Raw genomic sequence first — 65,534 nt, forward strand, 5'->3', positions numbered from 1 at the left:
GGTCAATGGAACCCGGTCGAAGGTCAACTTGAGGCTGCCCTCATTGAGTTGGCCAAGTCAACCACGGTCAAGTTGACTGAAGGTCGACCCAAGTTAGTACCAACTAAAGGTGGCCCAACATCGACCTATGTCCAAGGTTAGGGCAAATCGGTCTCAATCGAGTTGGTCTCGGCAGAAGGTTGGTCTAAGTCAATCTTGACCAAAGGTAGGCTTGCATCAACCCTAATCAAAGGTTAGCTTGAGATAGCCTAAGTCAACTCGACTAAGGCCAAAATTGGGCCAAATCAACCACGACCGAAGTTTAACCTGAGTCGATTAGATCCATCTCACTGAATATAATCTCATTGATAAAGTAGATTCAATCTAATTTTAATCCAATTTAAATTGAATTAAAAAAATTCAAATCTAATTAATATAGTTAAAATGAATTTGAATCTTAATCCAGATATATTTTAACTAGATCTGCTATATTCGGATTATAGATCCAATCCATTTTATTAAATTTAGATTAAATCATGTTGGATTTTAGAAAATTCAATATATAACCACCTTTATAAGTTGAAATTAAATATGACAAAAAAAACTTAGTATTTTTATTTGATTCAATTAAACAAATTCACCATATCCACTTTTGATATGTCAATATTACTAAGTGTTTTTTCATATCTTTTTGTTCAAACTTCTGTAATCTTATTTTATAAACAAAATATGATCAAAATATTTGTTTATATAATGGTTAAAATAATAAAATGGATCAAACATGTGTTTGGTCCCTTAACTTTCAGTTAAAATTAGAATTAGTCTCTCTTCGAAAATTTGGCCCAATTTAGTCTTCCTACTCTATAAATGCATGGATTTAGTTCTTTTAACCAAATTTTGTTAAGTTTATTTAACATTTCAAACGTGTTTCATGATAGCATTTGATAGATATATAATTAATATATTCTGAGATATGGTTAATATCTTCTAAGATATGGTAATACCTTATGAGATATAGTTACTATCTTGTGAGATATGATTAATATCTTTTGTTGTTTATTACATTTATGATTTTATGTTTTTATGTTGCTTATGTCTTCTGTTTTTCTATTCGTTGAATGTTTTTATATGTTTGATGCCCTTCTTTTGTAAAGATGCAAACTCTGATTCTCATACTTTCAATAAAGTATTTCTCTTCTAACTTTCTCTCACTTGTCTTTTATCAAACACTAACATGGTATCAGATGAAAACCACCTTCCATCATTACCTTCTCTTCACCGTTTCATTCATGGTGAGTTTTGCTTCTCTCACTCTTTATTTCTTGTATATTTCTTTCTTGTTGATAATAATTATCAGCAATGAAAAAAAAAATTCTCAAGTTCTCGGCCTTCTCAAGTTCTCGGCCTTCTCAAGTTTTTGACCTTCTCAAGTTCTCGGACTTCTCATGTTCTCGGACTTCTCATGTTCTCAGCCTTCTCAAGTTCTCAACCTTCACCTTTCCAAAGTTGCTATTTCCAAGCTTGGTCTTTTCAATCCATATTCCCAGCTTGAGGGGGATGATAGAGATATGGTTAATATCTTATGTCGCTTATTACGTTTATGATTTTCTGTTTTTATGTTGCTTTTGTCTCCTGTTTTTCTATGGGTTGAATATTTTTATATATTCGATTACTCTCTTTTGTAAAAATGCAAACTATCATTCTCATACTTTCAATAAAGTATTTTTCTTCTAATTTTCTCTCACTTGTGTTTTATCAAACACTAAGAGCATTTGAGTTGTTTATACCGTTTGGAGCATTTCTACTTCAATATTAGAAGAAATTATAATCCAAAAATTACTTTTTTCCTTCTAAAACACTTTTGGATAATATAATCTAGAATCTAAAAATAAATTTTAATTATATAATTCAAAAGTTAAATAATCTTTGAATATTTTATTTTCAGATTGTATAATTCATAATTTAATTTTTATATTGTATAATCCAAAACTAATTTTTTATTTTTTGATTATATAATTCAAAAAGATAAAAAATGGAATCTTTTTATAAGGGTGAAGCAGGGAATTTATTCAAGATGCTGCCCGAATTCTGAACTTATATACTATAAAGTATGTACCTATGTAATTAAAAGAAAAGGAACATTATATTATGGAAGGAAAACAATTTTTGAAAACTTGCTACAGTGGTGAAAATTGGAATTGTTCTGGTCTTCACCTACTCTTATGATAGAAACAGTAAGAAAGAATTTATATTTTCCAACCACGAAAGACTATAAGGGAAGCTTTTGAAATTGATATGAGAAAACACTAGAAATTTTCTGAAAAGAGCTTCGGATATGTTCTCATGAAAAGGTTTGTTGAACGTTTATTATAGTTCCCAGAAAAACGAAAATTTGACAGATAATATAATATAATTAAGAAAACAAAGATATGAGTTGAGTTTTTGTTCCATAGAATTTGAGATGCCAAATATCTTTACTTTAAACGACAAAAAAGACGAATAAAAAATGAGTCCAAGAGAATGTCCACGTTCTGAAATCGATTATCTTAGTTCAAACAACAGCCCCAAACATTAGAGGAATATGCATTCACTTCATTAAGAGAATTTGAAGTCAACTCACATGATTATGTGCTTTAGTTACCACTCAAAGCATAATTCAAAATTGTGTTAATGTGACTAAGGAGAAATATTTGCCCCCATCAACCCATTTACTCCCTGTTGTTAAATTGGGGTAATCAACGCCATTGATGCATAAATATTTTACTCAGTTCTAAAAAATTTATCCAAATTTATAAAAAGAAAACAATATATATATATATATATATATATATATATATATAAAATATGAGACATGAAATATATGGTATATAAATTTGTTTTCTATTATTTTTAAACGAATAATAAATATTTAATATCAGGAGAATTGTTAAGAAATCTAAATGAATCTAAGTTTCACATTAAGTAAAAATGAGAAAAGTGAGCATTATATAATAATGAAGATCTATAAATCTATATTATCTTAAGTTTTTGGATTGGAAGTAGTGTTGAGCTCATGTTTCATTAATGTTTCGCTTCTCCGGTGATCCTCTATCGAAAAACTCTCATCGGTGATCCTAGAGTTTGATTAGTTTTGGTGTGACTAGCATAAATGAGTCCTTGTATTGAAATTCTTAATCACGAAGGATCAAATAAGTATGTTTTTTTTGAAGAACAATAATGAGTATTCGTAGTTAGGTCGAAAGGAAAGTGCCACTGAAAAAAATTAGTTCCTATCTTCTTTTCAAGGGATTGTAAAAATATCTTATAAATATATCTTGAATTTTAGGGAGAAGGACACTTGAATGCTCCATGAAGGTCCCCAAAAATTCATCACCAGAATAAAACATTGGATTGTTCTCTAGTCTTGTTGGATATAATAGCAAAAAAAAGATTGCGCGTGTAAGAAGCACACGGAATTAAAGAGTGAAAACATAGGGAATAAGAATAGCGGCATGCCCATGATAAGGCCAACGAGGACATAATAAGTACCAAAGGCCATAAAATCGTAGCAAGTTGCTAAAGGTTAAAAGATTAACTCCATTTATTATATGAATCTGAATAATTTTACGGAATTTTATGTCCCTCCTATTGCAAAACAAGTTGCGCATAAACAACGGTTGGGAATGAGACCTAAGTTTTAGATTTTCTGAAGAAAATAGTACTTCGTCACAAAGTTATTAATATTTTAACGTCTGTATTTCCAGTTTATTAATTTTCTTTTTTAAGTTTATATACCAATATATAAGATTTGATCCATTTGAAGACTTATGGCAACTTGTTTAAAAATATACTTCAAGTGGGGGAAGTATGGATTTTAGATATTTGGGTGTAATCATCAACCTGAACTACCACTTTCAAGTTTAGAAGGGATGAAAATATAAACTTGAATATTCTTATATATGCTAGGCCAAGCACTAACCCTAGCTAACAAATTCTATATAAGAACAATATTAAATAAAAACATTTTAATAATTATTTTAATATGTTACTAGTTTAATGTATGTACTTGTAAGTATTGAAATGGGTAACTAGGGAGAGAGGGAGGTTGAATTGACTTTATAAAAACTTTAGTTAGTTTTAAAACTTAAAACCCCTTTCTATTGAATCAAATCAACCGTAAATTAAGAATGCAATTGCTACTGGACTGTACTCTTTTCAATCGACTAAAAACAGAGATAACAGACTTGTTTCATTAAACAATTAATAGTGTAGTGTAATTCAATAGATCAAAATATTAGAACAATCAATTGAAATACTAGAAAATTCTGCAAATATACGAATTCGAAGTTTAACTCAAAAACAATACACAAAACTCGTCAAGATTAATTATAGTAAGTGATTCAAATAGAGATACGACTTAATATTGTGCTAGATCACTCAAGAACCATGTAAAGATGATTAAAACCAAATTTCTTGAATCTTTATATCAAAAACCAAAGCAAAGAGAGAAAGGCTCAAACACAAGTACATAAATTTTTATATTGGTTCACTCATAACAGTACTACATTTAGTTCGTCAAGGCAACCCGAGCCTAACTTGCACTATATTAAAATATTTACACAGTTCACAAGATTAAACTTTTAAAATATGCCAAAACACAAACCAAGACTATTGAATCCCACAAAAATCTCAACAAGCACAGCAATATCACACTTGCAGACCTAGAAAACCACCAGGTAATTCCTATAAACCTGAGAAAGATTAAACATGAATGAAGGCTCTCCCTGGCCAACCAAACAACTTTCTCCAAATTCCGAAACCAAGCAAAATTTCTCCAAGAAGATCAAAGATCCTTCACCAATAGTTGCACTTTTGTATGATCCAAATATAGAGTTTTTCCCAAAATATTGAATGATTTCACGCTCAAAATAGGCACAAACAAGTTAGGTACCGTATATTGCCCTTCCCTCCTGGCAACTTCAACCATTTGATCTCAAAGCTTTGCAAAGAGATCCCCCTCAACCCCTTTTTTTCTTGGAATGTTGAGCCATGTCATCTGTAAAAACAAAGATTTTTCATATTAGAACATGTTGAAAAACAAGCCATGAAAAATGTACCACATACATCCCGGTCCGGCCTGTCAGTAAGGTAGCAAAACACTATCCTTTTTCCAAGAACCTTAGAAGGCAGCCGCTCCAAGACATCCATTATTTTCCTACTCTTGGACGAAAGCAAATCCTTAGACATCTCTGTCAACTTAAGGGGACTAGAAGTCCAATGAAAGGGAAATTTTTTATGGTTGGCCCCGTGAAAATACAAACACCGGACAGTTGAGGTCATGCCAACTCAAAAGAACCTTTCCTTGAACCTCTTAAAGGATTGGATGTAGCCATCCAACAAGCACGATTTTGGCCTCCCCACTAATGAAAGCCAAGAGATGGGATCCTTTGGCTGGGTAACATAGAAATACAAACCAATACTTGCACTAGAACCACCTAAATTAGAACCACTGAAAGAAGTCGACATACCTTCAAAGTGAACAAGATTGCACAAAATTCAGAGATGGGAAAGTACTTCAAGGAAGGAGATCAGAAATAATGACGCAAACAGTGAAATGAATCCTCTTATATAGAAATCTTTCAAAACTCTTCAACTTTAGAACCCCTACCAAAAGTCAAAAGAGTCGCAACTCACTAAACCCAAGGCTCAACCGCCAAAAAACACCTTGAAAAACACACTGACACCAAACAAAGCCACCATTCAATCACACTTCAAGTCTGCACGTGGCTTCGCTCCTCAAGACTGAAGGACTAGTATACCCACAAGGTTCACGGCCAAAGACCTACAAAATTTATTTTCAAAAACACCCATATGGTTGTTTACTGAATATAACACAATCAAAGGTCGAGTTCTAGCTATACCTTTCACATGAAACACTTTAAGATTGGGAGGGGGAGGTTGATGTACTATTCGTACTCAGTCCTACCCCACCAAGATTAGGAGGTTAGTATACCAACTTCCCATGTTCTCATAAGCTGCCTATCCCATACATATCGACCCTCAAACCAACACCTTCATCAAGAAACTGACAACCAAGAACCAAAGACCAGCAACAACTTTTGGGTAAATTCACCCACCTCAAATGGACTTATGTGTAAGTAAAAAGGTATAAATAGCACGGTATCCCTTGTATTCATTAAGCAATTAATTACTACTTGAGAATCTATGATATCACAAGTGTTGACTTTAGCATTAGAGTGTCTCTTGCAAGAATCATCCTTTCATGCTTTGGACGAGATCTATCGAAGCTGGAAGACAATTGTTTTAGAGATCGGATACTAGAAGGATTCGAAAGACTTGAAAGGATACAACTAGGTCCTATGAGAGGGAGAGTGGTCCTACAAGTCCACTACTCATATATTTTCAGTCTCAATTTCAAGTTGGTATCAGAGCGGGATTGACCCGCTCTAGTTTCTGTCTCATCTGGTCTGCCACCATCCGTCACCGTTGTCCGTGGTTGACCGTTGTTAGTCACCGCCGCTATCCGCGACTGTCCAAGTTCATTTCATCTCGTTTTAGAACCACCTAATGTTTTTTTTAGCTACCCAACACTGTCAAACAACATTTCAACACTGTCTGCCACCGTTTGCAGTCTTCTGCCGCCGTCAATCGTCATCCGTCGTCGTAGTTCCGTCTGGAAACCACCAGATTCGGACTGCCTCTCCGAGCGATAGCCAACCCTACTGATGTCGAAGGCATAATCGTCGCCACGCGCCTCCACGCGTGTCATCTCAGTTCACAGCAGTGTGGCGTGTGTCGTCCATGCGCCGTCGTCTAGTCGTTGATTTGTCATCGCACCACCTTCATAGCCATCACTAGAGCCTCCTTTACTCGTTTTGACCTTCAAAACTTTGTTCCGGTGAACTCCAATAGCACCCCTTATGGAAATCTCCCTAGGATATTCGAAAATCGTCACTGTATTCCGAGATCCTCTCTGCTTTTTTTTTTATTCTCTTGATCAGATATGGCCACTGAGGTACTAGGAGTGCTATTTCATTCTCTAGAAGCCCCTACATTACTTTCGAGAAACTAAATGGCCAAAATTACTTATCTTGGTCTGCTGCCGTCGAGATGTGGTTTCTCGGTCAAAGACATCACGACCACCTTGAGAAAGATGGTAGCCACGTACCTTTAAAAAAGCTGAACAATGGAAACAAACAGATTTTCAACTATGTGCTATATTGTGGCAGTCGGTGGAACCACGACTTTTGATGTCCCTCCGAGCCTTCAAAACATGCCACTCGTTTTGGAAGAGAACTCAGAATATCTATGCAAATGATATCCAGCACCTCTATGATTCGGCGAACAAGTTGGCATCTCTGAAAATGACTAACCATGATATGATTTCATTCATGAATGACGCTCAATCTGTTGTGGAAGAACTTCGAATGTTCTTGGAAGTTGACTCTCTAGATGAAATAAAGAAAAAACATGACAAGTACTATATGGTGATGATCCTCCGTGCTATACATCCAGACTTTAATCATATCCAAGATCAACTTTTGACCTCTCATGAGGTTCCTTCCATGGACACTTTGATCTCCCGCATGATACGTGTTCTAACTCTTCAAACTCCAGAAACTCTTGCAGTAATGGAACCATCTGTCATGGTCGCCACCCGAGGAAGAGGAGGACGTGGAACTAGAGGAGGTGGACGTAGAGGTCGCGAGCGTCCTTAGTGTACGTATTGTAAAAGGATTGGTCATACCGAGGAAAACTGCTACACTTTACATGGTTTTCCTGCCAAAACAGCCAATGTCTCCTAGGCAGATACTACTGAATCCAAGTTCACTGAGGACGAGTATCAAGAGTACCTACGACTCAAGTCCAACAGCTTGGCACAGTCATCTCAAGCTCCAAGTACATCAACTGTTTGCATCTCTCAATCCATGGAAGGTCACAATTCATGGGTAATTGACTTTGGTGTTTTTGATCACATTTCTGGTAATACCTCCTTGTTCTCAACCATTTCATTCCGAGAAAAATCTCATTTTATAACCCTTGCGAATGGTTCTAAAACATCCTCAAAGGGAGTCAGTCAAGCCATCCTATCTCCCTCCTTAAATCTAAAATTTGTCCTTTTTGTCCCTAATTATCCTTTCAATTTAATTTCTTTAAGTCAGTTAACTAAAACATTGAATTGCTCTGTAACCTTTGATAACAAATCTTTTGTTATACATGAGCATGGCTCGAGGAGATAGATTGGAGAAGGATATGAAGCGGGCGGATTATACCATTTTGGATCTCGTCCACGTGTGTCATGTGTTGCAGCTCCCAATCCTAAAATGTTACATGATCGGCTTGGTCACCCTCACCTGTCCAAGTTAAAGAAAATGTTTCCTGAACTTAGTAGTCTCCAGACCTTAGAATGTGAGTCATGTCAACTAGGAAAACATGTTAGATCTACCTTTCCTAAAAGGTCTCAATCAAAGTGTACTTCTAGTTTTTCTATCATCCATTCCGATATCTGGGGACCTAGTCATGTCTCATCTTTTGGCTTTAGGTATTTTGTTACTTTCATTGATGAATATTCGAGATGTACTTGGATTTATCTTATGAAAGATCGTTATGAATTGTTATCCATCTTCACATCCTTATTGAATGAAATCAAGAATCAATTTGGTCAAGTAATCAAAATCTTAAGAAGTGACATGCCAGAGAGTACTTTTCGTCTATTTTTTCTAATGTTTTGAGTTCCCATGGTATCCTACATCAGTCTACTTGTCCTCATACGCCACAACAAAATGGCATAGCAGAAAGAAAAAATAGACACTTAGTTGAAACTGCTCGTACCCTTTTGCTTAGTGTCAACGCTCTTGTCCATCACTAGGGAGATGCCTTCTTAACTGGAGGTTTTCTTATTAATCGGATGCCATCTTCCTCTCTCAATCATAAGGTCCCTTTCTCCATTCTATTTTCAGATAATCCTCTCTTTCACACTTCTTCTAGAGTTTTTGGTTGTGTATTTTTGTTCATGACATGTCTCCAGGGTTAGATAAGCTTTCTGCTCGCTCTCTCAAATGTGTTTTCTTGGGCTATTCACGACTTCAAAAAGGGTATCGATGTTAGTCTCCTGAAACCAAGAAATATTACATGTCTGCCAATGTTACATTTTTTGAACAAACCTCTTATTTCTCTCCATTTGTTCAAGATGTTCATGTCATACAGCAGGTCCTTCCTATTCCTGTGGTTGAGTACAATATTTCCAATGTCCCTGTCATTCCAAGTCTCGATCAAAGTCCTCCTGAGCCATTATCTCCACTTATTGATTCTCTCCAACACAGGATGCCGACGAATAGTCCAGTTTTTCAAGAACATGGTGAATACCCTACTTCAGATTCTTCTACCTCATCTCTTGATCCCACGACTTCTGGTGAAAGTGATTCAAGTTGGCCCATTGCTCTCAGAAAAGGTACTCGTTCCTCTTGAAATCCACATCCCATTTATAATTTTCTTAGCTATCACAGATTATCGTCTTCCTATTGTTCACTTTTATCCTCAGTGTCCTCTGTTGTTATTCCCAAAAATGTGAATGAAGCACTTGATCATCCTGGATGGCGACAAGCCATGATTGCACAGATGTAGGCTCTTGAAAGCAATCATACTTGGGAGCTCGTGCCCCTCCCATCGGGCAAGAAGGTTGTTGGTTGCCGATGGGTGTATGCAATTAAAGTTGGCCCTGATTGTCAGGTTCATCGGCTCAAAGCCCGATTGGTTGCAAAAGGGTACACTCAGGTTTATGGCCTTGACTATTGTGACACTTTCTCTCCCGTGGCCAAGATGACTACTATTCGCCTCTTCTTTGCAATGGCAACAATACGTCACTGGCCGCTTCATCAATTGGATATCAAAAATGCCTTCCTTCATGGTGATCTTGAGGAGGAAGTTTACATGGAGCAACCTCCTGGTTTGTTGCTCAGGGGGAGTCTGGTATGGTATGCAAATTGCATCGCTCTTTATATGGCCTCAAACAATCACCACGAGCTTAGTTTGGAAAATTCAGCTCCATTGTTCAGAAATTTGGGTTAAGACATAGTAAGGCAGATCACTCAGTCTTTTACAAACATACCTCTCCTGGGAAGTGTGTCTACCTAATAGTATATGTTGATGATATTGTTATTACAAGAAATGATATTGCTGGAATATCTCAACTGAAGGAGCACTTGTGTAGACATTTTCAAACCAAGGATCTCGGAAGCCTCAAATACTTCTTGGGCATTGAAGTAGCTCAATCAAAAGATGGAGTTGTAATCTCCCAAAGGAAATATGCTCTTGATATATTACAAGAAACATGTATGATTGACTGCAGACCAATAGACAGTCCTATGGACCCAAATCAGAAGTTAACAACAGAAGAAGGCGAATTATTCTCTGATCTAGAGAGATATAGGAGGCTTGTTGGAAAGTTAATTTATCTCACTATTACGAGGCCTGATCTATCTTTTGTAGTTGGAATTGTTAGCCAGTTTATGCAGACTCCATGTCTTGGACATTGGAATGCTATCATCCGTATTTTAAGGTACCTCAAGAAGGCTCCAGGACAAGGTTTGCTATATCAAGATAAAGGAAATGTTCAAATCTCTAGGTATTGTGATGCTGATTGGGCAGGCTCCCCTATTGGCAAACGCTCTACTATGGGATATTGTGACCTCCTTAGAGGAAATGTTATCTTTTAGAAAAGTAAGAAGCAAAATGTAGTGGTCCGATCCACCGTTGAAGCTGAATATCGGACAAGGGCGTCTCTCACGTGTGAACTCATATGGGTAAAGCAATTTCTTCGGGAGCTTAACTTTTGTGAAATTCAGACCATGAAGATGTAGTGTGACAACCAGGCTGCTCTCCACATTGCATCAAATCCAGTGTTTCATGAGAGAACTAAACACAGAAATTGACTGCCACTTTGTTCGAGAAAAACTGATGACCAAGGAAATTTGTACTGAGTTCGTTGGGTCAAATGACCAACTTGCATATGTGTTGACCAAGTCATTATGGGGACCTCAGATTGAGTTCATTTGTTCCTTGCTTGGTTCATACAATTTGTATGCTTCAGCTTGAGAGGGAGTGTTAGAATTATTACTTCTATTGTATCATTAACCCTATGTATAGGGTGTAGAGTGTGGAAAACTTCTACTACTGTATCTATTGCTGTATCTAATTATACACCTAGGATCCTAGTGCAATCTCTTTGTATTCCATGTACTTGTTTCATTATAAATAAAAGAGAAAGAGTGGTCCTACAAATCCACTACTCATATATTTTCAGTCTCAATCTCAAGTATTGTACATAAAGCAACAAGTTCATTTAGAATGGCTAATAATCATTAGTCATTTACTTATATTTGCATATGTCTTGTAAAAGATTATTATTAGTGTTTGTGTGCAAATCCTTTTTGTTAAGACCCAAATAGTTTACTCTTGTCTAAAACCTCTATACAATCTCTTAGTGGATAAAGTTTTGATTATAATAAATATAAACAAATCATTACATACTATTACATGTCATCGTGTTATGATCATGAATCGTCTAAACTGTATTCTATGAAGTTGTAGTACCATCATACTCTCTAAAATTCATCAGACTTAAGCAAGATGATCTAGTGTTGTTCAATCAATAAGTGCTTGTGCTAAAAGTCATACTCACATCTTTTTTTACCCAAAGAAAAATATAAAGAGTAAGTTTATATTTGATTGTATATGCTTAACACATACTAGTGATCAATGTGATATTTTTACATATAAAGAAGCTATTAATTTAAAGAACATTATAATGTTTGAAACATTATAGGGATCCTAGATGTAAGAACAAGATAAAAAGAAGTGTTTTTTTTCTTAAGAGGAAAAAGTACATGCGTGTGTTTTGCCAGCTCATACACCTCACAATGAAGACTAAACAAATTTAAATTTGTTAACAAGTAAGGAAATATCCAGTATATCTCAAGTGTATCTTTGGTGATACTAATATATTACAACATTTGGTAATTATCGCTTGTATGCCAAAAAGGGGAAGAAGAAAAAAATTGCTCTAAGAAACAATTTCAGGAGACCACAAAATCAGAAAAACAAAAATAGAAAACAATTAACTTAGTAACTCACGATAAGTTACATCTTTCAGCCGAACTATTCTAGAAGGATGATACAAGTTAATGAGGCTGAAGACAAAAGACTTTTCCAATCTTCTCTCTCAATGATATCAAACTATCACATTAATACTTCCATTTGTTTTGGTTGGGAGTGTGAGGAGAGGAAATCACATGATGTTCACTCAGTTTTAGAACCAACTTCGGCAGAAGAGGTGTCCATATCATTCAGACCTAATTCTTCATTTTGTTCCCATGACCTCTCGTATTCCTCAACTGGACATTGCCAAACACAAAACCACAATACATCAAAAACTATGCATCACACTCTAGATAACCACAATCATATTTTCACATACACCACATTAGACCCGTTCATCACATGAAATCCAATTTTCAGCCTACTCAGGACCCACTGTAAAGCAAAAGGTTGCAGCACCAATCCCTAACAAGGGTAAATGTCTGAAATAAACTTAATTTTGTTTGTTTGTTCAGATGATGGTCTACACTGGATTCGGGTTTCTAGCAACTCAAATAGTGGAATCGAATCAGATATTTTATGGAATAAAAGATCCATGTTTAAACTTTCCATTATGTATAGAAAAAGAAAAAGAAAGGGAAAATTCCTCATGTCTATGATGCCAAAGATATGGACAGTGAATGAAATCAGTATTGCGATAGAAATGGAAAGGGGATAAAACAGATATTCACAAATTCAACTCAGAAAATGTCAACTTTATCTGCACAAAGTATAGCTTTATTTATCTGAGTTGGAAAACTTACATGCTAATTGTTTGTCCTCTTTCATATCATCAGTTGCAGGTGCTATAAAAGAATTGACTAATGCATCATCAAGAATTAGAGTCCAAGCTTCTTCCAAGCTAAGAAACTGCATACAATGAAAGGATGCAGATAAGAAAAATTGGGATTAAGACCTTGAACCAATAAGTTTAAATGGGTTGAGTAAAATCCAAGCCTTCAAATTCAAAGACAGGAATATGCAGTCTATTAGTGGTTGGTATTAGAGAAACATCCAACAAGTGATGTAGCTCAAAAGTAGCATGGAACATGACCACGGTCTTTGTTGCTCAGAAAGGGACCCATCTTGTAGAGTGCATTTGGTTAAAATTCCTTAAACCCTTTTCTCTTTGATATACAAAAGGAATCATCAGAAAACCCAAGTAAAAAACCTAACAACCAAAAAAAACAGAAGAGATAACATATAAGAGATAACATGTATATATCTCTATCACTCTTTGTTGTCCATTTCTTTTTTATGATAAAATTTATCAAACTGAAGTGTCAAGAGGGGAACAAAACAGGACAAAGTCTCCTCCTAAAAGAGAACCAGCAATACAAGACGACCACTTTAGAAATACAAAAGAATTTACAATGCCTGATGTTATGTATTGCGCATCTTCCCTCTTTTTCCAGTCGGCCACAAGACATTGTGCAAAGAATAAATATAAAAAATTGCAATAATAACCTGATAAATAGAATTATAAAGTGGAGAAATTAAACCAACTCTCATAAATAGTCACGTGTTACCTTGTTTAGTCTTGTTTTAAAGTCTATCCACTTGCTTCTACTATTTTCATCAAAACTATCTCCAAAAGTAAAGCCATGGACCCTCTCAAGGCCTGAACATGCAAATTGTTGTAAAATCTGTTTATTACAAAATATGCAGTTGCATTTTGGCCATTATAGCTAGATCAGTTTCGATTTGGTATTTACAACAATATGATTGTTGTTGAGCTGTTACAGGATATTCATCATGAGCCATGAGATTTTAACCCATCACCATCCCTCATTCACACCTATAAATAGGTGATATAGTGCTCTCCTAAAACACACCTTCTCAATTCTCTTGGCTCTCTTCTCTCTCCTTTATTTTCTTCTGTTGTCCTAGGTTACTTCCTCTATAAAGAGGAGTATTTTCTTGCTAGTTCTGAGATCCTCAGGATAATCCGGGAAGTTTCTGTTGTATCCTAGGGGACTTGCGCAATACACTACGGATAAGTCCTTAAGGACAGTGAATCTACACACCTTAGGAAGTGCTATTTTGTTTTTGGTTAGTCAGTTTTCCAACACAAATCACATATAATTATATTCTACATTGATACATTCTAGAAAAAGTAAATAGATTATAGAGTTAAATATGTTTGTAGTCTCTAAACTTGACGCTTGGAATTCATCAATGTCCCAAACTTTGATACATTTTGGTCACCAAACTTTAAAAATAAATGCATTCCAGACTTCCATTTGAGCTGGAAAGCGTCAAACAATGTAAACAACTCAAACACTAGCTTGAAATGTCATTTGACACATCAAAAAAATTTAACACAGTTAGGTTAGAAGGATTATATCTATTCATTTTTAAAGTTTGGGGACCAAATTGTATCCAAGTTTGAAATAAGGAAAAATTCCAATTTTACATCAAAGTTTAAGGACTAAAAGCATATTTAACCCTAGATTATATTAAAAACTAAATCACACCACAGGATCAAGAACATCATAAACATGATAAAAGAGAACAGTTTATAAACTCCACCCTTCCAAAACAGATACAAATTTGGCAATTAGAAGACTTTCAAAACATATTTGAGATAGATTTTGGAATGAGAGAAACAAATAATGACATTAAAGTGGTTAAAATTGAAAGATCTATCGCAAAGAAAAATGTTTTCATCATTTTGTTACAATTGAAGCTGAACATAGTGTATGGGTACTATGATGTCCTTTCCTTTCACAAAGATGGCTCCTAATCCTCCTATCTCATTAGGATGGTGACTAGATTATAATTTATGTGATTGATAGAATGGATACTTACTTTCACCAATTCTTGTGATTAAACCTTCAACAGTTGTAACTATTCCTCCAAGGGTTCCGCTTGCCAGCTCCAAGTCAAGTTCCGGAACTTTTACACTTGCAGTATCAGACTAATCAAACCAAACTACTCAGTCAATAGATATAAAAGGTATAGATCTCAGATTGCATAATGTTTAAAATGGTCTGGCCTACATGGGTACCATCATGACATTTTTCACAGGTTATCTTTACAAGCAAGACTGTATGTGTATCATTACAACTTTTGACATATTATTGAAAACAGAACATGTTCATGTTAACGTTTCTAAGTTATCTTTTGATGAATCATTTCAGCCTTCTGATAACCCCAAAATGCAAATTTAATTCCTTAAAATGCTATAGTTCCATGCAAGTGAGATGTCAAAATAAATTGAAGAATAAAGCAAAATTTTAAAGTGGCACTGAAAGATCTCTCATGATTAGTTTCTATAGTTAGTTAATTTACACTTTCAGCAAAACAAGTTTAGAAGCTTACATTTTTCCCTACATTTGAAGGTTATAACCTCAATAACTAAAACCCAAAGTACCTTCTTTTTAATGAGATTTCTTTTACTGAACCCAATTTGCAGTAATTGCATACTAGAAGTAAGAAAATTAAGTGCTCCCTAAATGCAAGGATAAACTACAAGATCCATCATTCATCCCTAAACATATATAAATAAGAAAATACTGGGTTGAGATTAGTTAAGATCACGAAAAGAATAACAGACCTTTATTACATCACGGCTAAGGTCATTGACATTCTTCACAGAAAGAGTAATTTTCTTCCCCTTTTCAGGAATTCGTCCACCAGGTTTCAACTGCAAGGTGAAAATTAATTATATTCATGCCCTAAAAAGACAGCCACACTCAAGAATCAGCATATCTCAGAGTTGCGGTAGCCACAGGCATCACATGTGGATGCCATAACAATTACTTCTTGAAAGTAAGGAATATCTTTCCATTGTTAGGCTCAACACTGGAAGAAATACCAAGAATTGTTCATGCAACAATATAGGATATAAAATTGGCACTTCGCATTGACACAGTACTCAAGAAAGCAAATAAATATTATCGAGTTTTTACCCGATAAGTGATCCGAGTACATGTCAACATTGTAGACAGATGTTTCATTTTGACTAAGCACAACGTGACTAAATTTGAGCGCATACAGAGGTCAACACAATTTAAAAACTAAACCACACTCATCTCTTGAACAACAAATCCAGGAGATTGCTCCCCCATATGTTATCACTGACTGCCTTTTTTCATTTACTAGTATGTAAAGGATACCTTAGCCTCTACTTTTATAATATCTTCTCTATTAAAATACTTTTATTCATTTAAAAAACATCTACAAGGTATAATTGCTTACGGGTTTTCGATGAAGCTGTTTCCGGCAGGATCATCAAGAATAAAGGTGATAGTTGATTCTCCTGTTGCACAGGCTCGCAGTTTCACCAAGAACTGATCAATTGCTTCAGCGGTCTCTGGAGCTACAGGTAGAAAGCATAACAATAGTTAAGTTATTTAAAGAGAAACTCATATTTCAAAAAAAAAATAGCGCAGAAACAAATAGTACTTTGCGTTCCTCTTGAAGGGCCTGAAGTTCATCAGCTGCTCTCATAAGTATCCCTTCCACCTATAATTAAAGATCAAAAGATATAGTTGAATTATTTGACTACAAATTTTCAACAGTTCAATGTTCATGAATTTTCACAAAAGGAGCGTTACAGTTCTCTGATGCCTACAATTTACATTTCCAATTGTAGAAACTAAGAATAATATTCACGATGGGCATCATCCTGGCGACAAAAATACAGGGTGCATATGGAAACTGCCAAAGTTATGATATGATTGAGTCGGACCTAGAGCTTCAGAAATCTAAACTAAATCAAAATAACTAAATCAATAGACTAAAAGGATAGCAATCTCTTCTTTATAATTCAGCACTTGTTTTGACCAAACAGAAAGGACACATTGACATCTTTATTCACTAGATGACTATACACAGGCAGAGTAAATTTAGCCATTTTAAAATAAAAATGCAGTGTTGAGAATGGAGATTTCCACTACTGACAAAAGAAATAACAGGTAACTCCCCGCCCTAGCCAGGAAAAAAAATTGAACAAGCAAACCTGTCATTGTCAGGAACAGAAAACAACAAAGTAAATTGAAATATGTATTAGAAGTAGCGTTGACAGACTACCACACTGAGCCTCTGGTGGAATCTCAAAATTCAGTTCAGGTATCTGCACAATCATACATATAAGCAAGGTTCCCTTTGAATAACTTTATTACAAAGTAGAAAATGAATTTTCCAATAATAGAGCTAGATTAGTCACTAAAATTTAGAATCAACATTTTAAATTGCTTAGTTCACAAAAATATATATCTTTCTAACTATCTAGATAGATAGCAGATAGATAAATAGGTAGGTAGGTAGATAACTTGAGCTCAACTAAGACTATGTGGCTTAGCCCTAAGACTTCAACGAGACAAGAACCACAGTGTCAATGAACTAAAGAATTTTCAAGATTACAATCTAAATAGGAAACAAACTACACAAGTTTAAATAGATATAAAGAAAATAAACAACAAATTTAAATACCTTAATGGTAGCAGATTCTGATTTAACCACTTGACGATTTAGCATCTACATTCAATAAACTTGTCAGACACTTGTATAAACAAATTATCATAATGGTAAACAAAAAAACAAGCTTACAAATAAAAATAAAATAATCCCAAGTAAGCATACATAGGCCATAATTTATCCTATACGGCTATTTCCTGGAGGAGCTTCTGTTTCATACAATAAGACCTACTGTTTAGTGAAAACTTAGTATATGAATCAATGTTCTACCAAGGACAATTTAAATTTTCATATTTCTTTCCCTATTTTGTATGACAAACATGCATATACTATTTTCAAAAAGCCTCTTAGCTTCATAATTAGATCTGTAATCCCAGTTTGACCATTTCTTTTGTAAACATGGTGAGAAAAGGGGCAAGAAAAAGCTGAACTAGGACTGCAGCATTCTTTCCAGATTCCACCACTGAGGTGCCTGTCTTACTTTATTCAGTAAAATGCTCACAATATACCAGTCATGCCAGTTGCAGTGTTTTGCAAACATCATCATAAGGTCCTAAGACTGGAAAAGTCACCGGCAGGAGGAAGGAGGCAGGATGCCTAAGAGAACAAAGTAAGACTATAATATTAAAAAAAGAAATAGTTCATTATAGTGCCACGCCAGAAAGTTCTTTTAAAATTTGAACGGATGTTACTATCCTATGGCCTCATTGAGAATGGCTTTTAGTTTTTCAGCACAGTTTTCAGTTGTAAATTTCAAAACAAAGACAATATTAGTAGTAGTGATGATGACTGTGTTGGCAGAAATAGTGACAGTAGTCGTGGAAATAATGATGATGGTGATAGAGGATGTGTTTCAAAATTAAGTGAAAAAATATTCCAAGCTCCATTTTGGCTAAATGCATTTTGTTTTGAAAATTACATTTGAACTGAAAACTCCCAGTCACCCAAAATGGGGCTTACAATATTTCAATGTCTAGATTAAAATTTTCACCAGGTTGAGTATGGAAGAAGACTGAAGAGCACAATCATGCTCTAACTCACCATTACTGATTTTACTAAGCTTCTCATGATTAACTTTTGCCATGCATTTGTATCATTGTATGCATGCTTATCAAAATTGAGAGTAGCCATGCATTTGTATCATTGTATGCAGGCTTATCAAAATTGAGAGTAGGAGTTAAAACAAACATAAACACTCCAACATTGTCTAACATAGTTAAACAAACCTATAGGCTCGTGCAAAATCGTGTACAATTTGAGTTTTGGATTGATTTAGTGAGCTTGGTTGGACAGTACGAGAAAGCCAAAATTGGCCCTGACTCAATTTGTTTTGGGCCTATGTAGAACACACATTTTGTGATTCACTAGTTCTCTCTTGTGAGTCTCTGTCCATTTGGGTGTCGACTATGTTACTATGTTATTTTATTGTTAACATTTTTTATGGTAAGCAAACTCTTACGAGTTTAAGACAAGTTTACAAAGCCTCCACGTGCTTCTATGAACTCCTAAGTTTGACAATCTTGATTGCATGCCATCTTGCTTCAAATAGTTTCACATCATTACATGATAAATGTCTTTTACAATTTCAACTCGATATTCTACCTAGGATGAGGAGGAGATTAGAAACTCGTAGATAGGGGATCTTAACTTGGATGGTAAGATCTTAGGATTTTACCTAAAATACAAAATTATACATATATAGTACATATGCATAAGAATATCATAAACAAAGAAAATAACCTCTTAAATCACAGTATTAAAACAAAAGTAGATTTAAAAATTATAACAATAGTAAGTCAGTATCCAAATAGTATAATCAGAAATGTGGGAAAGAAATACTTAATACTATTTTTTTTTAGTTGACTAGAAAATTATGCTGTTGAACTTTCCTATAATTTAAGTTTGGGATTTAAGTTAACCACACAATACTTATTTGTTAAGTAAAATTTTCCAAGCCTTATGCGGGATTTATACTCACCCACTCACACCTATCACAATGAGGGTTCACCGACTCACACCTATCACAATGAGAGTTCACGAGGCTGCAAATTATGGTGGGCCAGGGTTGTCCTTAATTAATGTGCATTAGAGCCGCCAACCCCTATTCCAAGGCCTATCAGTCTGGATTCGGCCAATGCAGGTGACCCAGCAATTGTATGGGAAGGATTACCGTCATAGACTTTGAGCTTAGTGCCATAATCAATCCCACAAAATTAACTTGTATGGGAAGGATTACTAAGCTGAAAATGTTGCTACAGTCAAAGGAAGGTGCAATAATAGAAGTTAAAGGTGGCACTAGTCTAGGAAACAATGGAATCACAGAGTTGAGGTATGCAGTTGTGACAAAGAAAAGGTTGAGTGCAATACGGAGAAGGTTACTACGAATGGGTTGGTAGGGCTTCACAAATGAGAAGAAAGGGATTTCCCAGGGTGTGTTCAACTCATGGGACAGCATGATCCTACAAGGTAAATGTTGATTCTAACACCAATGGTCTTCTAACTTAAACATGGATGCTATTTAAGAGAAAGACATCAGCAAAAGTATGAAAAATCATCCTTCAAAATAGGGCAGTCACTAGTGTCAAGAACCCCAGCATGGACATTAACTGAATGGAAAGAAGATAGCTGATAAAGAGTATTGGAGTACCTCCATCCATATCAGTATTGTATGTACCATGATTACTACAACATGTTTTAGAATTCATCTAAGGCCATATATGTTTTGTTATATCATTTATAATAATCATTTGGGGATGGGGAGCCGAAATTTGAATAAACCCAACCTTCTGCTCGCCTGATGTGATTGCCAAAATGTAACGACAACCGCGTGATTTCACCAGCAAACTGTACTTCATTGTTCCTGACAGATAATAATCAATAACTTATGAGAAAGATTAAAGGAACCAATAACATTCAACGCACCAATAATCATAGACTAAAAGGCTTACCTCTCACCACAGTGTGGACATCCAAAAGCTGATAGCAAACTCTGCAGGAAAGGTAAATGTGGCGTGTGTTATATTTAAGAAAACAAATGGACAGACAAAACAAAAGAAACAGCAGATAAAAATAACAGTATGTAATATGATCCATTATCTAATTTGTGAATCAATAATGCTAATTCATTTGATTGAAATATGTAACAAAAAACTTCAGGAAAAAAAAAAAGTGAATGAGGCCTAAGCATAAGGATAACAGAAATAAAGGTGAAATTTAACTACATATATGATATTCCCAATACCTATCAATGAAGGATCAAAAACAGTAACCACTTGCCAATCACAAGAGCAGATGGAGCAAAAGACAAGACATACCTTTTTGAACTGAGGAATTAAAGTCAATAAAAATCTTGTAATCCCCTGACAAACATGACAGAAATTCAGGTCAGGTGATAAAATTTAAAAATTTTGGATGAAGATACAATATTAAGGCTTAGGGTGTACTTGAATCATTTCTTCACTAATAAATAATTGTTTCATTGATTTTTAACATGGTCATATGGATAGAACAACACAAAAGATGAAACACACAAAAAAGTCTAAATATTCATTACTAAATTACTCGGGTAACAATGTCGCTTGTAAATAAATGAAGTACTAACTATTCTACTAGTCCTAGTCCGTAATTAAGAGCTTAATTAAGTTCCCAGTACATGAAACTTCACATAAAAAAATTGATTATTAAATTAAACTAGAAAATGGTTAACACTGATACTTTTCTGCCAAAAGCTTATGCTAAACAAATAGTACTATTACAAGTCACTTTTACAAACTTGGGCAAAGTGAAAACTACATTACCTCATTCAAGCAGTTGTAAGTTCAAAACGGTGTTCAGTACCACCCCACAAACCCCAAACCCCAACTAAACGCGTTGATAGATAAATTAAACACCGCACCGGCTCATAAATTAAACGCATCGAAGCAAGAGGAGAAAAAAACAAGGTGCATGGTTTAGAACATGAGAAGGTTCAGAAACAAGCGCAAAAAGAATGGTGTACTGAATACAAATTAAACGTATTGACGCAGGGGAAGAAGAAAACGAAGCGCTGACATTGCAATGTTCACCGAGTGAAGAAAAAGATAGTATAAGAATGGAGAATTGAATCGTTGAGTTAACCACACAGGAGGTGCGAGAAAAAGTAGAAAGGAACACTGTGAATTCATTGAAAAGCCAAATGAAAAGCAAGCGGTGGCGGAAAATGGGAGAAGCTTACGTTTTCACCACACCGCATACAAAGACTATCGAGGCTGTAGAGTGGAGCGTCACCATCCTCAGCTGAAACGGCTTCCACAACCGATCCTACGTCCACGATTTTCTGGCTTCTCGCATTCCCTTCCATTACTCAATTCCACGATTCCCTTCGCGTTATTGTTAGAACCTTCGATTTCAAGCAGTGACGAGAGTTCCTGCTGCGAAGGAGAATTCTGAGTTTTGAAGAAACCCTCGTGGCAATTGTTTTCGAAAGAGTTCGTGCAGAGAAGAAAACGGCGTCAACGACCTCTCCCGGTCGCGCAGCAGTGGCTCCGGTAGTTGATATGCTGGCGCAAAAGAGTAGAGTGTCTTGCAATGCTGAATGAAGAAAGAAGTGATTGTAATAAACTCAGTTCGATAGGAGCACCTCCAGAATCGTTAAAAGAGAGAAAAAATAGAAAATAAGTTTAATCGTGCATTTGGTTCTAGCGAAATCTTAATTTGATATTTCTATTCTTTTTCATTTTAATTTGGTCCCTTGGAAATTTAATCTCAATGTAGTCCTGTCTGTTAATTAGTGATATAATAACAGCGTTAAATAGCATGTGTAAGTTCCTCAGTTTTTTTAATTTTTTTAATTTTTTTTAATTTTTTTTTAATTTTTTTAATTTTTTTAATGTTTTTAAATTTTTTATTTTTTTTAATTTTTATCTTTTTTTAATTTAAAAAAAATTACAGCATGTCAAGCTATCATCATGCCACATAGCAGTGACAAAGTGATGTGACAGTGACAATGACACGTGTCACTTATGTCATTTTCATTTTCTCAATTTGGTCCCTTTATTATTTTAATTTTTGTCTCAATTCAGTCTCAATCTTTTGTAAAAATTTAACAATTTTGTTTCTCTCCAAATTGAAATCAAATTTAATTTAATTTTTATATAAATGTACACAAATATTTCTATCAAAATTGATATTTCAAGTAAATATTTTTAACAAAATTAAGTTCATTTAATTAAAATTTTACATTGAATTTTATTTAAAATTGTTTTAAAGTTGTTAATAGAAAATAATGTTAATAGAAAAAAAAATCATAAATTAATAGTTCATGTAACAATAAAAGACATATAAATTTAAAATTTGAAAATAATTTTAACTAAAATTGAATGTGAAACACAAATTTAAATAAACTTAGCTATGTTAAAAATATATAATAAAAATATCAATTTGAATAAAAATATCAAATTTAAGAAAAATATTTGTATAAAATTTATATAAAAATTAATTTTTGTTTTAATTTGGAAAGGGACAAAATTGCACTATTTTTACAAAAATAAGGACTAAATTTAGACAAAAATTATAATACAGGGACCAAATTGAGACGGAGGAAATGACACCTGGCATAATATTGACACCTGTCATTGTCACTGCCACATCACTTTGTCACGGTCACGTGGCACGATGACAGCTTGAAACGTGGCAAATTTTTTTATTTTTAAAAAAAATCAAAATAAAAAAAATTCAAAAAAAAATTCAAAAAAGAATCAAAAAATTGAGAAACTGACACGTGGCACCCTATTTAACGTTGTTACTATACCACTAACGGAAAGGACTACATTGAGATCAAATTTCCAAAATAGGGACCAAATTGAGATGAAAAAAATAGGAACCATATTGAGATTTCACTATGAAAATAGGAACCAAAGGTATGATTAAACCTAGAAAATACAAGGGAATAGAAGGTTCATTAATTCTCAATGCCCTAAAAAATCATGTCCAAAGGATTTTCTAATAAATTCCTTATTCTTAGGTTAGGTAACCAATCATTAGCCGACTCCCATTTTTGAAAGAATTAATGTAAGACCTGTGAAAATTAAATAATTAATTAATAAATGCGGGTAGTAAGAGCCTTTAAGACATTAATTATTGATTTATATGATGTAGAAAAGTATTAGCTCAAGTGTTTGAGAGTACTTAATTACCTAAGAGGACTTAGGTTTGAGTCTTATGTATGTCAATTGTGTGTTATTTAATTTAGGTTAAAATACTCCATTGGTCCTCGTTTTGTTCCAAAATCTCAATTTGGTCCTCATATTTTTATTAGTCTCAATTAGGTCCTCAATTTTGTAAATTAGTATCAATTAGGTCTTTTCCGTTAGTGTAGAACTAACACCGTTAAGTAGGTGTCACGTGTCAGCTCCTTGTTTTTTTGAATTTTTTTATATTTTTTAATTTTTTTTAAATTTTTTAAATTTTTTAAAAAATATATATATTTATGCCACGTGTCATGTTTGTAGTGTGCCACATGTCAATCTAATATGGTGACATATGTCAAATTATTGTACGAATCTCAATTTGGTCCTATATTTGTTAATTTGATTTGATTTCAGTCCCAAATTTTTAAAAAAAAAATTAATTTCATGTGCTCCAAATTTAGACAAAATTTAATTTTTATATAAATGTAATGATGATACTTTTATTACAAGTGATATATCTATTACATATTTTTAACAATATTTAATTTATTTAAATTTATATTTTACATTAAACCTTATTTCAATTTTATTTTAAAATTATAAATATATAGATTAATAAATTTATATTCAAAATATTTGTATAACATTCTATATTAACAATATTTTAGATTTGGCTTAAAAATAACAATTTTATAAATTCAAATGTAAAAATTTTTAAAAAAATTATAACAAATTAAAATGAATATATTTCAAATTTTAATATTAAATACAATTAATATTATTAAAATATTTAATAAAAATATCAATTTTAATAAAAATAATCATAACATTATATAAAAGTAAAATTTGGTCTAAATTTGGAGTGCCTAAAACTGAACATTTTTAAAAAATTTGGGATTGAAATCAAATCAAATTAATAAATATGAGGACCAAATTGAGATTCATACAATAATTTGACACGTGTCACCATATAAGATTGACACGTGGCACACTACAAACATGACATGTGGCATAAATATTTTAAAAAAAATAATTAAAAATTTAAAAAATATTTAAAAATTTAAAAAAAAATTCAAAAATTCAAAAAAATATATTAAAAAAATTCAAAAAAACGAGGAGCTGACACGTGGCACCTACTTAATGGTGTTAGTTCAACACTAACGGAAAGGACCTAATTGATACTAATTTACAAAATTGAGGACCTAATTGAGACTAATTAAAATACGAGGACCAAATTGAGATTTTGGTACAAAAATGATGACCAACGGAGTATTTTAACCTTTAATTTATTATTATTTTTAATAATATGCTTGATCATGTTGAGTGATAATATACTTATAGAATTATATTAAATATCATAAAACATGAATTGGTTTGATGGTTGTGTATTGAATTGAACATTGGCATGGTTATGGGTTTGAACCTTGGTAATTTTAAATTAAAGTTCTTTTTTGCTAAAATTAGTTTTGGCATGAAGGTGAAAGGGTGGAGAAAACCCTAAATGAATGATCAGCCAAGGGAGGTTGGGAAAACAGTCCATAAGTGACTTTGAATGACAATTAAAATTAGTCTTAATGTCATTTTTGTTTAAGACACCATTAAAAGACAAATTGTGAGAGAATAGAGGGGTTTAGAGGCTGAATATTTTAGAGCATTGTAAGGTGCACGAAATTAAGGAAAAATAATGATTAGTAAGTGAATTAGAGGAGCTAAATTGAGGTGGTGCTAAGGAGACCATTGGTGATCAAAGGGGGAGCTCTAGCATTTGTGTTTTAAGCAAGGAAACCAGGTTAGGGGAGCTTTTACGCTTTAATTGTATGTTTAATTCTGATTTTCATGCTAAATATAGTAACCTTACGTGTTACCTTTATTTTAAATTCGATTGGCATGCTAAATAAAGTAATTTCATGCGTTGATTATTTTAAGTCTTGGCATGCTAAGTATGGTATGATTATGTATGAATTGTTGTATTCCAATTAAAGTTGTGGTTATAGGAAATTTCAGAAATTGTCTGGTCGGCGATGAACTGCCGCCAGACGATTCTTTCCTCTTTTAGGAAATTCAGGGTTCCTATAGAGGAACCACCTGCCAGAAATAGTGTAAAATAGCTTGTTGGACCACTGTTGACCAAATCTTTGCCCAGAGTTGACTGGTTGACCAGTGTTGACTCGTTGACTGTCCAACGAGAGGCTGCCACGTGTTAGAGCAGTCTCTCTCCCAAATCAGATTTCCTTTCCGTAATTAAGGTTTGGCTGTCGTGAGCGCAAGGTGCGTTTTGCAATCCAAGGGTGGCCACTATTTTCAGATGAAAGACGTGTTCGGCGACGCGTTTTGCCGCTGTTGCGGTGCGGACGACACGAGGCATACATCCTAGTGGCAGTGGTGGTGCTTATGGCCGCAGATCAGAGGTTGCGAATGGCAGAGGCTTTGCGTTGCATCACAGAATCATGGTTTCCCTCATGGTGAAGGAGATCAACGAAGTTTGGTGGTGGCTTCGCAAGTGGTTTCGCGAGTTCATGGTGATTGTTGGGGTGGTTGTCGCATTGACGAGGTGCAGGTTCGTAGAAGGTCGCGACACGCGCAGACTTGAAGCTGTGCAGAACGGAGGCACTCCGACGGTGCAACGGTGGTGATTCTAGAGCGAGGGCGAACAGTGATGGTAGCGTGATGATGGAGGAAGAAGGTGCGACGGCCTTCGTGTTTGCGAATGCAGGTGAGGTTCTAGCAGCTCATCCGAGAAGAGGGTGCAGCCATGGATTCCAGCGTGAGCTCGAGTGGTGGGTGGCAACAGGAGACGTCAGAGAAGATGGTGGTGCAAGTGGCGCATGTGGTGCGCAGTTGGAGCGGCAATGTTCGTCTTGGACAGCGGAGGCATCACGGTTGCGCAGAAGGTGAAGGGTCGAACGGATGGCAGTGTGACATGGTGGCTGCTTTCCGGCGTGTGCAGCGGTGGCCAAACGTGTTCGTGGCGGCCATGGAGGTGGCGACTAGGAGTGTGGCGACTGCGGAGTGGGTTGGTGTAGAAAAGAGAAAAGGAGACTAGGGTTAGGGTTTGTGTTGGGAAGGAGATGATGACGTGGCAAACATTGATTGGTGATTTGAGTTAGTGGAGGATTGATGATGTGGCAAATTGTCATTGGTTAATTTAGTAAGTGGAGGATTTCCACATGGCGAAATCTGGTGGACTAGAGTTTAAGTGACATTAGGGTGCAATTTAGTAAAAAGGAGGGGTGTAGAACAGAAATTGAAAGTCCAATTACAAAAAGAGGTGTGAACCTGAAAACAGGGGGTGCAGTTAGCTCTAGAAATGTCCTTTTTCAGAAATAGATAATCCAATTGGGAAAAAGGGGTGTAAACATGAGAATTAGGGGTTTATTTAGTACCTGAACTATTCCTCTCCAAAATTCTTATTTTGGGACTTAATTTATGAATTAAAATATTCATTATTTACACTCTTAAGGACTTAAATTAAATTACAGTGCATTATTAAACTCAAGAATATCCAATAATATAGTATGCAACTAAATACAATTTTTAAGCGTAAAAATAATATTAAATTCCCAAAAATTTAATTATTGAATGTGAGCTAAGGTTCGACTCATCATACCTTCCAGGTGATCTGGAAGCATGCAACACCTGGTGGTACGTGTCCCTCACCATGTGATTTTACTGTAACAGTATTGGTGTTCTTATTCTTGATGTGCGTGATCTACAAAGCTTTAGTGATGCATTAACGGTCGACTTGCTAGTGTTCCTTGAGTTGTGGCTCGGAACGTATCCCTTGAGTTGTGGCTCGGGATAGGGGTTAAGCACGTGGCATTCTCTAGGTTGTGGCCCGGAATGACGTCCCTTGAGTTGTGGCTTGGGATAGCGGATGAACACGAGGAACTCTTGAGTTGTGGCTCGGGTTGGCGAGTGTTGCCAGTGTGAGTGTGCTGGTTGTGGCCAATACGAATGGGTCTAGATGGATTGCCCTCCTCAGTAATTAGCTAACGAGTTTGGTAGTCTTGGGACGTTACGAACTATGTTCATATATAGGAACTCCACCTGGCGTTACGGTGTATGATCCATAGCATGGTTTCCCGTACGTGCTCTATCGGTTGTGGCTGATAGGTATGGCAGCAAGACATCTTGAGGTAATTGCTATAAGACGTAGAACACGATTATTATGGTAGTGGCCATGTGGTATGGGATCAAAGAAATAGATTCATTTGGTGTGATTGTGTGATATATATAACAATGCAATATTTATATATATGTGGAATTCGTTAGCTCACTCTATCTGTTTGTGTTTGGCGATGATCATGTACGCGGTACACATGAGCAAATGATATTGCAGGTGGATCTGGTGAGGTCTAGAGACGGAGCAGGGCTAGTATTGGGAGAAGATTTTTTGTTTATCAGAGTTTTTATTATGTTTTGGAACAATTGTAATATTTTATATTATTAAACTTGGTTTTATAATTATGGATTGTGGACTATTGTCTGTGTAATAAAAGTTTTAAATTTTCTCGCGGTTTTGGGAAATGATATTTTATTAAATGCAGTTTAATTATATTTCTTTATTTTATTATTTAAATTCGTAATATCCGGTTGGGATGTCACAATTAACACGTAAAAACCTATTCTATTCCTGTCCTTAATTATTACATCACAAAATCTTTCATCTACTTGGACTTTATCTGATTTCTCTTAGCTCTTGTTTGCTGAAATAACGGGCTCCTATACTCATTCTCACCCAAGTCATCATATTCCTCATTGGGCTCATCCTCTTCTATCACATCCCTTTTCTATTGGAAAGACACCTTGTCCTCAAGGTGGAAGATGGGATATGCTGCTGAAAACTCAAAGAGCAATTCCCGAGTGGAGTCCTCAAGGTACATGCCCTTCCATTACACGAGAACTTGTGTCTCTACGGGTGTCTCTTGGTTTTCAACATCCAAAATAGCAACAAGTTTGATTTGTGGCTGATTACCCACGGTTGTAGGTGGAAGGTCCAATGGAACATCATCCACGCTCCCCACAAATGGTTTGAGTTTGGAGACGTGAAAAACAGGGTATTTTAGACTCTACAAGCAGTTGTAATTCAAAGGCAAAGTCTTGCACGCAGATAATTGGGAAAGGACCATAAAAATGTTGAGCCAGTTTTTTATTACGGGAGTTTTTCACAGAAAATTGACGATAAGGTTGGAGCTTAACCATAACAAGATCACCCACCTTGAAGGAATAGTCAATGCGGTGCTGATCATAGTAATACTTTTGGCATGCCTGTGCTCGCTCTAGGTGAGCCTTAAGCTTGGATAAAATGCGGTCGTGACCAGTCAACTCGGAATCAACAGCCTCGATGCGTGAACTCCCAGCTATGTATTGAGAAATATATGGGGGTTGCTTGCCATAACCGACAAAGAAAGGACTCAAACATGTCAAAGAGTGAATAGTAGTGTTGTAATGAAACTCAGCCTAAGGTAGAAAACGCCCCCAACCTTTGGGTTCAACATGAACGAAGGCTTGTAAATACTATTGTAGTAGCTTATTAACATTTTCCGTTTGACCGTCACTCTAAGGGTGATAAGTTGTAGTCATTCGAAGTTTAGTACCATTGAGTTTAAAAATCTCCTGCCAGAAATGGCTCATAAAAATTGAGTCTCGATCAGAAAAAATGCTACAAGGCATGTCATGTAGTTTACAAACTAGCGTTCCAAAAAGACCAGCCTTTCTAGCTACGGTAAAGGAAGTGCGAAGCATGCCAAAGTGCGCCACCTTAGAAAAATGATCGACAACAACGAAGATCACCGTATGGCCTTGGAATGAAGAAAGCCCTATGATGAAATCCATAGAGACATCCTCCCATACACCTGTTGGAATCGGTAGGGGCTGAAGCAACCCATAGGGACGGTGTGTAAGAGTCTTAGTACGCTGGCAAGTTAGGCAAGATAAGACAAATTGCACAACATCTGTTTTCATGCCTTTCCAATAGAAATTCTCACAAAGACGACCATATGTTCATTGGATACCCGCATGCCCTCCAATTCTTGAACAATGAAACTCATCCAACAATAGAGAATAAAAGGATGAAAAGGGGGTAAGAAAAATCTTGCCCTTGTAAAACAAGATGCCTTGTTTCATTTGGAAGTGCGGGTGTTGTGCTGGTTGTTGTTGCACCTTGGCAACCAAGTCTGAAAGCTCAGGGTCAATGGAGTACAATTCTTTAAGCTTGTCAACAAAAGTGAAATGAGGGATAATGAGCCTCAATAGTGTTCCACTTGTTTCATGCACTCTAGACAATGTGTCAGCCACCTTATTAGTTAAACCGGGCTTGTACACAATTTGATAAGTGTTGCCCAATAGTTTTGCCAAGTAATATTGTTGTTCCAAGGTTTGAATTACTTGTGTCATCAACTCTTAAGGCTTCGTTGGTCAGTATGAATAATGAATTTGCGGCCTAGCAAATAAATCCTCCACTTTTTAACTGCAGCGGTTATGGCATGTAGTTCACAGACATACGTGGACTCTAACAGAAGATTTGGGCATAATTTCTTGCCAAAGAAATTGATAAGGTGATTGTGTTACATTAAGATTGCTCCTATCCCTACTCTAGAAACATTTGTTTCTACAACAAAGACTTGCTCAAAATCAAGAAGTGCAAGTACTAAGGCTGTAGACATTGTAGATTTGAGGTTATCAAAAGCCACCTATGCAATATTTGTCCATGAAAAAGAGTCATTTTTTAGCAATTTCGTGAGTGCGGCAGCAATAAATGCATAATGCTTAGCGAATTTGCGGTAGAATCCCGTGAGTCCCAAGAATCCGCAAAATTGCTTAACGTTAGTAGGTGAAGGCAAAACAAGCATAGCTTCCACCTTTGATGGATTAGGACCAACACCCTGCTCTGAAACAATAAGACCAAGATACTCAATTGTAGGTTGTGCAAAAGAGCACTTAAACAACTTAAAAAAACTAATTTTGTAACAGTCACTCAAAGACCAGTTCAAAGTGAGTAATATGTTCTAGAGATGATTTATTGTAAACTAGAATGTCGTAAAAAAAACAACGACAAACTTCCTGAGAAATGGTTGAAGCAAGGGTTCATGGTAGACTGAAAGGTCGCAGGAGCATTACACAAGCCAAACGACGTAACCAGAAATTCATAGTGGCCTATATGCGTACGAAAAGTCGTTTTGTGGACATCATCCAGATGCATACTCTGATGGTACCCAGAGCGGATATCCAACTTAGAAAAACACTTGGTCGCAAACAATTCATCTAACAATTCGTTGATTAACAATATAGGAAATTGATCCTTACATGTAATAACATTAAGAGCTCTGTAATCTACACAAAATCGTCAACTCCCATCCCATTTTTTGACCAAAAGTACAGGTGAAGAGAAAGGGCTTGAGTTATTCCGAATAAAACTCGAATCTAACATTTCCTAGATTAAGCGTTCCATTTCCTGCTTCTGAAAGTGAGGGTACTATAAGACCCGCGAAATTTAATTAATTAAATAAATAATTAATTCATAAATGCGAGTAGTGGGAGCCTTTATGACATTAATTGTTGATTAATGTGACGTGAAAAAGTACTAGCTCAAGTGATTGAGTACTTAGTTATGTTGAGATGACTTGGGTTTGAGTCCTATGTATGCCATTTATGTGTTATTTAATTGATTATTATTTTAGTAATATGCTTGATCATGATGAGTGATAATATAATCTTAGAATTATAACGAAACATGAATTGGTTGAATGGTTGTGCATTGATTTGACATTGGCATGGTTATGGGTTCTAACCTTGGTAGAACCAAATCAAACTTTCTTTTTACCAATATTCTCTTTGGCATGAATGTGAAAGGGCAGAGAAATCCTAGCTGACAAGGGAGCAACTAAGAGGGGCTGAAAAATAACTCATAATAGTCCTTGAATGGCAATTACCATCATCATTAAACCAAATTTTCGTTTTTGGTCATTAACCACCATTAATACCTAATTAAAAGGCCAATTAGAGGTGAGAAGGAGGGTTTTCTGAGTCTGCCCTTGTAAAGCATTGTGAGGAGAGAAAATTTGAGTGTGCATTGTGCTAACTGAGTGAGAAGGAGAGCTGAAGTGGGGAAGCTCAAGGAGAGTATTTTTATCAAGGAAGAAGCCAAGAATCTTCAAGTTTTGGCAATGATATCCAAGTTAGGGGAGTTGTAACCGTTCTTTTAATTTGTATCGCTTAAATGGTATGAAAAGTATGATTAATTGGATGCATATATTCTTTTTATGGTACGAGTTTCGTGTTTTTGGAATTTTCCAGAAACTGCCTGGCGGGTGATGAACTGCCGCCAGGCAACTCATCCTTTCTTTGTGTGTTTTTGGGTTCCTGAAGAGGAACCGGTTGGTGATATGATCCTGACCGCTAGGTGACGCGTGCCTCAACCTAGTTTTTCTGGGGTTTGTTTGAATGGCTTGGCAGTGATGAACATCCGTCAGGCGACGCGAGTCATTTTGGCTCGATTTTGATGTTTTGATGCGTATGGGTTGATTCTGATCGAGGAAACATGGGGCTCTATTAGTTGGTTGGTTTTTGAGCGCCATATATTGTTGAGTTACATCGCGTTGGAAAGTAATGGTATGAAATGCAAGGAATATTGTGTTTAGGGTTTGGAAGGGATTGGAATTTTGCGTTAAGATTAAAGGATGCAGGAATTACTCTAAGGAAACTGGAATTTCATAATTAAATTAGTATTAGACCTCTTTGGTAGCATGACTGATGGGTGGATCGTGAAAAATACTCAAAAGGGTGGATTTTCATGGTGGTTGGGGTCTTCCTAGGTGCTAGAAATTCTGGGAATTTCCCAGAATACTATGCGTCGCCTGGTGGTACTGAGGGAGCCGCCAAGCGCCAGCATAGTGAATTACGCACTGCGTGGCTGGGAGATGAAATGAGGGCCTGGGGACTCTATGGGGATGTGTCATTTACGTCAATGGAATTAGGAAACTTAGAGTAAGGAAAAAATGGAGAATAAAATATGTGGCAACTATTATGAGTTAATCTATGATTGCATGATAATTAGGAGAAATTGTGATATTTATCTCGGTCCAAAATAGTAATTAAACTTGTAGTGTGAGTGGATTGGCAATAACACGAGAATAAAGAGTTGGAGTATTTTGTGGGTGGCCGAGTTAGTCATGGTTCAATTCAAGTAGTAAAAATGTGGTACTCTGTGGCAAGAGACTAAGAGAGAATGTAGTAGGATGGAAATAGAGATTCAGTTATGTTTAGAAGGAAGCGAGCATTGTGCATCAAGAATGAATGAAAATATGAGTATGAGTACATGAAAATCTCATTGGGTGACTTATTTAATGAATGGGGTATGTGAAGATGAAATATGATAGTTGCAATTAGTGTGATAATCAATAATTAGGATTATGATGCGCTGGTTGAGTGGCTAGGTGAGTTGAGGGTGTGAGCAATTGTACCTGAACCTAAACCAAAACTGGTATTGCACTAGTACTAGTGTAGTGCCTGGCAACGGTATGGGAACCGCCAGGAGATAGCTACAATTCCAGAGGGCAACAGGAATGTGTGGCGCCTGGCAGTGAAGATCGTCTTGCCAGGTGATACCTGTGGAGGCAATGTGTACAGTGGCGCTTAGCGCTTGGCGGCACGTGTCCCCCGCCAAGCGGTCTGAAAGTGTGTTTCGCCTGATGGCCTAGGAGCAACGCTAGGCGATAATGTAGAAGTAGAACTTGTGTTTTGCTTGCTTTAGATGTGCGTGGTCTACAAGGCTTTGGTGATATCTCGAAGGTCAGTTTGCTGAGGTTCCTTGAGTTGTGACTCGAAATGTATCCCTTAAGTTGTGGTTCGGGATAAGGGTTAAGCACATGACATTCCTTGAGTTATGGCTCGGAATGACATCTCTTGAGTTTTGGCTCGGGATGGCAGATGAATACAAGAAACTTTTGAGTTGTGGCTCGAATTGACGAGTGTTGCCAGTATGAGTGTGTGAGTTGTGGCTCGTACGGATGGGTCCAGATAGATTGCTCTCCTCAGTATGTGAATGACGAGTTTGGTAGTCTTGGGACATTAAAAACTATTTTTGTATTGGGAACTCCACCTAACGTTATAAAGTATGGTTTGTAGCAGGTTTCCTGCACGTGCTCTACAAGTTGTGGCTTGTAGGTGTGGCAACAAGACATCTTAAGATATTCGTCTAAAGACGTAGACCATGGATGACATGATGGTGGTCATGTGATATGGAATTAAAGGATGGAATTCTTTTGGTGTGTTTGTATGTATATATTGTGACCACGAACTTACCAAACCAACCTGAAAATCTTAGTGTTTTGGGAATGGCATGGCCCAATAAGGCGTGCAAGCTAATTTGGGCTTCATTCGAGTCTGAGGGGGAAATCAATTTAGTTTATGTGGGTGGATCATGAAAGAGTAGCAATTGGGTGAGATCTAACTCTGAAGGTTCTGGAAAATCTAGGTCAGCAATGATCACCATGTACTTACCTTGACATTTGTAATTTTTGTGGTACTTCTCGTCACAAGTGTAACACAACCCTTTTCACGGCAAGATTGAAGTTCTGCTTGAGACATTTGCTTGTAAGGTGGTAAGGAAGTCTTGGGAGGATGTGGTGTGGGGAGCAATGGTGGTTGTTGAGGTGGTGGTCGATTGTGGGTTTAACGATGGAGGTGGAAAGGATAGGCGTTTGGGTTGTGAGGTGGAAAAGAAAAAATTGAGGTCACCAAACTTATCTTCCTAGAGCTTCACAAGATAGATGACATGATTGAGTGAACTTGATCAAAATGCTAGCACCTCTCGGCGTATCTCAGGCTTAAGACTGGAGATGAAGTAGCTCAAGTAGAATTGGTGTGAGAGACCCGTGATACGGTTTGCTAATGCTTTGAATTACAATTGATACTTACGATCCGAGCCTGATTGTGTGAGCTTGAACAACGGCCCACGAGGATCGTCGAAGGTGGAGGTTGCAAAACGGGACTGGAGAATGTGGGTGAAAATCGGCCACGACGGCACCTGATCGTTGGCATGTACCCACTGGAACCAATTTAACACCTCACCCTTTAAGGCAAAGGCTGCCAGCTACAAACGTGGATCTTTAGGGGTGTTGTGGAAGTCGAAAAATTGATTGATCTTGAAGATCCAACCAGTAGGACCATCTCCATTGAACCAGGGTAAATCGAGCTTGAGGGGTGTGGAAAGGACCTTTAATGATGGGTTAGGTGAAGTGGAGTTTTGGGTAGTAGAGGGGGATCCAGTATGGATATGGGTTTCCAGGGTTGCTATTTTTGTTGTAATGTCACGTTGGAAGGCGGTTTGGGAGGCTATGAGGTTTTGGATGGCAGAGGCAAGGAAGTCATAAGAATTTTGTCAAGAAGACATGGTTAGGTTAAAGAATAACACTCTCAATGAAAGCATCAACCATAATAAACTCACTTCGAGGGAAACACCTCCTGAAACGTTAAAGAGAGAAAAAATAGAAAATAGAAGGGAATAGAAGGTTCATTAATTCTCAATGCCCTAAAAAAGGGATCATGCCAATAGTACATATAGGATCCTTCTAACAAATTCCCTATTCTTACGGTTAGGTAACCAATCATCAGCCAACTGTCATTCTTAAGGAATTAACATGTAAAAACATATTTTATCCTCAATTATTACATCACAAAATCCTTCATCCATTTGGGCTTTATCTGATTCCTCTTAGCTCTTGTCTGCTGAAATAGTGGGCTCCTATATTCATTCTCACCCAAGTAATCATATTTCTCATTGGGTTCATCCTCTTCTATCACAGCTTTGATCCACATACCCTCCATCTTAGGGCTTCTTCCTACACCCCAATTGGTTTCTACTATACATCAAGTGTTAGAATTTTTTACCATTATGACTGTACCTAACTTAGTTGTTGTGGGTAATTAAAAAAAGTTACTACAACATTTGTTTTTAACGGAAACGTTACACCTCCAAAGTTCTTCTTCCATTTTGAATAATTTATAACTCATGCACCTCCAAATTTCTTTCATTCTGTTCTCCATAGAAACACCTCCAAATTTGTTCTATTTTGTTTTGTCCTCTTCATAGAAAAGCTTTTTTGTCTGAAACTTGGCTGACAGTGGTCCTGGTCTTGTTATTCAAACCTCTCTACCTGTGGTCCCTCTTCCAACCTTTCAGCCAGTGGTCCCTCTTCCAACATCGTGGTCCCTTACCATCTCTTTGTTATTATTCGACACAAACAGGTTAGTGTTCGCATTTATATTTCATTGCATCTTATTTTGAATGCTTGTTAATTGTGTTTGTTAGTTTATTGTTGTTTGTTGTTAAGGTAACATAACTAGGATTAATAATCATCTAAGTATCGGTTGTTGACATCCAATATTTATATTGTATAACAAGATGTCGACATTCATTAAAAACAAGTTCGCTATTATAGATCAGATGTGGACATCTGATATGTGTTGAATCTGTATGTGTTGAATTTGGATGTAGACATCTGGTGTATTTTACAAACGAATGTCACATTATTTTTACGGATGTGCACTTCTAGTTTCTTTTTATTTGTAACAGATGTTTATAAATTTTTATTGTTTGAAAGTTCAATTTCTATTTAACATAGTATTTATATTTTATCTATTTTTGTATGTTTTTGAGATAATCATTTATTAATTATTTTCTTTATTTAGTTTAATTATTTAATAAGTTTGTTAAAAAATAAAAAATCAAATTTAGAAACCAATCGAATGTGACATCGTGGTTTTATTGAAACTGAATGTGGACATCCAGTGTCTACCACAAATGAATGTGGATATCCTTATTAAGTTTGTTTTTTAAACATTTTGTTTTGTGATACAGTGATTTGACAAATCTAGTTAATTTTTTTTAGTTATTAACATAAATATTTAATAATTATGAAATTTAATTATTTTAATTAATTATTAAGTTTATGGTAAAAAAGTTTTAGAAAAGTATTAAAAAGCTAACTAGATGTGCACTTCTGATTTTTTTTATTTGTAAGAGATGTTTTTCTATTTTTATTTTGTGAAAGTTCAATATTTAATTAACATTGTTTATATATTTTTTCTATTTTTTTATGTTGTTAACACATGATTTATTAACTATTATAATAATAAGTGTGTTAAAAAAATAAAAAACCAGATTTTTGAAAAACCTAGTGGATGTGGACATTCGGGTTTTGCTTGAACCAGATGTGGACAATAATTTTCTTTTATTTTTTTTTCTCATATAGTGATTTGACAAAGTTAGTTAATTTTTTTAGTTATTAACATAAAAATTTAATAATTATGATGTTTAATTATTTTAATTAATTATTAAGTTTATCATAATTTTTTTTAGAAAAGTATTAAAAAACTAATTGGTTCTGCACTTTCGGTTTCTTTTTATTTGTAAGAGATGTTTTTTCATTTTTATTTTTTTGAAAGTTCAATATTTAATAAACATTTATTATATATTTTTTCTATTTTTTATGTTTTTATCATAATGATTTATTAATTATTATAATTATTTAATAAGTATGTTAAAAAAAATAAAAAACCAAATTTTTGAAAAACTTACTGGATATGGACATTTGACTTTTGCTTAAATAGGTTGTGGATATCCGGTATGTACAACAAACGACTGCGAACATCCGTAGTACGATTGTTTCTTAAACAACAATTTCTTTTATTTTCTTTTCTTTTCTGATACAGTGATTTGAATACACAAGGTAAAATATTTTTTACTTATTAAGATAATGTTTTAATAATTATTATATTTATTTATTTTAATTAATTAATTATTGGGTGTATAAAAAAATTATTTAAGAAAAGTAGTTAAATATTAACAGGATGTGAACATCCGGTATCATGTGAAAACAAATGTCAATTTTGTAAGTTGGATGTCTACATCTATAAACAATTATATATTTTTTTTAAGTTTTCATTTAAATAATTTTTGGCCTTTTGATTATTGATCCAGTATATATTATTTTAGATATATAAATATTTAGAAATGGATGTCAAATTTGCAAACTCAATGTCCACATCCGCAAGTCATTTTTTTTTTATAATTTATCATGGAAATTAATTTTTTGATTTCATTTATTATATTTAATATTTTCCTTTTTACATTATTATCACTCCATTTTTTTGTTTTCGAACTTTACATTATCAGTTTCACAAAGTAAACCAATCATAGTATTTATTAAGATTCAAAAAGTTTTAAAATATCTTCACTTCATCTCTCTTTTTGCATGTTGGAATTTTCCATGGAAATTCAAATGAAAAGCTTGAGAAACTTAAAAAGACCAAAACAAAAGCTAATTATATTTAGAAGGATCAAATAAGAAACAAAAGCTAATAGGGCTGCATGTGATAAACAAAATAGATGTTCCACGAATTGACTCGAAAAATAAAATTAAGAGAATACGAGAACTTAATGTAACCATGTGCAAATCTATCGATTAAAGCCTTTAAATTAACATGAACAAAAGAACTGCAATATTACAAATACCAACATTTGTGAACCGGATGTCGACATCCATAACCCAATATTCACTTACAGATGTCGACATTCGTAATGGTGCATCCGAAAAATTGAAATTCGTAATGGTCCATTGCATATCATAACTATAATAAATAATAGGGTTAACTATGTTTTTGGTCCCTAAACTATTAGGTGATTTTGGTTTTAGTCCCTCTTTTAAAGTTTGGTCTAATTAGGTCCTTATCCTTTCAAAATTCATAAAATCAGTCCTCACTAACTCATGGCGTTAATGTTTTCTTTGACGTGACAAACAGTGATCTTCATCATCATTTCATTTGTAACAGTTGGCAAGTTAATTAATTTAAAAAATTAAATTAAATTTCCACCTCATATTCTTATTCTTTCTCAAACTAGGGTTTCTTTCCCCAAATCTCCCTGCCAGACACCTCTTCTCCTACCTCCACCCAGATCACATCACAAAAGCGTTCCCCCTCCACGGTCTTACACCTCCCATTTCTTCTTTGGCGCCTTCTTTGCCACCATGATTTGCCTAGCAATTACTATTTCCTCGAATTTCAGTTTCGACGAATTGATCGGTATAGACTTGTTTGGATGTGAATTCTTTGGGCAGGATGATGTTTTGTAAAAACCCTAGGTTTAATTGCAGATTCATTTTCTGATTGTGTTTGGGTAATTGATGCTTTCAACGATTTATGTCTATGTGATATGGTTTAAGTTTTGAATGGAATTTTTTGTTGTTAGTTATGAATTTTTTGTTCTACTGAATATATGTGTAGTCTAATGGATATTGTCTACAAAAAGATGTTTCAAATTAATTAATAATGTTGATTTTTTGAAAGGAGAGATGAATTTTCTATTGTGGTGATGAAGGAAGAATGGTGTTTTCTGTTGTGGTGTGAGGGGGTGGTGATGATGGAAGATGAATTTAGTTGATGTGTGCATTAGGAGAAGAAAGATATGAGCTTGTTGTTGAGGAAGACGATAAATATGTTTGTTTTGTAATGGATATTTTTAATTAAAAAAAGCCTGAATTGTGGTTGAGAAATGGAAGGGAGGAGATGAAGGTCGAGTCATAAAGGATGGTGGTGCTGGGAATGGAGAACGTGAAAAAGTTGAGATGGGTGTTGTATGAGAAAGAAGAAAATGTTTGAGAAATAAGAAGATGAGGTGGAAATTTAATTTAAATTTTTAAATTAATTAATTTGTCACGTGTTACAAAAGAAATGATGACGGAGATCACTGTTTGCCACGTCAAAGAAAACACTAATGCGGTTAGATATTGAGGACTGATTTCATGAATTTTAAAAGATAAGGACCTAATTAGACCAAACTTTAGAAGAAAGACTAAAACAAAAATCGTCTAATAGTTTAGAGACCAAAAACATAGTTAATCTTAAATAATAATCTATCAAAAAGGATTAGGTACACGAATGCTATATTTTAAAAGTATAACATTTAAAAAAATAATAAAATAGTGTTAAGATATCAAGGTATTTTTAACTTCAAAAATTAGTTAAAAATTGGTTAAAAAATAATATAAAATTTAATAAAATACTTGGTAATCACAAACAAAAACGTGAAAATATTTATTTTAGATTGTAGTTAATGAAATCTAATTTTCTAATAGATCAATTATAGGGCCGGTTAATTACTAACAAATGATGCAATAAAATTGTTAAGAATCTTAAGTAAAAAATCATAAAAATATTTGCTTCTTATACATAAAATCTGGTTAGAAAAGTATAAATTTTAAGAATTAAATAATATTAGTTAAAATATGAATATAACAGAACAATTAATTAAGAATTATAAAATATACCTATCACTATAAATAAAGAAATTCAATCTTGAATACTCTATATAAAAATCCTAAAATTATACCACGATATTTTTTGGCAAGAACAATTGAAAGACCTAGATCATCAATGACAATATCTGGTTGACCTCACTATGATAATCAATAACTCATTTAAAATCCACATTCATAATAAGAAAAATAAAAAAAAGGGTAAAATAGATGTTGACATCGACAATTGAAAATCCAATATTGGATGTCGACATCTGTAAGTTCGAGCTCTATTCCCACTATCCACATCCATAATAGGTTTAAAAAAAATGACTTATGGATGTCGACATTCGCAACACATGTTCCTCTACCGAATGTCGACATCCGTAATGACCCAATTCCTTTCACATCTTTACAATGTGCAAACTTTACTGAAACGAATGTCGACATCCACAATGCATGCTTTTCTACCAAATGTCCTCATTCGTAATGAGTGTTTTTTGCAAAGCTCAGATAAAACCAAGGCAAAAATACATCGTTGCCGCAGTGAATATCATTTACTGCTTTCATCCGTTTTCATCCACCTGCCAAGTAAAAATTTATTAGGGGTAAAATAGTAATTATTGGGGGTACTGAAGAAGACTTAGGGGTGTAGGGAGAAACCCCCTCCTACTTTTGTTAATTTAGGTATTTGGGCCAGCCTAATTCAATACACCCTCCTTCTCTATTTGCACCCCGACGTGTTTTTTTTAGGTTAAATTACCCTTTTGATCCCTCTATTTATCATGAAATTTCATTTTGGTCCTCACGTTTTTCGTTGTCTCAATTTGGTCCTCATTTTCTTAAAAATGACTCAATTTGGTCCTCATCGTTAACTTTGACCAGACGGTGTTAAAGTCAATGCCACATGTCAATTTCTGGTTTTTTTGAATTTTTTTAATATTTTTTGAACTTTTAATTTTTTTTTTGAATTTTTTTATTTTTGACACGTGTCATTTCACCGTTGTGCCACGTGTCAAAGTGACTCAATTTGGTCCCTATATTTGTTTTTAGTTTCAATTTAGTCCCAATTTTTGTAAAAATGAAGCAATATTGTCCTCCTTAGATTGAGACTCAATTTAATCTTTGTATACAACTTATGATAATATTCTTAATAAAATTGACATTTTTATTAAATATTTATAGAAATATTTTTAATTTTTTGTTTAGTTTTATTATTAAACAAAGTTAAACCCCAAACTTAATTTCAAAAATTAACAATTTTGTCATCATATATAAAGGCATCAAGTGTATCATATTTACAAACTTGGTAAAGATTAAAAATCAAATAACTTGTCACACATAAATTTAGGAACTAAATTTCAAGTTCAAAACAAAATCAAAGTCTAATGTTTTGTGTAGAATTTAAAGTTAATTTAAAATATTTATAGAAATATTTAATAAAAACGTTAATTTCAGTAAGAATATCACCATAAAATTTATAAGAAAGTAAATTTAGTGTTAATTTGAGGAAGGACAATATTGTTTCATTTTTACAAAAATTGAAACTAAATTGAAACTAAAAACAAATATAGGGACCAAATTGAGTCACTTTGACATGTGGTAAAACTGTGAAGTGACACGTGTCAAAACTAAAAAAATAAAAAAAATCAAAAAAAAATCAAAAAATATTAAAAAAATTCAAAAAAACCAGAAATTGACACGTGGCGTTGACTTTAACACCGTCTGGTCAAAGTTAACGGTGAGAACCAAATTGAATTATTTTTAAAAAAATAAAGACCAAATTGAGAAAAAAAAAATGTGAGAACCAAAATAAAATTTTACGACAAATAGAAAAAAAAAAGGGTAATTTAACTTTTTTTTATTTTAATATGGACCGGTTCAAGTCCATGCGGACAATACTACTCAGCACTGCCCAGTACCTTCCTAGTAAATCACAACTTTTGAAAAGGGCAAACTGGTCCATAAATACCCTATAAATTAAAACCCCTCTTTTCATTCCCCTCACCCTTTTACCACTCACATTCACATCATACCAAAACATCACAACAACAATTAAACTTCATACATAGTTCATATTATAAATCAGTGATGATCACCGGAGAAGATTTGTACAAGGTGATGTGCGCCATGGTGCCTTTGTACTTCGCAATGCTGGTGGCGTACGGTTCGGTGAAATGGTGCAAGATGTTCAGCCCGGAGCAGTGTTCGGGCATAAACCGATTCGTGGCGGTTTTCGCCATTCCGGTGCTCTCTTTCCACTTCATTTCGATGAACAACCCGTACCAAATGAACACCAGGTTCATCATCGCCGACACACTCTCCAAGCTCCTCGTGCTTCTCCTCCTCTCGCTTTGGACCCTCTTCTTCGCCAAAGGCTCCCTGGAGTGGCTCATCACTCTCTTCTCCCTCGCCACCCTCCCCAACACCCTCGTCATGGGCATTCCCCTCCTCCAAGCCATGTACGGCGACTTCACCCACTCCCTCATGGTGCAACTCCTCGTCCTTCAATGCATCATATGGTAACTAACTAACTAACTAACTAACCCAAATCTCTTCTTCACCGTCAACTCAAACGTCAAATATCATATCTATTCATTTTTCTCCCTCTATCTCCTTTCTACCAATTCAAATTTTCTACTATTTTTTTTCCTATAATCTCAAAGATTTTAAGATATTTTTTATATTGTAGCATTTTTGTACAGATAAATAGATTGATTATTTCCTAATATTATATTAGTTTTTTCAGTGGCTAATACTATAATATGTTAGTTTTGGACTAATTAATGGTGGAGTAAGTCATAAGAAAGTAATAAAATGATGTAATTTTAATTGTTATTACATTGATTTCTATTAATGATAGCAAATTTTAATAATTGTTTTTCGTTAACCACTTATATTACTGACGGCACTGTTCATAGGAATAATGCAAATGCAAATGCATAATCAAGATTAATGAATCTTGTACTTTAGCTTATTTTAAGAAGTATTGGTTTAGTTTTGCATTCAATTCAAGTGCCTTTTTTCAAATTTGACTGAACTCACGATGAGGTGAATGGTGTTTTTCTTCAGGTATACTTTACTTCTGTTTCTGTTCGAGTACCGGGCGGCGACGCTTTTGATCCAGAGGCAGTTTCCGGGGCAAGCGGCGGCGTCCATCACGAAATTCCAGGTGGACGGCGACGTTATATCGCTGGATGGCCACGACATGCCGCTGCGGACGGAATCAGAGACTGACGATCACGGTCGGATCCGGGTGCGGATCCGGCGATCCGTTTCGTCGGCTCCGGAGTCCAGCTGCTCCATCGGCAACGCCGCAGTCCTCACTCCGCGGCCGTCCAACCTCTCTAACGCCGACATTTTCTCCATCAACACGCCTCTGCACCTGCACGACGGTGACCCCCCGCCGGCGCCAGCCCCCACCTCTCTGGCTACGCCTCCTCCGACGCGTACTCTCTGCAGCCCACGCCACGGGCCTCAAACTTCAACGAGATGGACGCCGGCACCCCCGTCTGGGGGCGCTCACCGGTCGCCGCAGGAAAAGTGTGCCTCCAGTCATCCCCGGTGGCCAGGGTGGTGTGGGAGTCGCCGGGGAAATGTGGTAGAGGAGAAGAGAGACAAGGTTGCAAAGACAGTACTCTCTCAGGTACGTGTATTAATGATTTTGTATTATTATTTACAATTTCTTAAGAGTATTAAATTAGATCAAAGAATTTAAAGAATATGTATAATTAACATTTTTTCAAAATAAAAATCGCATTCTGATGCATAAAATTTATATACTAATGATTTAATAATATATTTCTTTTGTTTTTTTTTTCTTTGACTTGTCTGTAATATTGTTAATTTTTCCCTATATTTATTACAAACATTAGATCAAGCTTATTTGTTTCTTTAGTTTTATTGATCATTTATCGAGAATCTTCTGCACAAATCGTATTCCGTTTTTCTCTCAAACCTCTTAGTATTTTCTGGCGGCTTCATACCATATTTCTTAATTTAAAAATGATGGTTGTAATTATTAGCTAGGTGTATACTAAGTGAAATCGAAAGATAAAGAAAAAACAAATGTGACAAGTTTTATACAATAATAATAAAAATACAGAAAATAAATACATCCAAGTACATGAATGCATTGTTATTTAATAAAAAATTATGAATATTATTTCTATCCGTCAATTTCCATTTTTCTTAACTTGGCATATTTAATTTTAAGGACTTTTAAAAAAAAATTTGAGGACTTATAAGAAAAGTTATTCCATATTCAACTAAATGTAATTAATTAGAAGGAGATTTTTGGTAAAGGTTGTAAAAAGAAGTTTTTATAATTTTAAGATAATCTTTTAGTAATTTACATAAAGCAGTAGTAGCGATATCTGGGAACCTTTTTGTCTACAGACTCAACTTTTACACGTTGCACTGCTCTTTATTTATTCATATTATACATTTTATTACAACTTTTTGAACTATCCTGGAACAAAAGTGAATAGATATAAATAAATTATAATTATCTAATAAGTAAAATTTACGAATTATGATAGTGTTGTCTAAGAAAAAAATAGAATAGAAAGTTAAAAAAGTAAAAGTATTAGTGGGTGCAACGGTTCCGTGAATGAATAGTGTGGTAAGCGAGAACCTTGGCAGTGTGTTTGTTTGGGTTGTAATTGTAAATGAGAAGTACAAAACCTTGGTTCTTGAAGGTTGAGCTTGCGCATGCCCATGCGAGCTTTTCAGGCACTGCGCGTACGTTTTGTCCCCGACAATCGTCACCAATGGTCTTTGTCCTACTCTTACCAATTCACTGCTCATGTCGTACTCATCATTTGTTAACAATTCTTTCTTTCTTTTTTCTTTGAAGAGAAACTTGGATCGTTTTTAGCTCTACGTGCTTTCCTTTGCCAAAGTACGTATTATTCCAACTTTGTTAATTCTTGAAGCGAATTATGGTTTTGGTTATGTTCCATCATAAACTGTAAACTATGCACGTGAGAAATGACTATGCATATATATTAAACTCTGAAAAAGGATGGCTTCATAATTTGATTTTAGATCCTGAAACAGTACTCTCGGGCACTAGACAGGTGGTCCCTCCTACCTTCTCACGCCATCTCTAAAGTGAGAAAACATATAGTTACTTCAAATATAAAAAATAAAAATAAAAATCAAGTGGTCAAAGCATTATAGAATTATTTACCTGTATATATAAATTTGCCACTTTGCTTAGTCAGAAGCTTAATTGATAGTAGCCATCATTTGGAAGAGAGCACGTGTGTAATGATGATAGAAGTAATATCATTCCCTAATTGGTGGTGAAAATGGTGTACAGTCTACCAAATCATAACACCGAATCATAGGCCACCTCAATTTTCTTTTTTCATTTCAATTTTTTACTTTTCCTTCTATTCTTTCGGGCAACCATAATGACACAAAAAAACAAAAAATATTTAGTAAAACAATATAAGTCTCCTATTTATATATTTATCTTTATGCGGAGTAAAATAATATAACAAGTAGCGTGTCATGTAAGTCTCCTTCCTAATTATTCATACTCAACAATGAAATGCAGGTGGTAAAAGATTGAGCTTATTGCAACTTTTGGTTTGTATGTATGTGTTTTTTATTGTAATTATTTTTGGCAATTATGACAGACAAAGAAATGAGCTTCAGAGACAGCACCAAAGACAGAGTTGCGAAGGAGCAGAAAATGCCACATGCCTTTGTCATGATGAGGCTTATACTGGTTGTAGTAGGAAGAAAACTTTCCCGAAACCCTAATACATATTCCAGTGTATTAGGACTTCTTTGGTCTTTAGTCTCTTTCAAGTAAGTCATACACAAACCTCTTTACCCAAAACTAATTAATACTGACGTAAAGAACAAATAAATAAAGGACATAGTTTTATGAATTTTTTTTTTACTAATTATTCATATTTATAACAATTTATTATCATTATAAAAACGCTTGTTTTTTTTTCATATTAAAAATCCTTTTATGAATTTGTAATTAGCAGCCATGTAAATTTTATACATTTTATGATGTGTGATTTCGCAGATGGAATATGGAAATGCCAAGTCTTATAAAATCATCCGTCAAAATCATCTCAGATGCCGGCCTTGGGATGGCTATGTTTAGCTTAGGTATTACATTTCATATATATATATATATATATATATATATATATATATATATATATATATATATATATTATAATATTATACCGTGACAAAGGGTAATTTAAAAAATAGATTTTATTCACATATAAAATATAAAAATTTAACAACCTTAAGTATCCCTAAGTAGAATACATCACTATTTGCCTATGGCCTCAATCAATTTCTGTAGTACATGATAGCTTTTCTATCAAGAAAGAGAACCAGAGAGGCATATACACATGCGGAGTTTCCTTTTATACATATTCGCCTTCACAAATCCCTTGACCTATAATAACAAATTAAAGAGGAAGACACAAGAAAACTAAGAGGGTAGGAGAGAGAAACACATGTAAAATAAATGTAATATGTCCTCATAGCACATGATGCTGGAGCATGTAGTAGTGATATATGTATTTATATACAAAAACAGTGACAGATACACCTTGCCAAATGTGCAGGACTTTTCATGGCCCTTCAGCCTCGTATCATAGCCTGCGGTACTAAAAGGGCAGTTATGGGCATGCTCATTCGCTTCCTGTGTGGACCTCTTATAATGTCTGCATCTTCCATTGCCATTGGATTGAGACATCACATACTTCACACTGCCATTGTACAGGTATTTGAGCTATATGCATATATATGTGGAATCACTTCACATGGAAATTGTACCTCATATACACCACAATAATAGGTTTATATATACTTCTAGGCTCATAAATGTTGCTAAAGGCAAAATTTAATATATCCCTTTACAGTTAGACCAATATAGCTGAAATTGTTGTACTTGTGTTTCTAAATTTGCCTCAATTTATGCTACCAGGCTGCTCTTCCACAGGGGATAGTGCCATTTGTATTTGCCAGAGAATATGGCCTGCATCCTGATATTTTAAGCACAGGGTAAGTAAGCATGGAAACTTTTGCTTATGAGACCTCATTATTTGGACTTGATTCAATGCTTATAGCATCTTAATAAATTGAAAAAGTTTCAAACTGATGTTGAAGATATATAAAATTCCAATGCTGCATGTCATGCTGTCGTTGCTGGCTAAATTGGATTATATGTGTAAGAATATGCTTTTCACTTTCTTGATTATACAAGTAAGGTCCCAGAATGGTTTAATGATACAACATCAAGGTTGATTGGAGGATAAAGTACTCAGAAAATGGAATGATGGGAAGACTAAGCAAAGAGTATTGTATGTTAAGATACCCCACATAATAAGTTGATTATTATGCGGCTTTAGCTAAGATAGGATACCGAATCTATCAAAAATATTGTCCCTAACAACCAGGGCGTGTATAATTCAGACATACATAATTATGTGTGTTGTTAATTGTGACTCAAAATTTTAACCTTAAAAGCATTTTGGAGCACCCTCTTTTACCTTGTTAGTAGGTAATCATTAGTACAAGAAGAGTTTTCTTGATACTGAAAACCCAGAGAAGGATCTCTTTGAAAAACTTGATCTAGTAAGACTTTTAACCCCACCCTAGCTTACCTTTCTAGTGACCCTTTAGGTCAAAGTATAAGTCCAGTTAATGTTAACTTTCAATTAATATTTGCTGTCTTTTTCTCTTTTACAGGGTTATCTTTGGCATGTTGGTTTCCTTACCAATAACACTCTTATATTACATATTTCTTGGCTTATGAAGGAAAAGAAGAAAAGTTACAACCTTAGAAAAAAATCAGTGCATTGAAGAAAAGTATGATCCAAACTATGATAACCCTACTAGACTAGGTGGGGTAAATATATATATTGGAAAGCTTCCATGTTTCTCCATGATTCTGTCAGCACCGACCACAATTATAGACGAAGGTTGTCAATTATTGTAGACACTACCTGCGGAGAAGGTTGACTTTGGTAAGGCCAAACTTTTTTCAAAAGACACAAGTGTGTTAGGGGTGTGACAGAAATGGCACAGAGTTGTAGCTAGGGTTTATAGTTTTCGACATGCCCTGCTACATAGATTAGTGGTAGCCGAAAGGGAAATAAATATTATGATGACCAATTATTAAGGTAGGAAACTTGCTTTCTTGTTGGATGTTGGAAAAGCTCGTGGGAACAAATGTTGACCCTCCTCCCTCATATAAAAGTCGGAAGGTGACATTTTGCCAGATTTATGACACTCTAAGGCGATTTATGATTTTGTCTTCAATATATGAAACCAATGAGAATATAGTAATTGATTGTACGTGAAACAAGGCCTTGCCACAGTTGAATTAAGCTTTCAAAAGCAGATTCTTATTTTCTCTTTTAGTGGAACAACGGTGGGGTTGCATGCAACAGTGTTAAAATAAGGTTATTACTTATTGTAACCCCCTTATGTGTTTTTTTCAACAAGTTATTCTAATGGACACTTGATAAATTTAGTCGTTGATTTCTTTATTTTTAAGGAAGTCAATCTAATATGAACACAAGTGGTTTTATAAAGCAGAAGCGAGTTTACAATGTATGTGTTAAGCGTTTATATTATTTTAAATTGTAATCAAAAGGGCCACTATTAGTAGAAATTAAATTTAGTAATATACAACAAAAAAAATCAATAAATATATTATCTCAAAATTTTGAATTTGAAAGTGGCATCGTGATTTTTTTTTATACAAGTTTGCTTTGAAAAATTGTCATCTATCTATATTTTGCCCTTTTCTTCATACCATTCACAAAAGCATAGGAAAATAAGCTACCAACTTGGAAGAGAAAAAAAGTGAGACTAACATTGTTTATTATTTTTTCCCTTTTCTTTTCAGCAACAAGAATATATACGATTTTATTATTCTTTGTAACATCCTTTATCCTTATTATTTTGGATGAGATTTTTAGAGTTTTTCTTGAAATCTTCTTAGTGATAATACCTTTATAGGTGGGGTTCCTTTGTTAATTTAACTTATGATGAGTTGTGAGTTTATCATACATCTTCTTAAAGTCTGAAAAGTCAAATATTAAGGACTGTTCTCCCACATATGATTATGGAGCCCTTATTGAGAATAACATGTTAACTTTAAAAGGGGTTGAAAAAAGTTTAAAAATGCTTTCAAAGATTTTTTTCAGACATTGATGAGTAGATGGTACATGGGCACTGTTACTAGTTTAAAACAATTTTAAGAAGACTTTCATAATGAGTAAAGGATAACAAAAGCTTGCACATACGTAATAATTGAAGCAAAGTAACATTTGAAACTAATATTGTTCACTCTACTTTAACTATGTCTTGTTTTCCTTTAAAAAGCTTTTAAAGGATTCAACTACAATTAAATTTATTGTAAATATTTTTTGTGTAACTTATAATTTATAGCAAAGAACACAAAATCACTCTCGGTTATCCACCTAATCTTCCAGGAGATAAAACAACACGTGTAGACTTGAACAAATCTTAAGCGTTGAAAAGTTACAAGAAAAAATTCGATATGAACCTTAAAAGGTTGGAAGAATCTTGATCGAAGTTGTGGAGATCTGAAAACCCATGGAAAATGGAACAACAAGGGCAAAAGCTTGAGATTTATGGATGATATCTTGCAACATGTTTTAATAATGGAGAAAAATAAGAACATGTTTTAAATATAATAGAAAATGGATTGAGACTTAGAAATGGAGAAGAACACGACACCTTTGTGATGAATATCAAAGGATAAGTGCAAAAACATTCATCAAGCTTCTCAAGCTTCTCAAGATAAGAAACAAAGCAAAAATAATGCTATTTATAATGTTTGAGTCTTTCAAGAGAGGATATCTACCGAGTACCCCTTTCTTCTTATAGGGACATGCTTACCTAAGTCACTGTTAGGAAGACTTTCAATACAAGACCTCGTCTAAGTTGGTCACCACCCGAACCGAGCTCTGATACCATTGATGGATCTTCTGAGAGAGGATCATTGGGGAGATATAATACCAATGGGACATGAGTCCAGCCCACATATAAGGGATTGACATCACTCTTAACCTAAAACCTTAATGCAATAAGATTATTGGTTTTCATCCTTATATGGTGCTTGACTTTCTCATTTTTACTTAATGTGGGACTTAGACTCATACTTGAATTCCCAACATACAATAGAATGCCATGACACTAGTGCAAGAAGGGGGCAACAGTTGTTTTTAATATTCTGCACGGTTCCTGAACCGAAGCATATTGGGGCGAGGCCAAAAGGGGGAGGCTTTTGGCCTTGGGTGTGAACCGAAGCCATAGATCAACCTTTTGCCTCGGTTGAACTTGACTCGAAGCGATATATCTCCACGTTTCTACTTCGGTTCAAGTTGACCCGAAGCCATATATCCAACCTTCTACTTCAGTTATCCTGAAACCGAGGCCATATATGTCATTAAATTTTAAATTTATTTAAAAATTTGATGAGCTTTTGGCCTCGATTTTCGTTTGAACCGAGGCCATATACCATCTTTTTCTCTTGGTTATGGTAAGAACCGAGGCCTAATATGCTATTTTTTTAAATACATTTTCTGTTTTATGATTTTTCCCACATTTAAATCTGCATATGTTTTTCAGAAACAAACACAACACAGACCAGAATAGAATATTTTATAACACATCCAAAATCCAAATGCATTTAAAAGACAATTACAAATCATTCACAATCCAAATACATGTCCTAATAAAAACTATTGACATTTGAATTATATATTTTGCACATGCTATCCTACCAAACTTTATAGGCTTCGCGGGAATTGGGGCAAGACTCTTGAATTTCTACAAAATAAGAGATTAAGTTAAGTTAGAATATAGAAAGGCAATATTGCAAAGTATTCGTTTTAATTCAAATATATATTACCGTTTCCCAATTAGTTGTAATACGAGCGCGCACAACGGTTGTCATCCATTGCATTATATAGTAACCACACTCATATGAGTCGGTTTTTTTATTACACTACATTATATCAACAACGTTACAATTAATTAAAGAAGAAAATCAAGCAAACAATTATAAATATATGGATAGAAATATCAAACCTGGAGGGAACACCATATAAGACATTTTGCCTTAGTCGTTGATCTCTCTAACAACATGTTATGTCCAACAATTGAACTATGATATAGGGAATAAGTTAGGATATTTTTATATAATATCATATTCATAAGATTGACATTGAGGTTCTTATCAATCTATCACTTGTCTAAGATTGTTGGGGGAGGGCGGTGCAAAGGGAAAAACCACACAACAAGGTTCTCCATTAGGGAAATCACAAGTAACTACCAATGACGCCTTATAAGAAAATAAATTCATTCTTATGCATTAAAATGACTGATTATATTCATAAGTTAACAAAAATGACTTACCCAACAACATAAGGGACAAAATAAATTTCTTTTTCGCATTGAAAGCATTTGGTCACATATGCTTGGATGTCATCAAACTTGTTGCCTTCATGAGTGAGTTGGGGGTTTATAAACCCATATAGATCATTCAACCCCATAGTTTCAGTAACACCAGACAAATACCTAAACATAAAATTGATTTGATATAAGTAAATAGATAAATATATCAAATAACTATATATAATGACTAAAAGACTTACATCATCCACAACTGAATAATGGTAATATTTAGTTCCTTTTGTCCCTGTGCAAGCTCCAAGACATCTTGGGAATGCAAGTAAAGTGGGATCTCAAGGTCTCCCAAAAAATGTTAGAATCCAAAGGAACCTGTATCGGCTTATCATCTATGATTTCAGCAAGTTGGAGTAATGCACCAAGAGGATCTTCCAAAGAGAGAGGAATCTTCTTTAGTTGAGAATTTTCCTATATTGATGCAATTTTCGTTAAAATGGAATATAATTTAAATTTGAATATAATAAACATGTGTAAACTTAAAAATTTAGTATATGGTGGGTTTAAGAATCTATACCGGGGGGTCAGAAACAACCAAATCTCTAGGCCAGGCGAGGAAACATTGAAGTGTCTGAGCTACAATATATACCTCCTTTGTTGGCATAGGAACTAAAGCAAATGGCACAAGAACCTCCTCTACCGTGACCTTAACCTCATCCTTTGATAACTCCATTCCACGAGCCACTAGTGTCTTCTCTGTACCATCCCAAATATATAGCTGACATGGATGAGTGTCGTCTATGTCATCCCTGGGTGGAGCTGAACAATTCCCCTTTCCGCTTCTACCTATTAGAGTCAACGATTTATTAATGTTATTCAATTATTTTATTAAATATCATTTATTCAATTTATAAGTTATAGAAAACAGATTTACCCGTGGGAGGCACAAATGGGTCTAGTTCTGGTGGAGGATCCATTGGCGAACGAATGCCATAATACTCAAATTGGTGCATAAGTTCATCTTTCACCCTTATAGTGATTCTTTCCGTCAATCTTTCTTCATAATTAGCACCATGACTGCATGAAGACTGACGAGAGGAGGAATAAAAAAATTGACGTATGCCGACTCTTGATCCAGCACCACGCACACGTCCAGGGTGCTCAGACCGCCCAATTACAGCAGCAAGTATGTCATGACGACCTTCTGGAGTGAATCCTCCTTGAGTGCTCTACTCAACCAACGAATCCTACAATGTAACAAAAAAAGTTATAAAAAATAATACAATATAAAACATGAATGAGTTATTTAGATAAGAATTGTATCTTACAATTTTCTCATATATTTCTCGTGCAGATTCAGAAGTGTAGTTGCCCGATGTGCGTAGACGGTCTAACTTCCACTTTTGATGACATGATGGTGGTGAAGGAGGCTTAATATCTTCACCCTTAGAAGGTGGGCCTAGATTTTTTCTTTTCTGACATAATCTTCTCTTCAAGTTTTCTATATCCACCACGAGACAATATGTGCAGGTTTTTATTTTGAGCACTTATACTTTAAGCCTTTTTCTCTCTTTTATTGTAACATATAAAACCCACTTTATGAACTAGTTCAAATCTTACAGAATTATATTGAGCAATTGAAGATTTCAAATAAACATACTTGTCCTCTCTTAGATGTCCGAAGCTCAACAAACTAACGCCAAGTGTCTTCATCAATCCAAGTGTATTTCAACAATGGATTTTCATTCTGTTTAGATCCAAACACATACCTAGACGTCAACTTGGTCTTAAAACCACAAAATTTTGCAGCCACCAATGACAAACATTTGTGTTTAAGAGTCGCCACATTTGGAATATCAAATGTTAGCTGCAATGTAGAAAATGACATCAATAATATTTAACATATTATCAACAAAATCAAACTATAAGGTTAATAACATTAATATTAGTTACCAATAAATTATGCCATATCATGTTCTGATCAACTTTAGTGACATGACTCAAAAGATGGAGTAAAAATTGATATTCTCTCTCGTGCCAACATCCTGAGATAGCTTTTGAAGACATCCGCATAAGGACCTCTAGGCATTCTAGTGTCGACTTTAATATCGACAAGTGTTTTCTGACCCTTAGCTATTCTAATTAAGAGTTATCTCAACCTAGTGGCTCCTCTGGTGGGTCTCTTAGTGAGTGCTTCATCCTCTGACGCAAGGAATCACCAAGATGACTGCAAGTTTGGTGAATCTTCAAAAAGAAGTTGTGGTGTGTCAAGCCGTTCAAGAAGAGTATTGACTAAGGTTGGAGTGACTAATAAGGAATATGGTTTTAAAAGAATAGATACATTGTTGAGAAAATGGAACGCTAAGGCTATTAAAAGAGGAGTTTAAAGGAGTTTTGCAAGTTTTATAGGGGTCTCGAGGAAGGTTTCTCATTGGCAATTGCTTCCTTGTCATGGCGGACACGAAAAGATCATTAGTTTGAGTAAACAAACAAGTGACCTTGTGTATGAATTAGAGTAGCGCAGCGGGATGGTGGCAGATGATGCTTAGAAATGGTAAGAGGTGCGTGAGAAGAACTATCTTTCTCATGACCTAGTGAAGAGATTTCCTTGGTCTAGTTATTCGACTAGGACGAGTGAGTTTCTCAAAGAGGTTGGAAAAAAAAAATAAAGCCAAATCAGGCATTCTTAGTTTGAGGTGTATCGTAGAGTTGCTTGGTGCAAAACAAACTAGAGATTTGGAGTCAATGGAAGTTATGGTTCTGTGGTTTAGTAGAATGATGGTTACGAGTTAAGGGATAAAAAAATGAGGACAAGATGCCAAAACGATATGGCAATGGAATCAGTTGATAGTTTTAAATTGGAACTGGAATAACTTAGTAGGGAACTTTGTTGCCTTGGTTAAAGCCAAAATAAGGAAGTAAGATGTTATGAGTGTCGTTATACGTAAAAGTGGTCAAGAGTGTTGATGGTGGGGCAGTAGGCCAGAACTCAAGAGTGATCAAGTCAGTGAAGTGATGCTTAAAGGAGAGAACAAAGTGATGTGAAGTGATAACTACATTCTTTAGTTTGAGACTTGAAGTCATCTGAGACTTTGATAAAAACCTAAAAGAGGTAGTGGAGAGCATATGGTAGACGAGTCGATATATCAAATGCAAGTTGGTTGGGCAGGTAAGAAGGAGCATCCCAGTTTTAAGGTTGTAGGTTGGAACTTACTTCGAGAGTAGTGACTAAACCAATTTACACAGTTGAACACATATCGCTTAGCACAGAGACAAAGTTTCCAATTACTATAGGTGTTGGAGTCATTTTATTAGTCATGTCTAAGTGGTGGTTGTCGGATGAAATGAGGAAAACTTAGTTTTCTTCTCATCTCGTCGGTGAATTTTCGAGGTCGAAAATTTTTGTTGTTGGGGAGAATGTAAGACCCACTTTAATTTTGTCCTAAAATTTAAGGGTCTCTCTTAGTCAGTTGGGCCTAAGGCTGGCCCATAGGGCATCCCAAAACCCCTAAACCAGCCTAACCCTCTCATGTTCTGCCCACTTTGCAAAATCAGCCATCTTACTCCTCTTTTCCCCTCAAACAGTGCTCTATTAGGGCTCAAAGCTCATTCAGATTCAAGTCAGCTCAACCTCATTCTCTGCTCCACCTCTTGAGTATGCTCCTGAAGTTGTTGGGTTCGTTGTCGTAGGTGCCTATGCTTTCCACTAGCATCTGCCCAGATAAGGGAAGCTAGGATTTTTCATGCTTTTATAAATAATATGTCTTTTTTGTTTCTGTTGGGTGCTCTTGATAATTTGATGTGCTTTTGATGGTGTGAAAATAATCGATGTATTGTTTCTGGATAGATTTTTGGCTTTGCATGCGTGAGAGCAGGTGAGATCTGCTATGCTCGCTTAGCCTAAGCGAGCCGTTCCTCGCCCAAACGGGAAGCTCTCGCCTAAGCGAGGAGCTCACACCTAAGCAAGGAGCTCTCGCGTAAGCGAGAATGGCAGTAACTCGCCCCCTTTTAGTTTCGAGTGCTCGCCTGAGCGAAGGCCTCTCGCTTAAGCGAGATGGGCTTGAGCGAGAACTCAAAGTACTCTCTGTTTTCAATGTCGCTTAAGCGAAAGATTTTCGCTTGAGCGAGAGACCCTGTTGCCTGAGCGAGAGCTCCTTAGCTTGAGCGAGATTGACAGTTGTTAAATGCTTGTATGCTCCCATGATTGATTTGTTTACTCTTTTAAAGCATGAAATATGATGTCAACGTTTTATACAACGTGCTTGATTTTTCTTAAATTTTTGCTCTTTGGGATTTTGTGTTTTTACATGTTGAAACCATTAAAAAGCTGTCAGTTTAGCTTAAGTGATGGATTTTAGCTTAAGCGAGAATTTCTAGCTTAAGCGAGCTCAGTCTAGCTTAAGCGAGAATTTCTAGCTTAAGCGAGAATTGCTGCAGAATTTTAATTCCTTACTTTAACTTGAACTTGTGGATTGATTCAATTACTTTTAAAAGCATGAATTGGGCGAATGGGTATGAGTAGAATGGTTTATGGTCTGTGATTGATAAGTTTAAAATGACTTTGGCATGTGACTTGTATGAGATGGTTGGTAATCAAAGTGACATGGTGTCAGTATGAATTACACTTCTATATTCATGAATTGGGAAGGATGATTTGGAATGGATTCAACATGGAACATGTATGAGGATGGATTATAAAGGTTGGCATGAGATTTATAAGCGTGATAAATATTGCTATTTGTTTGAATATGTATAATATATGGTTAGTACGTAATTCCGTGGAATCTCTAGGTGAGATTTCAGGGTCGTGCTTTAGTGGTCGAGACGTAATTCCATGGCCCCTATTAGTGGGTGTGCATGGTGGTGCCCCATTTATATAATTTGGTAAGGATTCAAGGTAAGGATTGCATCCTGATACTCTAAGGAGTCAGTTAGTCTCACTTAGAGCGGACTAACTCTTGTGGTGAGAGTAGCAGGAGGCCTGAAACTCATTAAGGGCTAACCTTGTGTGGGGGGGGATTGATTCATTGTAACACTTGTAACACATAGCTCGGGGGTGAGCAACTCGGGGGTGAGCAGAGGTATTCACCACAAGTGCAAGCATTTGCTGAATCCGACCAACTATATGTATCCGGATGAGTCGGGTCGAGTCTTAGTGTATTGATTGGAAGGTCATAATATGCTTGGATGATGTATGCATATTGGACTGTGAAAGTATATCTGATTGCATGATAAAATCTTTTTGGCTCTAGCTTACCCTTGCTTGTTTGATTGCCTTGTATGTTGTTCTTCTACCTTTGCGATGATCATCAATTTATTGATGGGAGCAGATGCAAGAGGTACTCGAGGTCAACAGGGAAGAGATGATTCCGCTGCATAGTCTACCTGGGCTGGACTTCATGTTTTATTTGAGCTTTTCTTTAGGGCTAAGGCCCGTGTATTGTATTACCCCTAAGGCTTTATTTTGAATATTAGCTATCTCTTACTCCTTTTGGGTTGTAGGCTTTGTAGTGAGCTTTAATATTTCCTTTTAAGTTCCTTGGATAACTGTAAGGAGTGACTTTATACTCCGCAACTTGGCTCTTTATATTATCCGGTGTAAGATTTCATTTAATTATGTTATTATTTAAATGGGATGTTACAGAAAAATGAATTAGCTTTCTTATCATATATATATATATCCATGCATCTTGTGTTAGAAATAAAAAAAAATCTTCTTATCATTAATAAGTGCCAAATTTAAGTGAATTTTGAGTTGATGTTGGCAGTCCTCTTATTTTTTATTATCGATAAGTTTAAGTTAAATTCACCCCAATTTAGTTTATTTTGCATAAAAGTTTTATTATCTCTCACTTATACAAAAATTATAACAATTTAAATTTATGATACCACTTTTTAGTATAAACAAAAAATATTTGCATTCACAGAATAAATCTATTCAATAAAATATCATATAATTATAATATTAAAAAGCAACAGATGAACAATATACATATAATAATTTATTGTTACAGTCATCCATAGATACACTTAGAAAGGAAACTTAGGCATACCATAATGTTATAAACAAAACATAAATAAAGAGTTTTGACAGTTTTGCAAAACAGATACTCCTAGAGCCAGGAATTACATAGGCCTAGGGGTCTTAAAATTTCTCATAAGAGTCATAGCTAGCAAATCCACACTAAGCAGCTGCGTCACCACTACCAAATCTATCCCCAAAATTTCCCCCTATTTGCTCCCACCAATAAGATGATCATCGCAAAAGAGAAAGCAAAACAATTTCCCCCATCTGCTCCCACCAATAACGTGATCATCGCAAAAGAGAAAGCTAAACAAACAAGGAACATACAGAAATGAAAGGGTAAGCTAGTGTAAAATAATTTTAACATGTTATTGCAATCAGATACTTAAAACAGTTCTCAAGCATGTAACGGAGTAGGCACAAAATCATGTTATAGCAAACAAGCAGGACACTATGACTCAATTATCCGATACATATAATAATATAATAAGATCAGATTCACTGGACGTTTGCACTTGTGGTGGCCTCTACTGCTCTGCAGAGCCATTGCCAATGGGTTTCACCCTACCACAGACAATGTTATCCTTCAAGCATCTAAGGCCATTATCCTGCGAAAGACTAGGGCCTCCCGCTACTCTCACCACTTGGATTAGTTTGCTCTACGTGAGACTAACTGATCCTTTAGAGTTTTGGGATACGATCCTTACTTGAATCCTTATCTTAATTATATACACTACACACCACCATGAGATCTCCCTATGAGACTCATGGAATTACGTCTATCTCACACCAAATTCATGTTTCTCATACCATAACCACCACTTTTATCTCAAATATCCAATTCTCATGCAAGTTCTCAACCAACCAACCAAAATCATGTGTTACTCATGCCAACATACCAATTGAAGTTCATAGAGCCAAGCAATTCATGCATACTTACATACTTTAAGCTTTAAATAAAATAGTCCAAACAATCAATCAACCAAAAACCAAAGCATATCAAAGAACAACACGTCTCTGCGCCAGTTCTCGCTCAAGCTAGGGAGCCCTCGCTTAGGCGACAGAAGCTGTCTCGCTCAAGCTACAAGCTCTCGCTTATGCGAGACTACAACAGAGGGTCCTTGAAGATTTCGCGAGCTCTCACTTAGGCGAGGCCTTCTCGCCTGAGCGAGATGGTTTGTCACTAAAAAATGTAGCCTCTGGCCTGAGCGAGTGCTCGAGCATAAACCTGAACGAGCTTCTGCTATTCTTGCCTAAGCAAGATGAGTTCGTTTGGACAAAAATATCAGTTCTCCTCTACTGTTTCATGCATGCAAAACTAGGAACTCATTCAAAACAACACCCAATGCATTTACATTATAAAACATTTTCGAAGTAACAGAAAAAGATATTTATTGACGATAATAAGTTTTTCCAAACAACTTTTTTAATAAAAATAAAAAGATTAGAATAAAAGAATAACATATTTAGCAACATAATAATTATATGGGACAATAATAAGCATAGTTAAAAAATATTAAAATGTAGACTTTCCCACAAAACTTCTAATAATAACACATTGCAAAAAAGAAAACTATTTCATAAATCCTAAATAACAAACTATTTCTATTTTTCAATTATAAAATAATATATTTTTCTCTTAATTTCTCTTTGTTGTGAGTCAATGATACGTGGCGAAATGAGAATTCTATTCGTGCCTTGTTGTGGGTCTACGTGGCAACAAGAAACCACTAGCGGGATTGCAGAGGAGAGCGGACACAGAACGAGCAAGACCATTCGATTTCGAAGATGGCGCCGGTAGGAACAACGTGCAATACCACGAGCGAGGTGGTTTTTGTTTTGTGGCTCACTTTTCACCGTCTTTTTTCTTCTTCCCTCTCTTACCACGATAAATACCCTCCCCGCACCCAACCTTTCACATCACAATTCAAAATCTCTCATCTTCCTTTCGTTCATCTTCCTTCGTTTTTTTAGCCATGTCTACTGTTGGCCAGACAATCAAGTGCAAAGGTCACCCTTTTCATACTTTACTCATAAGCATCGTCTTCTTCTTTTCCTTCTCTCTACTTTTGCTGTACTATGTATTTTGTTGAAACTGATTGCAATTTTTTGGGGTAAAATTGTCACAGCTGCCATTGCATGGGAGGCAGGGAAGCCACTGGTGATTGAAGAAGTAGAGGTGGCGCCACCCCAAACCGGAGAAGTCCGTTTGAAGATCCACTACACCTCCCTTTGCCACACTGATGTTTACTTTTGGGAAGCCAAGGTCTGCATATGTTAAAGACATTATCTTTCTTTAGAGGGATCATATACAGATTACTGAAACAAATACTTAAAAGTGTTAGATTTATTGGATACATGATGTGATAGTGGGAGAGTGATAGAAGAAAATAATATGTTTAATAGGGGATTTTTACTGTTAAATTAAAATAATGCAGCTGCTTTGATTTAATTTGATCGAATAGGATATTAACAGATACAGATATAAGCAATTTTGCATGTTTTATGTATGAATCATCAATGCATTAGTATCTAACTTGATTTTCCCTTTGTTTTTTCAGGGCCAGACTCCATTGTTTCCTCGTATTTTTGGCCATGAAGCTTCAGGGTATCTTGATCATACTCTCCCATTTAATTTATTTCAAACTTTTCTTTCTTATTTTTGTACATCTAGGACCGCATTGAAGAGTAAGAAAATGGAGAAGAGAGGTAATTTCTTATTAGATTTCCGTTGTTTTATTCAGTATTGTTGAGAGCGTTGGCGAGGGTGTCACTCATTTGCAACCAGGAGACCATGCCCTCCCTGTGTTCACAGGAGAGTGTGGGGATTGTGTGCATTGTAAGTCAGAAGAGAGCAACATGTGTGAGCTCCTCAGGATCAACACCGACAGGGGTGTCATGATCAGTGATGGTAAATCAAGGTTCTCTAAGGATGGAAAACCCATTCACCATTTCTTGGGAACCTCCACATTCAGTGAATACACAGTTCTCCACGCAGGATGTGTTGCAAAGATCAACCCAGCTGCTCCACTTGACAAAGTTACTGTTCTCAGTTGTGGAATTTGCACAGGTTGGAAGAATTTACATCCTTGAGAGTTCAGACAGAAATATATAATGTTTTTTATGTAGCAAACTAGCTTGGTGATTATATTTTCTGATATAATATTTTTGGTTCCATGTCGTAGGTCTTGGTGCTACTGTTAATGTTGCAAAACCAAAACCTGGTTCCTCTGTTGCCATTTTCGGACTTGGAGCCGTTGGCCTTGCGGTATGTTTTTCCTCTGGCGTTTGATGGTGCTTCTTTCAGCAGTTGATAATGTGATAAAGGGATATTAATGTTAGTTTCAACTCTTGATTTTCGATCACTATTTTAGGCTGCAGAAGGGGCAAGGATTTGTGGTGCTAAAAGAATCATTGGAATTGATTTAGTTCCAGAAAGATTTGAACAAGGTATACTCTTTAAAGATGTGTAAAGTGTAAAGATCAGATGTTTAAAGATTCGGCACAACCTAATTGATTTTATTTTTGTTGGCAGCTAAGAAGTTTGGTTGTAACGAGTTTGTGAATCCAAAGGATCATGATAAGCCTATTCAACAGGTTAGTTCTTGAACAATTTTCTGAAGTTCAATACCCTTTCCTCAACTAGTTACACTCTTAAAGTTTCACCATTTTTCTTAATTCTGTTCTTCTAATGCTAACCATTCAATTCTAACATCATAAAAAATAAAATCATAGTGTCTTTGTTTGAACAAGGAGATTGAAAAGAGAATGTTGATGAACAGGTAATTGCTGAAATGACCAATGGAGGTGTGGACCGGGCTGTTGAATGCACTGGCAGCATCCAGGCCATGGTTTCGGCATTTGAATGTGTCCATGATGTAATTGAATCATAACTCATTATCTCTTGTTTCTGAAACACTGCATTAAGCTATTTCCTAAGGCTGAACCTTGATTTCTTCTTCTCAGGGTTGGGGTGTTGCTGTACTTGTTGGTGTGCCTAGTAAAGATGATGCATTCAAAACTGCTCCTATTAATTTCCTGAATGAGAGGACTCTTAAGGGAACCTTTTATGGCAACTACAAACCACGTACTGATCTTCCTGGTGTTGTGGAAAAGTACCTCAGCGGGGTAAGTTTACACAGTGACTTCTGTTTCTGTGGTCTTTAGCAGAACCAGTATGAGAAAAAAAACTCACTTATTTATAATGTTGCTGACATGATCCTTATGGATATTGCAGGAGCTAGAAGTAGATAAGTTCATCACTCACTCAGTTCCCTTCACAGAGATCAACAAAGCCTTTGATTACATGCTGAAAGGAGAGTCCATTAGGTGTCTTATTCGCATGCAAGACTAAGATGGATGATGAAATAGTTCATCACTCTGTTGTTCAGGACAGAGGTCTCCATCTGAATTTACGAGTGTTAATAAAGTTTTGATAGAAAATCCTCTTCTAGGATTATGATTCTCATTTTTCAGATTGAGTGTTGAGACAGATACCGCACTTGATCCTTTGTTTCTTTGTTACTGCTTGTGTATTTTTGTAATTTTGCTGTTTAATTGTTAAATAATATTTGACTTCTACATTAATATTTGTCCTTTTTTATACAATTTTTTTTTATGATTTAATCTTTTAAATGATTATATTTTTAAATTCAAATAACTATGCATGATAAAAAAATTATCTACATAATAAAAGAATTATCTGTAATAAAATTATTTATTTTTATAAAAATTATTTTACAGTTTTATACCATTAATAAAGGAGATTATCTTATTTAATATATATGATTTTTTTCAATTTTACTTTTAAGTAACTATTTTTAATTTAAATAATTATTCAAATAAAAAAAATCGTTTACATAATAAAAAATTATTTGGAATAAAATTATAAAATTAATTATTATTATAATTAAAATAATTTTATAGTTTAATAATATTTTCTATTTTTTAATAAGAGAAATGTGAATTGGGCACATGTTTTCCCACTGTCAGAAAGAATGCCAGTGATCAGAATGTCAAGAACACACTTGTCAGAAAGAATGCTAGTGATCAGAATGTCAAGAACACACTTCCCTGTTTTATTGAGATTTAATAAATTAAAATCAATAATAATGATAGTAAGAATAATATTTGATCATTCAATCATTTAAATTAAATTTATGTTTGAACTTTGATAAGGATTTAGGGACTCTTCCACGTACTTGACCCATGAGTCGCAAATTTAGTACGTAATAGGTCAGTAGATTAGGCTAAAAATATAAATCTACATAAAGAAGCGACTTGTTTACAATCCCATAAAAGGGCTCTATGGCTTGGGTTGTGAACAGCCGAGGTCTTCAAATTTTAAAATTAATTTTAAAATATGTAACTTATGGTTCAGTTCAATATAAAACCGAGACAAAAAAGTAAATTTATGATTTCGCTTCACTAAAGACCAAGACAGAAAAATATGTTTTTGTTTCGGTTCACATTTGAGGTTAAAAGTCATCACCCTTTGGTCTCATCTTAATATACCTCGGTTCTAGCACTGAAGCAGAATAGCAAAAAAAACTGGGGCCAAAAGTTCTTACTGCACTAATGTGTATATGCTTGGTGTCTCTTTTCTGTTGTAATTCCACTGTTATTCGCATGTTTTGAGTGTTTTTCCCAAAAACCGCCTAGCGATGTTCATAGCCCGCTAGGCGACTTATACAATGCTAGGCAACTTTCTGGATTTTTCCATAAATCGCATGGTGACCTTGAAGGTTTGCCAGGCAACGCGAGAGAACTTGGTTTATTTTCTCTGATTGATTGGATTCTGTGGAACTTTGTGATCAGTCTGGGTTCTAGTAGTATTAATGAATGTTTCTGGGCATGATTGTGTTATAAATTGTCTATGTGGGGCTTTAATTGATGGAAAACAATGTATGAGTTCACATGAGGGTTCATGTTAGGATTGGGAATAAGTGAATGTTGATTTAAAATTGTGATATGTTGGGAAACTGAACTTAAATTGGATATCTATAAATGTTGGAATCATGTTAGAATGTGAATTGGGTGAGATTGCATGAATGGGATGAAGATTGGGTAATTTTGGGTCTTATGAAAGTGCAAAGAATTCTGGAACTGACAGAACCTGATGCACCACCTGGCGGCACATCCTTACCACCAAGCGACACGTAGAAATTTGTAGTCCTGGTGGCTATTGTGTGTGAGCAACGAGGGGAAAAACCTGTTGGAAATTCAAGTAGAAATGGTTACCTAAAAATAGGAGAAATTAGATAATTAGTAATTTATAAATATTGGAAGTAATAAATATGATTGAGAGATTGGAGCAACTAGAGGTGGAATGAGACAATGGTTAAAGAAATTAGAGTAAGGTGGTTGTTGTAGTGTATGGTGTGGCCTGGATTATAAAATGTGCAGTAGTTGGTGGATGTTTTGGTCATAAGCATGGTGTTTTATTCCTAGTGTAGGAATACTACAATGTAGTTCAGCATGTGGTATGGATTCAATGCAATTGAGAGTATTGTTTGGGATTATGAATGAAAGGAGTGGGCAACTATTGTAAGAGTCCAATGATCATGGGTTATTCTTAATTCATTCTAAGTGTTGGCATATTTAAGTGGGGGAATATACTGGGTTATAAATTTTTTATAAGGCATATGGGGTTTGGACTCACTTTATAATGGATTATTTGTATGTCACATGGTACTGTGTAGTATGTTTGTGGTGATTATGGGTACTGGAATCTGTTCTGCATGGGATAAACCAGTAAAAGTTGTTTACTGGTGTAGCGCTTGGCGGTGGGAATTGAACCGCCAAGCAAGAGCTATAAACCAGGGAGGCCCTGGAGCGCGTAGTGCTTGGTGGTGAGGATGATTCATCCAGGCAATAATTGTCTAGGTAGTGGTCACTAGAACGCGCGATGCTTGTCGGTGAGAAAGGTTCCGCTAGGTATTAATTGTCAAAAAGGTGACCCCTAAAGTGCGTTGTGCCTGGTAGCGTGTAGGGCTCGTCATGCGATCTGTAGTGATATTTCGCCTGGCGACGCTTAGGCTACGCCACAAGATAGTGTAGGGGCATCAATTGTTATTTGGAGATTTCGCATGGTGAACACTACTTTGGATGATGGCTTTGGATTGAGATGTGTTGAGACCCATTTACAAGTGATGGCTCGTAATGTATTATGAACACGTGGTGTTCACAGGTAGTGTCCTGTGATGTTGGAAATTCTGAGGGATCATACGAGTAGTGGATCGTATTGGATAACTCCACTTGATTGTCACTCACGGGTTGTGACCGGTGATGTTGAGAATCTCATGTGAAAATACGGATGGTGGTTCGTATTGGTTAGCTCCATTTGGTTGTTACAGATGGTGGTTCGTAACGTAATAGTTCAACACGTGTTGGTCTACGAGTGATGGCTTGTAGAGGTTGGATCACGAGTGGTGGCTTGTGTATTTTTGTAATTTTGTTGTTTAATTGTTAAATAATATTTGACTTCTACATTAATATATGTCCTCTTTTATACAATTTTTTTTATGATTTTATCTTTTAAATGATTATATTTTTAAATTCAAATAACTATGCATGATAAAAAAATTATCTACATAATAAAAGAATTATCTGTAATAAAATTATTTATTTTTATAAAAATTATTTTACAGTTTTATACCATTAATAAAGGAGATTATCTTATTTAATATATATGATTTTTTTCAATTTTACTTTTAAGTAACTATTTCTTAATTTAAATAATTATTCAAATAAAAAAAAATCGTTTACATAATAAAAAATTATTTGGAATAAAATTATAAAATTAATTATTATTATAATTAAAATAATTTATAGTTTAATAATATTTTCTATTTTTTAATAAGAGAAATGTGAATTGGGCACATGTTTTCCCACTGTCTGAAAGAATGCTAGTGATCAGTATGTCAAATTTTGCGCCTTTAATTTTTGATGTTCGGACTTTACATGATTCACATTTTTGTGTTTTACATCTCTTATTCTCAGAACACTCCCCTATTTTATTGAGATTTAATAAATTAAAATCAATAATAATGACAGTAAGAATAATATTTGATTATT

The 65,534-nt window shown here is 35.1% G+C and overlaps 3 protein-coding genes across 3 annotated transcripts; 2 read left to right on the forward strand and 1 right to left on the reverse strand.

The window, feature by feature from the left end:
- Window positions 1-11,898: 11,898 nt before the first annotated feature.
- On the reverse strand, window positions 11,899-22,161 carry LOC114194820 (zinc finger protein ZPR1-like). The gene is given in 14 exon segments (XM_028085232.1): window positions 11,899-12,371; window positions 12,879-12,984; window positions 13,644-13,735; window positions 14,926-15,034; window positions 15,674-15,763; window positions 15,829-15,899; window positions 16,411-16,438; window positions 16,525-16,584; window positions 17,554-17,598; window positions 20,322-20,367; window positions 20,369-20,398; window positions 20,487-20,527; window positions 20,853-20,897; window positions 21,752-22,161. Coding segments are annotated over 14 exon segments (984 nt in total). The 5' UTR covers window positions 21,878-22,161; the 3' UTR covers window positions 11,899-12,276.
- Window positions 22,162-42,022: 19,861 nt separating this feature from the next.
- LOC114194018 (auxin efflux carrier component 6-like) lies at window positions 42,023-48,460 on the forward strand. The gene is given in 8 exon segments (XM_028084047.1): window positions 42,023-42,522; window positions 43,073-43,395; window positions 43,398-43,646; window positions 45,649-45,823; window positions 46,053-46,138; window positions 46,612-46,769; window positions 46,974-47,050; window positions 47,738-48,460. Coding segments are annotated over 8 exon segments (1,566 nt in total). The 5' UTR covers window positions 42,023-42,091; the 3' UTR covers window positions 47,805-48,460.
- Window positions 48,461-59,266: 10,806 nt separating this feature from the next.
- LOC114193351 (alcohol dehydrogenase 1-like) lies at window positions 59,267-62,045 on the forward strand. The gene is made up of 10 exons (XM_028083103.1): window positions 59,267-59,468; window positions 59,588-59,724; window positions 60,020-60,066; window positions 60,203-60,528; window positions 60,644-60,726; window positions 60,833-60,908; window positions 60,994-61,055; window positions 61,241-61,336; window positions 61,425-61,586; window positions 61,696-62,045. The coding sequence occupies exons 1-10, from the start codon at window positions 59,435-59,437 to the stop codon at window positions 61,810-61,812; spliced, it is 1,140 nt and encodes a 379-aa protein (XP_027938904.1). The 5' UTR covers window positions 59,267-59,434; the 3' UTR covers window positions 61,813-62,045.
- The last annotated feature ends 3,489 nt before the right edge of the window (window positions 62,046-65,534 follow it).

Source organism: Vigna unguiculata, chromosome 8 (assembly GCF_004118075.2).
Source record: "Vigna unguiculata cultivar IT97K-499-35 chromosome 8, ASM411807v1, whole genome shotgun sequence".
Lineage (NCBI taxonomy): Eukaryota > Viridiplantae > Streptophyta > Magnoliopsida > Fabales > Fabaceae > Vigna > Vigna unguiculata.

Coding starts and splice junctions, on each gene's coding strand:
- LOC114193351 (XM_028083103.1), top strand. CDS start 59,435: ATGTCTACTGTTGGCCAGACAATCAAGTGCAAAG. Junction 59,469..59,587: donor CCAGACAATCAAGTGCAAAG/GTCACCCTTTTC, acceptor AAATTGTCACAG/CTGCCATTGCATGGGAGGCA. Junction 60,067..60,202: donor TTTGGCCATGAAGCTTCAGG/GTATCTTGATCA, acceptor TGTTTTATTCAG/TATTGTTGAGAGCGTTGGCG.